The 72,089-nt window shown below is 38.0% G+C and overlaps 3 protein-coding genes and 1 long non-coding RNA gene across 4 annotated transcripts; 2 read left to right on the top strand and 2 right to left on the bottom strand.

The window, feature by feature from the left end:
• Window positions 1–4,070: 4,070 nt before the first annotated feature.
• On the top strand, window positions 4,071–9,323 carry LOC110798264 (putative pectinesterase/pectinesterase inhibitor 28). The gene is made up of 4 exons (XM_022003436.2): window positions 4,071–4,565; window positions 5,224–5,575; window positions 5,700–6,062; window positions 8,302–9,323. Exons 1-4 carry the CDS (start codon window positions 4,218–4,220, stop codon window positions 8,997–8,999), a joined length of 1,761 nt encoding a protein of 586 aa, XP_021859128.1. The 5' UTR covers window positions 4,071–4,217; the 3' UTR covers window positions 9,000–9,323.
• Window positions 9,324–38,766: 29,443 nt separating this feature from the next.
• On the bottom strand, window positions 38,767–61,582 carry LOC130461491 (probable acyl-CoA dehydrogenase IBR3). Its single transcript, XM_056829609.1, has 7 exons — window positions 61,382–61,582; window positions 60,051–60,193; window positions 40,293–40,377; window positions 39,980–40,189; window positions 39,725–39,877; window positions 39,494–39,598; window positions 38,767–39,274 (listed from the first exon to the last, which is right to left on the bottom strand). Exons 1-7 carry the CDS (start codon window positions 61,580–61,582, stop codon window positions 39,083–39,085), a joined length of 1,089 nt encoding a protein of 362 aa, XP_056685587.1. The 3' UTR covers window positions 38,767–39,082.
• LOC130461907 (uncharacterized) lies at window positions 42,351–43,595 on the bottom strand. The gene is made up of 2 exons (XR_008921912.1): window positions 43,467–43,595; window positions 42,351–43,214 (listed from the first exon to the last, which is right to left on the bottom strand). It is a non-coding gene; the product is annotated as an uncharacterized lncRNA (long non-coding RNA).
• Window positions 44,670–48,318, top strand: LOC130461906 (uncharacterized). The gene is made up of 2 exons (XM_056830199.1): window positions 44,670–46,611; window positions 47,150–48,318. The coding sequence occupies exons 1-2, from the start codon at window positions 44,704–44,706 to the stop codon at window positions 47,699–47,701; spliced, it is 2,460 nt and encodes an 819-aa protein (XP_056686177.1). The 5' UTR covers window positions 44,670–44,703; the 3' UTR covers window positions 47,702–48,318.
• Window positions 61,583–72,089: the final 10,507 nt, after the last annotated feature.

The raw sequence follows: 72,089 nt of genomic DNA, 5'->3' as shown, positions 1-72,089 counted from the left end.
GTTGAGTAACGAATATTCTGCCGAAAAACTGCGTACATATAATTAAATAAACGCAATTTGCAATTAATTAACAATTACGAAAATTAATCACCCCTTTTAATTTCTTGCAAATTTGTATAATTTAACCATGTTCATGCAATTAGATTAAAAAAAAAAATAAGAGGCTCGTGATACCACTATTAGGTTATGATACATATGACAAAACATAAATCATGCGGAAAAACCTTAATGCCAGGAAACATATTATTTACACATAATCATTTAGCATAATTTAGGAGCATACACTTTGTAGCGTGCCCTCCCTAGTTGCGCCCGAACCGAACAAGAACAAGCCTTTAGGACTCCAAATGTCGTCCCTCCGTAGATAGTCCACAGTACGTCCGGATCCGCCTCAAGTTAGACCAACTAGAATCGCCCTTAAGGTTACTAGGAAATTCGGTTAAGTGTTTGCAAGTGTTTGGCTTATTTTTCTTTCAAAACTTACCCTTAGAATACTTCAATCCCATGTCCATAAATTATGACCCTAGGCCCTTATTTATAGAGGTGTGGAAAGGGAATTGGAATCCTACTAGGATACGAATTAATTAAACTTAGAATCCTATAAGAACTCTAATTAATTAATTTATCCTTTTAGGAATAGGAATTTAATCATATACCAAATCCTAATAGCTTTAGGAATCATGCATGAACACAAACACACACACGCACGGCAGCCACGAGGGCCGCCCATGCGCGTGCGTGCAGCATCCCACGCCACAAGGCCCACACAGCCGTGGCCTTGGCGCGCCCTGGGCCTGCCTTGCGGTGGGCCTGGGCGCTGCCTTGGCTGGGCGTGTGGCGCGTGTTTGGTTTGCTGGGCGATGGCCCGGCTTCGTGCTGGGCCTTCGTCCTGCAGGCCTCGTCCGATGCTTATTCGTACGATACGCTTCCGATTAAATTCCCGGTTCCGGAATTCATTTCCAATACGAACAATATTTAATATTTCCGATTCCGGAATTAATTTCCGTTTCGAACAAATATTTAATATTTCCGTTTCCGGAATTATTTTCCGATTCCGATAATATTTCCGATTTTGACAATATTTCCGTTTCCGGCAATATTTCCGATTCCGGCAATATTTCCATTTCCGATAATATTTTCCGATACGTACCATGTTTCCGTTTCCGGCAACATCTACGACTTGGATAATATTTATATTTCCGATGTGATCCATATTTCCGTTTCCGGCAATATCATCGCTTCCGGAGTATTCACTTGCTTGTGACGATCTCAGCTCCCACTGAAACCAAGATCCGTCGATTCCGAATATCCATAGATGGAGTATTTAATGCCATTAAATACTTGATCCGTTTACGTACTATTTGTGTGACCCTACGGGTTCAGTCAAGAGTAAGCTGTGGATTAATATCATTAATTCCACTTGAACTGAAGCGGCCTCTAGCTAGGCATTCAGCTCACTTGATCTCACTGAATTATTAACTTGTTAATTAATACTGAACCGCATTTATTAGACTTAATATTATATGCATACTTGGACCAAGGGCATTATTTCCTTCATTTATATTGCTGGAAATTTGAAGAATTGTGTTTTCATAGAGTTTTTAAGGAATTTTAATCATTAATATAATAATTATTATGCTAGAAGATTGAATATCCAAGTTTTGATATTGGGGAAAGTTCTAAATATGTTTAGGATGTATTTAGAGTACTTTATGATTGCTGTGAATTCTATATAGGAGACTTTTGAGATTGTTAAAGTGGCCTATCAATTTGTTGACAAAAGGTACGTACATGCCTATGTGTTTGTGGATGTGGTACTATGATTGAAACCATGTTGAAATTATTTATGAAATTTACATGTTTAATGTCGTTGGATGATCATGTTGAGCATAGATTTTATTATTAGAATCATATCATCTTGGCATGGATGATTGATGCAAGCATGTTAGTTTGGAAACTTTATTTTATTTTATATATTGGTATAGATCACGATTGATCGTTGTTCCCTTTTAGCATTTCACTACTTTGTGAGGGTCGAGGACCTTGTTTAGTAGTTGATACTTTACACCTATATAAAGGTGGTTGACCATTGTTAAAGAAAAGATTGAATTAATTGGAATGAGTTCTTGATTGATAGATTTGTGATCACTTATTTAATTCCAAGATAAAAACATTTGTGAATACTTGTTGATTATATGGTTTATGTGATTGACGAGTCATAACAAAGTATTAATTGGCCGGTAAATCATGTAAAGTGAAACTGAATAGCAATAGCTTTAGACTGTGCACGTCTGAACTGATTGACAATCAGGAGTTGGTGTTCATGGTGGTAGCCCATGGCTTTTTCTGGACCGGATTGATCACCGTGTTTTATTTTATTTAAAAGGTTCCTCGATATCGTAGGTCATTAGGGATACGGAGTCGCGCCCGTACCTCGTCTTCCTTAATGAAGGCTTCTATTTAGACAACTCGGTCCATTGACTATTCCAATTAAAATAATATTAATGTTATAAAAGTCTAGTCCAGTCTAGTCATATGTGGTCTTCAAGTTAATATGTTTTGGTTGTCCTTATGTTTTATTAGTATTATGCTATGAATATTTATTCATTGATTTAGTATGTAGTACTCAGCTTTGCTGATTAGGTGTTTTGTTTGTGTGTGATGATCATGCCTATGCCTTATTGATCTTGTGATGACCCATTTTGGTGAGCAGTCTCTAAGGATAAGTAAGCATTGTCCATCTACAAGATTGAAGACGATGCATCATTGGGTTCGAGATTGGAGAGCTTGTAGTTTAGTTTTGATTTGCTAAAGTAACTTTGGTTTGTTTAATTGGACTTTAAACTTGTTGAATTAGTTACGTTGACTTTATTTTCGTTAGTTGGTTTTGGAATTAATTCCGTAGTTGACTATTTATAAATTTAAAATTATTTTATGTTATCCGCTGCAAAATTATGAATAAGCCGTTACGTTTTCACACGGGCTATAATACTTTGATAATTTTCTATATCTATATTTATATTTATTAAAAAGGTTATTCTAGGAAAGGGATAATTGTTGGGGTGTTACATTGGCGTTGGATTTTCTAGGTGAATTTTTCTCGATTTTGATGTGATCGAATAAATTAGTTCCTTGTTGTTGTGGCATTAGTGTAGTGGTGGTGGTTTTTGTGGCCAACATTAGGGCATGAGTTGCTTCAATAATAGTTTATGGTGAAGAGTGATTTAAATTGTGGAATTCGAGTGGGTCAGTAGGGGGAGGCAGTGGTGGACCATGGATCTTCCATGGCATGAGTTTCATGGAAAAGAAGACGAATATGATTTTGTTTTGTTTGTTGTATTTTGTTGCATTTGAATGTTTTTTTATATTATAATATCAATCCTATAGTTAACAATGGGTTAGATGATAATTAACTCACCAGAATTTGTGTTTGAGTTCCCAAGTGGAGAAAAAAGGTGTAGGTCCTCAAAGATGAAAAATATAAAAGGTAGGACCTCAACCTTTATCTTAACTCGAGAAAATAATATGAGAAAGAAAAGTATTTGCATGATTTTCTTAAAATGAAGGTGCGTAGGGCCTTGGAGATGAGATATGACAGATATACTTGTAACTTGTCATTAAACTCTCACATTTTAATTTTTGTATTACGTAGTACTAAATTAAAATTAATTAAGTTCAGTAAAAATAATAATTTATGTTTAACAAAACCATTTTAAGTAAAGTAAAAAAAATGAGCTAATTTCAATAAAATAAGTTTTAATTAGTAAAATCAATCGTAAGTGTATGAAAAATAAATGTATGTTTAGTGAAATATAAATTAAATTCAAGAAACACGATTGTAGTTCAGGGTAATTAATTTAAGCTCAGCAAAAAATAAGTTTGGTAATATCAAATGAAGAGAACATGGTCTAAGAAAGTATTTTACTTTTTTCTAAAAGAAATTAAAAATAGCAAAAAAAAAATCACATTTCAATTTGACAGAGTTCTTTTTGTAAGAAATTTCAATTTATACTATTTCTAGCCTATATTCCCCTAGAAATTAATAATTGGAAAATTTCATCGCAAACATAGCCCGTGATATTTTCTCCTTTCTCTTCTACCCACCTCACATTGAAGAAACAATCTCTATGCAACAAAAAAATAACAAGTAAATCAAAAGATAGAGAATCGTAGCATTTTCTTATGCATGCATCAAATTCGCCAATAGAAAAAATAAAATGTCAGGCGATCTTGAATTTAATGTAAAAGAAAGGAAAAAGAAGAAGTTAGCACTTTTGGGGGTATCTTCTTTAATGATGGTTGCAATGGTTGTGGCTGTAACGGTTGGAATAAAAGAGACAGGCCATCATATTATGGAGTCTGATAACAATGATGTCGGCTTAGCGACGTCTTCCAAGGCCGTACAATCTGTTTGTCATGTCGTTGAGCATCGTCAAGCTTGCGAGAGAACTCTTGCTCACCTCCACACCACTGATCCAAATAAAATCGTTCTAACTACTTTCAATGCTACTGTGGAAAAACTTGAGGATGCCCTTGCAAAATCTAGTTCTATTAAAGCCGGAAAGGTATTTAATAAAAAGTTAATTAGAATAACTAATATGGTTCAAGATACATCTTAATCTATGAAATATCGCCCACATAAATAAATAATTGTCATGTTGAAGCGTTTTATAAGTTATTAGTCTGGGTTTCCCGTAAAAAATAATTATTAGTCTGATTCTAGCTCACAAAAAAAATCATTTTTATATAACGGAGATACAATTTCTTAAAGCCTTACTTGGCATATTACACACAAAATAACTTAATTATCAAGTAAGCAATTGCAAGTTATTGCATGTGTACATCTTTCCTCTAGCATTTCCCTGATCACGATGAAGCAATAATGAAAATTGAAAATAATGGTGGACCACTTTTCATTCATCCTGGGAAAATGTGAAATTAATAAATATGTATGATATTGTGTAAGGGTGGAAACAAAAAAATTAAAATAAAGTCGAGTAAGGGTGTCCGTCTAATTATGATTGTATTCTATGTAGAACAAGTTAGTCATTCATGGTTTTATTCGTCTAAATATTTACTCTTGGCTTAATAATAAAGAAACCATGCTTTGAACAAATTAATTAAGATTTTTATTTCAATCGTTGTATGTTTATCGTAATTACAAGAATATATTTTTCATGCATCTAGTATAAAATTAATGTGCATATATGTTTTAATTAACAGGATGATAAAAGAACTGAAGGAGCATTGTCAACTTGTAAACAAGTAATGGAGTATGCAATTGGAGACCTTAAAAGGTCAACCGACCAAATGATCCATTTTGATTTACGTAAGAGGGATGAGTATGTCGAAAACATGAGGATTTGGCTTAGTGGAGCCTTGACATTACAGGGTACTTGCATCGATGCCTTTGAAAATACGACAGGAGATGCTGGAGAGAAGATGAAATTGTTGTTAAACATTCCACAGGAACTTACAAGTAACAGCATAGACATTGCAACGGAGCTTTATAACATCCTTAAATCATTGAATAACACAGGTCAAGCTCATAAAAGATCGTTGCTTGAGGACAAAGGTACGTTCAAGTACAATTATTTCAATAGGTTAAGGAATATATTTTTCTAAATCAAATATATAATTAATGTTAAAATGTAGATTAGTCTCAAACTAAAACGTATACTAACATTATTTCTTTGCAGGGATGGTAATTAACGAAGAGGAGCATCCACTTTGGATGGACACGAGGCAAAGAAATCTCATTCATGAAGGAGGAGCTAGCTTGATAGCGGATGTAGTGGTGGCTAAAGACGGGAGTGGGAAGTACAAAACCATAACATCTGCCTTAAAGGAAGCACCGACGACAAATGTGGATAAGGTATCAATGAGTAGTAACAATAAAATGTTTGTGATTTACATCAAGGAAGGAATCTATGAAGAAGAAGTTCGAGTGGAGGCAACAATGACAAATGTTATGTTCATTGGTGATGGACCTACTAAGACCATAATAACTGGGAATAAGAGCTTTGTTGATGGTTTTGTCCTCTATAAAACTGCAACAACTTGTAAGACAACACTCTCTATTCATCAACTTCTACTTTTACTTTATTTTTAAAGAAAAAAAATTACGTTTTCCCACCAGATACCCCTAAGGTTTTGAACAATGGACCAGATCAAACCTAGACAAAACCAGTTAAAAACCTAGATTTTTCTCTTGTTTTTCTTACACAATCACTTTCATCTACCTTAGCTTCGTTGAACCACCACTCTACTTCCATTTATTATGCTCCCCCTTCTAAATACATGTTACAAAATCTCAACTGCATTTGGTAAAGCTTTAAAAACACGAGGATATCTGGTGCATTTTTTTAAAATGTTATGGGTATCTGGTCCAAAAACGTAATATATGTAAAATACCGAAAATTCATGGCAGCATCAAGATGTGAATTTGTAAAACCTCACTCGGTGAATTTTCTAAAACTTCAGGGTATCTGGTGAAAAAATCAAAAAATATAATTAACCTGAACAAATTAAGGATTTTTTGGATAAAACCACCTTTTAAAGTTCAACTTTTTGAAATAACCACCTTATATGTTTTTTTTTTAAAAAAACCACCTTAAACTTCCAAAGTTTAACAAATCACCACCTTCTGTTAACTTTCGTCAAATGTTCCGTCAGTGGGACCCACATCCAACGGCCAAACATTAGAAAGTTAACGGAACATTTGACGGAACATTTGACGGAAGTTAACAGAAGGTGGTGATTTCTTAAACTTGCTAAGGTTAAGGTGGTTTTTTTTTTTTAAAAAAACATATAAGGTGGTTATTTCAAAAAGTTGAACTTTAAAAGGTGGTTTTATCCAAAAAATCCACAAATTAATGATTCTTATAACTTTTTCATATTTACTAATGTTTGATATTAGGGAAAACAAAAATAAATTTGAAAAATATAAGTGTAAGAAAAGTTTATGGACATTAAAGTACATAGTACGTAGTATTTTCTAATTTTACTTACAAAATTTAAGTGAATTTTAGTAGAAAACGGTTTAAGAACTATTAGTATATATACACCCTTCCGTTCCACAAAGTTCTTTCCACTTTCCGTATTTGGATGTTCCATGAATTCTTTACAGCATTCACTTAATTCTACTTTTGTCAAAAAACAAATTAGTCAACCTTGTGGGGGCAAGTTTTCTTATTACACGTATCTCTCTGATCAAAAACTATGAAAAACTTTTGAACGGCTACAACAAAATGGTAGCCAATATAACACACTAAATCTTAGCCTTAATTATTATTGATAAATCCGAACCATTGATACAGTTGACTTTTTTTTAAATGACAAACAAAGCAACGAATTAAACATGCTTCCATCTTCCCACGTTCATTTTTGTATTCAAGACCTGACCTTGTTGCCACAAATAAGATCATCATTCTGCATAACTTCTCATATTTTCAACTGCTCAATCATCGTTGAAATTCAATTGAAAAAACCATCAATAAAAACAATAATACTATTTCCACCCTTCTTCATCAAACACAAAAGCCATTATCTAAGTCATATTATCAGCAGATGATTAAATTATTTGAATACTTCCTCCGTTTCAAAAAAATTGCAACACTTTTAGTTTTGCCAGTATTCATATATTAACTTTGACCGTAAATTTTTACTAATTTACTAAAAGCGAATATGATAAGTAAAATTTGGGCAGATTAAATATCATGGTATATTTTCATAATATTAAATTTTAAGATTCTAAAAATAAGGATAATTAGAGATATTTACGGTCAAAGTTGTGTCTTGGCAAACGTGTTAATCAAAGTGTTTGAATTTTTTTGAAACGGAGGAAGTATTAGATTGATTTCGTTATAAATTACTATTTTCATTGGAAATTTAAAATTTGCAATTCAAGATTGAAATTGGAATAACTTGGAACAAGTCTTCAAATAGGGGTGAGATTTGTGTCTGCACATTGAAAGTTACGAAAAAATCTAAAGAAAAAAGAACGTCGGGGAGGAGTCATTAACATAGTGTTGTAGATATTTTTCCCCTGGACTAGACTACTGATCGGTCATGGGATGAGAGTAGAATATTTTTATTTAATATTTTTTTGATTTTAAAATATATTTCAATTTAAATACAAAATATTACATTATAAAGTAAAAGTTCAGCATAATCATTAAAAGATTATTAAATTTTGCCCAGAGGCTGAGATTTAATAAATTAAAGTGGGTACCATTTTGTTGTAGCTATTGTAAAATCATCCGAAAAAGTTTTGATAAGAATCTTTTCAATGTAATGCAGCAATATTTGGGAGGAATTTCATTGCGAAGGATATAGGATTCGAAAATTTAGCAGGAGTTGAAAAGAACCAAGCTATAGCCCTCTTAGTCCAATCCGACATGACAATATTCTACAATTGTCGTATAAACGGATACCAAGGCACATTGTATGCACATAGCTATCGACAATTTTATAGACATTGCACCATCTTAGGCACCGTCGATTTCATCTTTGGTAACGCTGCTGCCGTTTTCCAAAACTGTAAGCTTGTTATTCGAAAACCTTTGGAAGATCAAGAATGTGTCATTACTGCTCAGGGCCGACAAAATGATAGAGCGCCAACAGGGTTTGTGTTACAAAACTGTACCATTATGGCTGATCCATTGTACTATCCACTACGTAACAACAACAAAGCCTTTCTAGGCCACCCTATGAAGAAGTTTTCTCGAACGATTATCATGCAATCTTTCTTAGCTGACTCAATAGCTACAGAAGGATGGAAGCCATGGATGGGAACATTTGCGCAAGATACTTGTTATTTCGGCGAGTTTGACAACAGAGGCCCCGGTGCGAAAACGACTGGTCGGGTTAAGTGGCACGGGATCAAGAATATTAGTAAACAAGACGTTAATGCTTTTACCCCTGAAAATTTTTACGCAGGTAACCGGTGGATTATTCCAACAGGAGTACCATATGTGCCAGGAATGATGCCTATGTAGACTTAGGTATTAGAAAATAAAGAGGGTAGCAAAAGGGCGGGGGCGGCATTTGAAACCTTATTTTTGCATTTTTAGAAGGGAAAATAAGGCGATAATTTTAAATATATTGTTTGAAAAAAAAATAGTGTCAAGGTCCCCTTTCTTCTTGTGTTCCTCCCGTGTAAAAGGTGATGCACATAGAGTTTTGTAAAATATTATGTGTACTTGGAGTTATGGAACATATGTAAATGGTTCTTTCGGATTAACGTCAATTCTCTTGTCACTAACTAACTGTTTTGGACCTATATGTAGTGCACGGGTTAATTATTTCTAGTTTGAATATCAAGTACTCCCTTTATTTTATTTATTAATGAATCAATCCACTTTCTAAAAAGAGTTGTCTCATTTTCTGTTGTATCCACTTCTACTTTATTCTATTTTTGACAATCAACTTTTTAAAAGGAAAATTTGACATTAATAATCCCACCTTTCACTCATCTTCTGAAAATAATCCCAATTTTGGATTATTTTAGAATAATCCAAACTTTAGGGGTTACCATCTCAAAATAATCCGAAGTCTTTTTTTCTTGTCATTACTAAACCATTTTGGGTCTATTGTACATAGGCAAATGGATAGTTTAGATTATTTTAAGAAGATATATCCGAAAGTTGGGATTATTACAAAATAATCCAAAGTTGGGATTATTTTGAGAAGATGAGTGAAAGATGGGATTATTTATGTCAAGTTTTCCTTTTTAAAATCTTACTCATTTTGATCATAATAATTATACTATTTTTTTTATCACTTATCTCTTACTTTAACCACTATTAACGATTAATTTATTAAACATCTCTTACTTTTTCCACTTTTTTCTTACACCCAATCATAACTCTTCAAAACAAGTCTACAGTAAATGGGAACATATAAAAAACTGGGATAGATTGAAAATTTCAAAATAGTTTTTAGAAATATCAGTTGATTTTATGTTCCGTATAAAACTAGGAGATTTACATTGTCTAACCTTCTAATTTTCTCTGTAGTTCTTTTCTTTTTAGCCCTCACATTTGGATCCGTCATGTCATTGAGTATCCATGCATTTATATGCAGTAATGATGTATGTTCACTACGGAGTAATAAGAATTTATGTGCATTATATTCAAAACTTTTATACATTTGTAAATTTTGTTGTCATTTTTTGGTTGATAATTTGATATGTAATTGACATTGGACGTGGTATACATTTTTAAGGTACTTCTTATGAGAATACATGCTTAATTAAGATGGTCTAAAATTTTCTATTGAAACATACTTTGTACTTTACTTTAGCATAATGTAGAACCAGTATTGATTTTTATTAAATGATTAATTTAATTGGAATTTCAGTACCACATTTTCCCCTTGCATGTGCATATCATGTATGGAGGTCACCAGTACGTAGATACATTATATGCATACACCCAGAGACGTCGAGGAACTTTTTATTGGAACAGAGGATCTTCGTTTTTTCCACCCTATGTTACTTCCATTATCAATATGGTTAGCTTCTTGTTCTTGAGAATGTTGATGTCTAACATGATTGTTGGTGGATGTTATATCATCATCAAAGCGTTAGGTTAGACGGTGGAATAAGAAATCACTTAAGGTTATTGTGGAGACTTGAGACAACTACATAGAAAATAGGATTTCCAACTAAAAAACCTATATAACAAAGAGTTTAAGCAATGAATATTTTCATGAGAAATTATATATGTTCTAATTTTCATTGTAACACTTTATTTAATGATATGTATATAAATATATTAATACAGATACATGCATCGCAGGGGCTTAAACTAGTCACATGTTATGATCAACTTATTTATTTTACATCACATAAGTCAAGCTGAATTTCGGGATGCAAATTAAATAATTTATTTTGATTTACTAAATATTGACGTATTTTCCCCATAATTATTAGGCCATCACTAAGCTCTATCATATTCGATTTATTTTTTCTGATCATACCTTATCTTATATTAACTTATCTTATTTTATATTAATTCGAACTTGTGAAAACTTAAGTTGTTTTATCCGAACTTATTTTTCTAAAAAAAACTTATTTGTGTTTGGAAATGTATTAAAAACATGCTTTTTCTGTACTTATTTTGTCTAAAATAAGTCAAAATAAGGTTATGTTATGTTCGACTTATTTTAACTTATTTCACAAAGAATAAGTTCAAATAAGTTTTTATAAGACAAGTGTAGACACCGAAATTGTGTCTCCCCTAAAGTCCTATGATGGTGTCGCCTATCTAGTTTTAGTTCGACAATTACGAGTTGAAGCGTCAATATTGCTAAGGACTAATTTTGATTCTGAAATCAATTTCGAGTAAAAAAATTCGAATTCCTAACTCCAATTCAAAGCTCAGAAAATCGAAAATCCGAGTCCGATTCCAGATCCTAGACTCCAATTCAATATTACAAAAATCCAAATTTCGAGTCAAATTTCATATCTTGTACACCGGTTTAAGGTTACACAATTTTAAAATCCAAGTCCAATTTCCGAAATCCGAGTCCAAAACTCGAGATATAAATCCAAGAAAAATTAAGTATCTGCTCAATAATCCGAACGTTTACCCATAAAACTGAGCGACAAAGCATCTTTAAAACACCTTTTCTGAAACATATCAATCGTAAACACCTTTTGTAACACGCTAATAATTACTTGCTTTAATTTATAAAAATATTTTACTACTTAAATAAAGGAATTCCTAGAATATTACCATCACCGTGATAACGGCTAGGTCTAGTACTAGAATTACGCAGCGAAAATTAACTAATTTTAAAACATAATAAATATAGTTAATGGCCTTTAGTACAACTTGAACCATAAAGGCTTAAACAAAATCCAACTTCAAATAAAACAATCAATTAACTAAGCTTCGTCTAGAAGTTATTAAACATAGAGTTTAAAACATATGCAAGAATAAAAATCACTCTCAACATCCCCATCCCGAATGTTGACTTCACTTGCAAGTCACCTCTAAAAATATTGCTTAAGAAATATTACTCCCCAACAACAAAAGTGCAATTTATTGAGCTTCATAGGGTCATTATGGCACATGCCATGACAAAAATACGTGAAAGCACGTATTCAGCAAAAGTTGAGTACTGCAAGCTAAAGCAATGCCTAAAACTAACATGCCTCACTTCAAAATAAATAACTTAATCCACATGAAAAACCCACATCCATAAACGTTCAATCATAAATGCAAGAATTGACTCTTGACACGACTCTTGACTTTACAATTAATTAAGATTGGAATAAGCATCGAACGGGTTTTCTTCCTCCTATTTCCAAATGGACTAGTGTTGGGAGCCCTCCAAACACTAAAAAATAGTAACATGTGCCACACATAATGTGATGGAATTCCCTTCCCATAAAATAGTAATACAACGTCTTTGTTTGGAGAGACCATGACTCGGGATAAGGAATATGACTTGAAACCGAATAGAGATTCGGGTAAGGGAACGAGACACTTATTTTGAAAGGTTATCAAGTTTGATTTATTCAAGAAATGGATTGTTTTAGTATAAGAAAATCCTAATCATGACACTATGTTTAGGTGGATTGGGCATGCATTTTAGAACATCAAGTTTTCTAATTTGTACGTGATCACTTTGGTTTAAGTCAAATTAAAGGAACCTAGTCCGGTTGTCCAATAATCATCTTTCTTAAGTGTGATTGGAACTTTGTATATTGTTGATCTAGCATGTTGGGTGATGAAAGTAATAACAAGTAAAGCAAGCATCACAATATAAATAGAGGGTGCAATAAGTAAAGTTATACGCCACCTAGATTGGACTAGGTGTAACCAAATTGAATGAATAGTAAAGGTGAAAAATTGAAATAAGCATTTAAATAAGCATGTTAAGGCATAATTAATTGAATTTGCAATACTAGATATTGAAGGTGCCCGATGTTGGTAATCCAAACGAGAAACACTTGTTCAAGTATAACTTGGTCTCCCATGGATTCAACTTTGAAAGAACCTATCTTTAAAATGAGGTTGCTTATTAAAAAGTATCATTGATTGAATTTGAATATTCAATTTGAACTTAAACTTGAATATAGAACTTGAATATTAAAATTAGGAGTCTAGATTCTTAAAGATTAGAACTTTCATGCTAAAAGATCTCATTTTTAATATGCTCCAAGGCTTGAACTTGTAATAATTTAAAGAGAGTTTGATCTCATTTAAATTTCATTGAACTTTGAATATGGAAATTGTATATATATTGAACATGAAACTTAATGATTCATGGCTTCTAGTTTGAAGAAGGAATTGAACTTCTTCAAACATCATTGAATATTGATACAAGCTTGGGTTTTTGTAAGATTTGTATGATGATTGTTGTAAGGAGCATTTTCAAGAGTGAAAACCTCAACTTACTAATCAGTATTTTTGAAAACAATCATTAAAGATTAGAACTTGAAACTTGAAATGGAGTATGAAAGATCATTTAAGAGGGATTTAAGTATATATATGAAACCCCTTAAATATTACTCCTTTTGTGCAAATCCTAGTTTAAGTGAGTAATAAACTCACTAAAACTCATAGGATTAATTGAATCTAAAAGATTAAAGAATAGAAATATAGAGATTTAGGGCCTCAAAATACCTAGTTTTTCCAGGATGGTGCTTCCAAGATGTTGCCCCAATTTATTTGATGTTTAGAACTTGAAGATTTTAGGAAATTTGTATTTTTAGGAGAGTTGTATATTGAGAGAATTATTTAGCATTACATCGTTATGTTTATGTGTTGATTTTATCCTCCTCAATTGTGTAAAAATGGGGGGTTTTATAGTAAAAGAACTCGGAAACTGCCAACGTGAAATGTGAAGGAAATAATTCCCTTGGTCCAAGCTTGCATTTAAAGCATTTAGGCTAAGTCTAATAAATGTGGTTCAATATTAATTAAACAAGTTAATTATTTAGTGAGATCAAGTGATCTGAATGCCTAGCTAGAGGCCGCTTCAGTTCAAGTGGAATTAATAATATTAATGCCACAACTTACTCTTAGCTGAACCCGTGGGTCACATAAATAGTACGTGAACGGATCAAGTAATTAGGTGAATATAATATTCAGTAAATATCTAATCATGGACATTCGGAAATGATGGATCTTGGTTCCAGTGGGAGCTGAAATCATCAAAAGGCAAAGAAAGAATATTTGCCGGAAATGAAGATATTGCCGGAAACAGAAATATGGTCCATGACGGAAATATAAATATTATCGAAGTCAAAGATATTATCGGAAACGGAAATATGGTTTGTTTCGGAAAATATTAACGGACATAGAAATATTGCCGCGGAAATATTGCCGGAAACGGAAATATTATCGGAATCAGAAATATTGTCGAAATCGGAAAATATTGTCGGAATCGAAAATATTATATGAAACGTAAATATTGTTCGAATCGAAAATAAATTCCGGAATCAGAAAACGAATCGGAAGCACGACGAGCGACAGGCCGACAAGCGAGTAAGCCCATCGCTCGACGAGCAAGCACAAAAGGCTCGACAGGCCAGCGCCATGCACAAGGCCCAGCGCCAACACCAAGCACAAGGCCCAGCGCCAGCGCCAGGCCTAGCGCCCAGCGAGGCCTGCGCGTGTGGGCTTGAGGCAAGCGCCAAGGCAGCAAAGCAAGCCTTGCGCGCCAAGGCTGCTGCCCGCATGGCTCATGGGCTTGAGCGCCAAGTCTACTTGCGCGACAAGTATCTTGGGCCACAAGCTATCCGTTTCCCTTATCCTGCTTGATTTAGAACTTCATGATAATCCTAATACCTATGTATTTGGATGTAAAAGACTAAGCATTTGAGATTGACTTAAATCCTAATTCTAAGGGCTTTAGTAAATCTAATTCTACAAGGATATGACTACTCTATTCCCCTATAAATATGTGATCCATGATCATAAATTTATATCATACATCACAAGTTAAATTCAATATTTTTGTCTGTCACTTATTGTGAGTTCTCGAGTGCATAAAAACCTTAGATTATATCCTAGTTGGTTGAACCTAAGGCGGATCCGAACGTGTTGTGGACTATCTACGGAGGGGCGACATTTGGAGATCTATACTTGTTCTTGTTCGGTTCGGGAGCATCGAGGGAAGGCATGCATCACATAGTATGTATACTAAATTATGCTAATTGATTATGTGGCAATTAATTTGGATTCCGACTTTATGGCTTTTTCGCATGAATTATATTGTTCATAACCTAACAGTGGTATCACGAGCCTCTAATTAATTTCATTATCATTTTTCGTTAACATGGATTAAATTTTATAAATTTGCAAAGAATTAAAGGGGTGAATTAATTTGGTGTGATTAATTGCAAATTCATGCGATTATTTATTTATATGTTCGCAGGATTTTAGGCAGTTTTGTGAATAATGATCAGAATCTTATGTTTTCATAGTGTATATTCGCATGTAAATGGCATTTTAAAATTTTGACAAAATTCATATTTTGCAGCCGTACCCAGAATTCCCAAATTCGAGCCTAACTATGACTTTTTGGAGGTTTTAGTTTTTCGATTGCAAATTTTGTAGTTTTTATGATGTGAAATTAAATATTTGCTAATCTTGTATGTAAATCTTGAATTAATAATTGACCTACTGCATATGTTTAACAATTTGGACTAAATTCGTTAATTATGCAACCCAATTTGTACTTATAATTAATTCTTTGAATTTTCAAATAATTTGGAATTTGATTTGATTTTTTATAATTATTTGATAATTTAATTGGGATCCTATGATTAAAAACCACTATAAAATTTGTTAAAGTTTGGATTTTTAAAAATTTATAACCTAGATTTTAATCCCTGAAGCTAATATAATCGAAAATTGTTTTTCTTAATGAATTTTCATTTATCGCCTAAATATTTAAGAAAGTCATATGATTTATTAATTAGTCATAATATTTTGAAAATAATAAAATTTTGATTTTATAAAATCGACTAACAAAGTTGGACGCATGAAGCAATGGAAAGCCTACTGTTACCCTTAAGGGGTGTTGCAATGGTGCGGGCATGAAACGACGAGCAAAGGAGCTTGTCGCCCATGCGGTGCCATGGCGGTAAGCAAGGCATAGGTGGTGCAAGATCTCGACGTGCGTGCGTCAAATGCGTCGTATTTGTATTTGATTTAAATCAAACTGAAGCGTTAGAAACTGGTCGCGTCCACCTAGCAAACGCTAGATCTGCTTCACGCCTGCTTGCTAGCGCTAGAAATTACTAGCAATGGTAGCTTGGCGTAGCACGTCTCCTGGATTGTTCGGTTTAATTCTGAATTGTATCATTTTCTTACGGTTTACACTCTTCTAAAAGATTGATTAGAGTGTAATTCTATCTTTTAGTCAATATTAAAGTCTATCTTGTTCGGGTTCAATATTTAGTGGCTACTTAGCATAACAGTTACTGTTTTTGGTAATTAATGTAAATAGAAATCTTACATCAAGGGTAATTTTAGTCGGCTTTAGAATGCTCGTTTTCTTAGTCGGGGGAGCGTTGGGCAAGTGGGTTATAGCTTCATCATCGAACTTTCCGCTTCAGGACAAGGGTCAAATGTAGGCGTCTACAGTTAGCCCCCACTTTGATTGAGTCTGGTTAAGACCATGATCAAAGTATTGTGGTCGGAGTGTGTCTAAAGAATCTAGTTTTGAGAAGCTGATTCAGGTGCCAGGGTCTCACGAGCCCCCGAGTGATAAATTTGACTTAAGGGTCATCACTTGGAATGTCAACATTTCTCCTCACGAGTGATTGGAGATTTGTGGATCGAAACTTATTCCTTCTCACAAAGTCATTGAAGGCGTTCAGATGGAGAAGGGAACTTTACAAAAACGCTAATCATTTTTTTTTTGGGCAAGAAAACAAGAAACTCATATCAATTTTTTTTAACAAGAAAACGCACAACTCAATATCCTACATTTTTGTCGAGAAAAAGGAAAACTCTACTTAATATCCTGCTTTTTTGGCGAGAAAGTGGAAAATTCTACTACCTTATTTTTTTTAGAGAAACTGGGAAAAACACAATATCCGGACTTTTGGGCAAGCAAGCGAAAAACTCTACGATAAAACAATCAATTTTTTTGTGAGAAAATGTAAAACTCAACGATAAAAATATTAAATTTTTTGCTGAGAAAATAAAAACACTCAACGATAAAATGCTTCATTTTTTGGTGAGAAAATAGAAAACTCAACGATAAATATGTCCCAATGGCATTTGTACTTTTTTAGGGGGTATTTCAACCCGGCTATGTTTGTATTTGTATTAAGGATATTTTTGGGAAATTTCAACCTGACTTTGGAAATTTGTATTATTTATGGGGGATTTCAACCCGGGTTCGGAGCTTTGTATTATTTCAGGGGGATTTCAACCCGGCTTTGGATATTTTTATTATTTTAGGGGGATTTCAACCCTTTAAAAATTATTTTGGAATTTGTATGAGGAGGTTTGTATTCTTCTAGGGATTTTCAACCCGTTGTAAATATTTTATTCGAACTAGGAATATTTCTGGGGGATTTCAACTCGATTGGATGTTGTGTTTGAGCCATGAATATTTATGGGGATTTCAACCCGACTTTGGAATGTTTGACTTAAACTAGGAGTATTTCTGGGGGATTTCAACCCGACTTGAATTGGAATACTTTAGGGGATTTTCAACTCAATGAAAATATATGATTTGCACTAGGATTATTTTTGGGCGATTTCACCCCGATGGAATTGGAATATTTTATGGGATTTTCAATCCGATGGAAATATTTGATTTGAACTAGGAGTATTTTTGGGTGATTTCAACCTGATTGGATTTTTGAAGTTGTATATGAGGATTATGACTCGATAGAGGTAGGCAAATATTTTGACTCGTAGTTTTGATTTTTATTTGAGTTTGTAGTTTGATTTTGGAATTAGTACGGTGAGGTATTGACTCGGAATTGTATTTGAAGTTTTGAAAATTGAATTGGAGATTTGAGATTGTTTTTGAAAATTGGACTTGAAAGTTTTGACATGGAAATTTGACTCGAAAATTCGGCATTATGACGCCATGGTATGGACTCTTGAATTTGGAAATAACCAAGGGTTTTTTACTCGGAATTTCGGCATTATAACGCCTTCGTTTGACGAGATAAGAGGATAGGCTATTTTGCGTGAGGCGTGTTTAGGGGTTTTTGAATTGAACGGAGTGGTACTCCTAAATGATGACCCTAAATCGGCGATTTATGCATGAGACTCGGCTCCTAGGAGGTTTGAGTTTCCTAGTTGGAGGCTAAAGGTTTTGGCAAAGCTAGAACTCTGGGTTAGCCATTTACGCGTGCAAAGACACCCACATAATATGCACAACAGAGCACGTTGTCACACTAACATGGATATGAATGCGACATGCAAAGTTATCAACCTAAGGTCGGTCTAAGTTTTGGATGATGCAATGGTCGGCTTAGGGTGTCAAAGGGTCCTTGACTAAGAGGGGAGTTCGAAACAAGGCGCCTCCACCCAAGGGACATGTATGTTTGCAAACACCCTCCATGTACAAAAATTTCGGGAGCATAGTTGACAAATTCCAAGGTTTGGTAGACTCGAAAATGGTCAAACACTTTGGCCGGGAGCCATATGGAGAACGACCAAATCATTGTCCCCATAGTTTACCTCGAATGTAAAACACATCTGTATGAGGCGAAGTTAGAAAACTTGATTTTGAATTTTCAAAAAATGCATGCAATGCCTAAACACAATTGAACAAACCAAAGTTTGAAATCAATCATGTCGGTGCTCGTTCTCAAAGTTTAGAAGCTTATCTTTCGAAGGATACTGTTCGAACTAACTCCCAATTCAAGCACTTAAGGCAAAAATTATACTTGTGCCACTGCAGACCACTGCGCCAAATACAGGGATGCGCCAGGGGCACTGGAAGGTGCACCAGAGGGAGCATTGTGTGCCAGGCGCTTGAGCTAGACAGTGGCAGTTTGCACAATTTTGTCTGTGCTCGAATTTTTTGTATATAACTACCCATCGGAGTCGCCAGATTGTAGGGGGCGTTTTTTATCGTATTCTTGTATATTTGTATTTTGAATGTAAGTTTTAGAAGGTTGACAAAATTCGTTTGAAAATTGCCAACAACCAAACTTAGACGGTTTATCAAGAAGTGTGACTACTAGAATAGACTTGATTTTTGACAATCCAACCCCCAAGGGGAGCCAATTTCTAAAGTCATGCTAATGACGTTAACCAGTTTTTAAACATTGAAAATCGAAATTCAAAAACAGAGCGTAAAGGCCCCTACGGATTTGAACATTGAATTTCGACGGAGATGCCACCAAACTATTTAAGGGTCGCTTTGGAAAGACCATCACTCGGATAAGGAAATTTGGACCCGGAAACCTAATAGATATCCGGATACGGGAATGAGACACTTATTTAGAAAGATTTGCAAACTTTGGTAAATTCAAGACAAGTATCGTTTTCGTAAAGAGAAATCCTTATCATGACACTTGTTTAGGTGCGTTTGGCATACATTTTAAACATAGAATTTGCTAATTTGTACGTGATCCCTTCGCTTTAATCAAATTCAAGGAACCTAGGTCGGTTGTCCAAAACTTATCTTGTTATAGGCGCGATTGAACTTTTGTATTTTGTTGATTAGCAAGTGTGGTGATGAAAGCAATAAACAAGTAAAGAAAATCATCACAAGAAATAGTATAGGGTGCATAAAAGTAAAATTATGCAACATCTAGAATGGATTGGGTGTAAAATTGAATGAATTGTAAAGTGCGGAATTGAAATAAGCGATTAAATAAGAAAGTTAGAGCATAAATAATCTAAATTGCAATAAAGGAATTGAAAGGTGCGATCTTGAAAATTCAATCGAGTAAAGCTTTGTTCAAGTATGACATGTTTCCCCTTGAGTCTAAATTTTGTATGAATCTAACTTTAAAACGAGGTTGTTCATTAAAAAGTATCATCGATTTTGAACATGAATATTGAACTTGAACTTGAATATAGAACTAATATTGAAATTAGGAGGCTAAATATTCAAAGATTGGACGTGTCATGCTAGAAAATTCTCATCTTTGATATGCTCCAAGGTTTGAAAGTGTTCAAATTTAAAGAGAGTTTGCTCTCATTTAAACGTCCTTTAACTTTGAATATTGAGATTGCATATTGAACATGAAACTTGAAGTTCATGAGTTCTAGTTTAAAAAAGGAATTTCACTTCTTCAAACATCCTAGTTTATGTGAGTATGAACTCACGCAATCATCCTTGGATTATTTGTGTAGACACCTACTTTTGTCCCCATTCCCGAAAGGGAAGGTTCGATGATGAGAACATAAATCTCCACTTGGCATCGCATCTCCTATAAAATAACGAATCTCGATCACCCTTTTTATTTCACCCGAACCTGCTATTTATAGAAACCTGCTAAAAACAGTAACTGCCGTAACGGGTAGTTGCTAAAAGTGGCAAGCCATAAAAGATAGAAACCTGTCAGAATTAGGTGTTGCACTCCGACATAAATCCTAAAAGAGATAGAATTTGCAAGAGGAATCCTATTCCTAGTATAAATCAAAGATAAGAGTTACGTATTAATTAAAATCCTAACGAGCCTAGAGTTCGTAACGGGCCTAGACGCATTCCGTCATAAAGTTAATACGCACTAAAAGACTCGGATAAGTCTCAAACACTCCGGATTCTAAGAGTCCAAATCTGGCAAAGAACTCGGCCCAAACATCATTTTCAACGCCCAGAGCTGGGCGCCGAAATCTTTAACGCCCAGCGCTGGGCGCTGAAATTACCTGGGTACGTGTTCTCTCCTAATTCTTCTTGGATTAGAGCTCTACAATTTTATCTTTCCACAAACTCTTCCCTATAAAAACAGCCCCTAATTCGACATGAACACAACACACAATTCATATTCTGAGTATTGACTCCAACCCCTAAGCCTAAGCCTCACGCTGCGAAATTGATCCCGCGTTCTGTCGCAATCGATCCAAAAATCGAACATAACGTATCCTGTCCCTTGTAGCTAAAGAATTAAGTCCGGAAACTTGAGATTCGTTAAATAAAAGGAGAAATAGCAAAGCCAAAGTGGTTAGTTTTCTGAGAACCGTGACGCACCTCTCAAGGGTGCGTCGTAATGTGTCCCTTCGCATGATTTAATCGCTTTCCTCGCCCTTCTATAAAACTGTTAAACTATTAAATCTGATTGTTCTATCACGCCTAATGAAGATAATATCTTGGGAAATTGAACTATCATGCTAGGTCCCTTAAATCAATCTAAACAAGATAATCACGGTCGATCTAGTATTATGTGTTGCATATTGTTAAAATCAATTCAGATTAGTTTAATAGTTAACGCATGTCCCTTCAATTATTTATGCTGAGCTAGTAAGGATATCCTGCCTCTAGAGTTATCGAAGAGCGAGTACTCCTCTCGGTAGTTACAGTCCCCCGAACCCTCAATCTCTACCTTGCGGGTGTACGTTGAGAGATCCCCACACCAGGGATCACAAGGGAACCTATGGCCGTCGTGGTCAAACATAATTGCACTCCCTTTATGTTACGATAACCGGGTTTTGTCAGTTTTTCTCATTGTCGTTAAAAACTTAATGGCGACTCCTATATTACTAGTCAATTGGGTGTAAACTCACAGGAAATCTAAATACACTTGATTTGACAAAAAGAAACGTCACGCCCACGAGGGACGAGGTCACGCATTAGCCTCGTGCTTTTTCGAACCCCTCACAGTGGCGACTCCACTGGGGATAGTGAAGGAAATACTCGTGCTCGTAGGTAATCAAAATAGCCGAAGGGTGAAACGATCCTACCCCGCGTTTATTTCCCCATCAAGTTGGGACGACCTGAAAATCAGCATATTAATGTGAACGGGCAGAACCGCATAACGAATCTTGGCTCCCTTGGATGTTTCATCTCGGGAGTTGGGACTAAGGATACCCATCGCCAACCGGGGGGTGCATACGCTTCGAATGTTGTCCACTCGGCACTTTTCGCTAGTAGTACACCCGTCCCAAACCCAATCGCTCGCCCACTAGGTCCCTCTCATTAGTGCATGCCCCCTTGGCTTACATCGTGATTGGCCTCTTGGGCGAAATTCGTCTGTTGAAGGCACTACCTCGACCGGGGCATGTGTTGGATCTGCGATAGAAGCGGTACCAAGCCGGCGCAAATACTACCCATAGAAGCCTATCATAAACTACATGACATATTATTATTTTGCCTCATGATGTAATGTTAGTTATGTGTAGCGAATTATGTGATTGTGTGTGACAAATAATGCTAGAAAACCAACGACCTTAAAAATTGCCCAAACATTCATAAACGAATTGGCCAAAGAGTTATACCAAAATACGTGTTCCGCAAACCCGAACGATCGCCACAAAAATAAGCGACGCTCGGGATGGCCTATAACGGATCCCACAACGCTGCACAACGCGTAAAGGACGTTATTAGGCAAGCACGCAAAATTAAGTCGCATAAACAAAAAAATATACGCGAACAGAATACGAGTACCAGTCAGGGACGCATTTTCAGCGCCCCTGGCTGGGCGCCAATCATTTTCACGCCCCTTGCTGGGCGCTGAAGTTGCTGCCTGGCCTTTTGGTCAGGCACAGCAGCCTCGGTGCCCGCGCATAAAATATACGTAGCAATATGAAAAAAAATTCGTGAAAATTGCTGCGAGGACGTACGGAAAAAGGCACTCGATTCTAAAAACGACTTTTAAAAAATAAATAACTCTTTGTGTCGTTGTTAGGCCTCCTATGACGACAATGTTCGGCACCAAAACCGAGCATGCTAATTAAATGACCTTGAATGTCACATGGGCAAAGTATTCAAAAAATAATGTTCAAATAGAGTCTTCAAGGAAAAATAATGTTAAAATAAAAAAATAAATCCGAGTCTAGACTAGGCTATGCCAAAGTACAATCTAAATCCTAAGTCTTAGTTGTCTTATCCATAGAATCGGTCCTAATGCTTGGTGTCGTTCTGCAAGTTAAAAGGTTAAACCATATTGAGTCTCCCTTCCTAACATTTAAATCAATAAGCACCCATATGTAATTGTCATCCCTTGCTAAGAATCTACGGCCTCAATACTCTCTCTCACCCATAAAAAGAATATATTATAGTATTTGCAAAATGGAAACAGTCACATTCTGAAAATCATTCCCCCATAGTCGCACAACCCCCAAAGTGAACCTAAGGTGTCACTACCATTAGCAAAAATTAATGGCCTCAAGGCTTATGATCACATTGGGTCACGACTATCATAGTCCTCTCGAGCCACTCGCTCCTTGAAATACTCCTAAGTACGGACTAAAAGATTTTCCATGAATGCAACATGACCAACCATGAAAATACCCAAATCAGCATACCATAAGGCTACCATTGGGGTAAAGCAATACACACTAAGAGGGAAGCCGCACTAATGATTCTAGTCTTGCAAAAATAAAAATTCGATCTCCCCAACTAACTACCTTGCCAACATTAAGCAAAATGGCGCATGACAAATGAACACCCAAGGGTTAAAATCTAAAGTGTCAACCAATAAAAGTTATGGTCCAATTAGCCTAAGTCTAAAAGTTGCTTGGTCAAGTATTATAGGCTTACGCCACGTAATTATTTTGAGTCTAGGCCACCTCCTTATATTCCTACACGGGTCATAATCAGAAAAATTAATGAAAGATCGAGTCTAAATCACAACTTCCAATTAAATCCCGAAAACTGGAATCTGAAAAGAAGCAAAAAATTATTTTCGATGTAATTCTTTCGTTAAATTTCAATAAAGTAAAAACAACATTTCGAATCTACGCTACTTGCACATTTTAAGAAACGACTAAATACGCTTGCAAAATAAGACAATTTAAAGGTCCACCCTAGGCCTACTAAAATTAAAGGTCCACCCTAGGCCTACTAAAATTAAAGGTCCACTATAGGCCTACCAAACGAGGCTCACTCAGTCTGCCTCGTGACTCAAAGACCACAACCATCTACCTTTTAGCCCAAATAAAAAAGGGGGAGAAATCCCAAACAAAAAAGAGAAAAAAGAGAAAAAGGAAAGGGAGAGCGAAAAGAGCGAGCCATGGAATACTTATCCCGTACCTCCCAAAGTGCAACATTTACCCAAGTAAACGAAGGAAAAAATTGAGTCAACCAATCCAAATCATGCCACAAAAACTACATAAAATTCTACGATGTCTACCCTTTCCAGTCCTTATGTTCTTAGACGCCTTCGCTCTGGGGCCCCTGTTCAGCTCATTTAACCCATCCATGTTCTCATTGCCATAACCCAAGAAACCACTACCTCGACTCTTGAACTTGTTGTCAACTGCAAACCACGTACGGCCATTGACACGTGCGTCATACCCATTATTACACCACCATTAGTATAATGACCATATAACTTATTTGGATCCATCCTTGAGCCGTCCCCATACTACTCATTGGCCTAGGTTGATGTAAACTCATGACACTAGCACGAAGCTGCAAATTGTGAGTCCTAGCAGATGTAATCCTCATGCTTGACTAATACCTATACAAATTATCCTATCTCATTCGACCCGTCTTTCAAGCCGTCTTGAGTCACGAATAAAAAAAAACAAATGAAGAGTACGTTCTACGCTTAACGTAAAAAATTAAAAAAATTAAATAAATAATAAAAAAAAACTTTGCAAAGCGCACAAAAAAAGAAAAAAGAAAAGAAGCATTTAAAAAAGGAAAAGAAGCATTTAGCGCACAAAAAAGATTCGAAAATATTTGGCACAAAACGAAAAGGAGCAGCGCAAAAAGGCAGCCCAGAACACGCTTTCAACGCCCAGACCTGGGCGCCGAAAATAATAGCGCCCATCCCTGGGCGCCGTTCTTGCTTAACACTTTTCAACTCCCAATTCCTAAAAGTGTTCGTATATTTTCCTATATACATGCGGAAGAATAACGAACACTTGGGGGGGTAGAAAATACGCAAAACACGCGCGCTCCAAAATTTTCGTACACTTATTTCACCCTTTTTCAAACATTACGAGTCCACTCGAACGTACTTGTTTAAAATCGGCATTCTAAGAAACCATTTTCTGGCTAAGAACTACGCAAGACCTGATTCCAAATTAAATCTATTTAAGGCGGATACGTAGGCAATCCATGATTTGGTCCAACCAATTTGCAAAAATGTTAAAGCCTATAGAATAACAAGAATAAAAAATAGAGTCCCTTATTGAAATTTAATTACTTGCAATCCAAGTCGAAAGAAAAATTTAAGTCAAAAGAAGAATCCAAGTCATCAAGATGCCAAAATAAGCACACATCGAAAAATAATAAGGGCACGTACCCTTGCCAGAAGGAGCACTCACACTCCCAGGCACTTAGCCAATACTCAAAAGGTCGCTTTGCCTCAATTGAATGGGGGCTAGCGCGGGCGTCCATGACCTCTAAAGTACTCGACTTGACCCTCCCTAAAGCAAAGTAACTCATTTAAAGACCTTCTTTCACCATTAGACACAGTCATAATCGCCAACAAGTAGTAAAGGCAGTAAGCTTGCAATAAAGAGGATTATTCTACGGCGTCGCCCCATCGTTCCTTCGAACTCAGGGCACCCGTTCATGGTAATTCAAATGCTTGCGAGTCTCCTTTGAAAAAAAAAAATCAGACATTGTCAATAGGACTTGGCACTTAACCAAGGCTCACCCTACTCAGACATATGACACGGGTATCTAAAATCGAAATCAGAAAGCATCATTAATGAGAAGACATAACAGCAACTGGGGGCTAAAAATTGAAATGAAAGAGCTAGGGAAAGAACTAAGTATACCTTGACCTTTTGTGCAGACATACACCAAGTAAATCTAAGTCAATTTGAAAACGGTTTATATTCCCGCAATTCTGGAAAAGATGGCCCTAAAAGCCTAAAGCATATGCCAAACGGGCACAAGTATATCTCGACGCCTGCACCCTGGCTTCCAGCAAATCCTTAGACAGCATTCCAAATATCGTAATAGTATTTTGATTCACTCATGTAATCCTGTACGAACCCTTCTATAAGTCAACCTACTTAGGACACCTACACAGTAGGACTCGGATTTCAAATAATTTTCAAAGACTTCTTCGAACATAATAAAGAGTCGTTAGTTTAATCTAAGTATGCGTTAATCTCGACGTTGCAAGTGAGTCAAAAAGATTTCTAAATATGATTATGGGTAAAGAAAGGCACCTAGCTTTTGGTCAAGGCACACTTCAACATGTGACTACCTTGACCATGGCAATGTCGCACAATACGACATTTACAAGAGAAGTAGCAAATCACTACTCGAACGTACCTCGCACTAAACGAGTCTGGTTCAAACTATTCATGATCCATGTCACCATGAATGCATCAAAACGTATGCCAAGCATTATAGCACCAAGCCAATCCCGTAGCTACAATTGGGGGCTTGAGAAAAACACTCTAAAAATACTCGAAATGACGATTTTATCGCAAATTCTCGACGCTAATGCTATACACACGTCATAGGGGCACAATCCTAAGCTTTAATCGTGTAAAACGAACCTTAGAATGGCTACAACCCCTCCCAAATTCTAAGCACTACTTAGAATATATAAAGTCACCCCACTATCAAGGGTAACTGAAAATCGCGAGTCACCAAAACTCCGATCAAACTACTGCACATAACGCTCGCCCTATAAAGCGCCCGTTACACAGTCTACGTCGTTCCAAAGCAAAAGCGAAAGAAAAATCAAGGATAAAAATTGTAAAATTCTGCCCATAAATCATTTTCAACGCCCAGAGCTGGGCGCCGATATCTTCAACGCCCCAGCCTGGGCGCTGAATTTCTCTGCTTGCCAAATTTTGCCCAGATTAAAAAACAAGAAAGAAACATCTATGAATCCTCGCGTCGAACAAAGTAATAAGCCGTGCACACCCACGCGGAAGGTGCTACACTTGTTCGAGCACCTGAACGAGGCGTGATGAAGTACTCCAATGCAAAAAATAATAATGATATCCCAACACCTGGAGGAATGTTCTAAAAAACGCTGTTAGGCCACACAAGCCTACGTCGCACCATAGTTCAACCATCCCACGGTACAAGTCTAAAAAAAAAAAAAAAGAGTAAGGCATATTGCACTAATGCGGGCACGACCAAGAGTATGAGGAAAAGACTACTTATCGCCCAAATTCAAAATGAAAACCACACGACTTCTACATTAAGGATTGAAAGTAACAAAACATTACCTACCACGGAAGGGATAGCTCGCACCTACACGAGCGGAACCCCAAGGCATCTTTCTCGAAAGAACCTACAAAAATCGTACGCCAAAAGGAAGCATCCCAACATGCATGCTTGGGGGCTCCAAGCTACGAAACGACCGTAGAAAAATAAAAAATCTCAAAGCAAATGTTTGAACGATCAAAAGGGCACGATGCTTCAGGAATGGCCCTGAACCCTATCAAGCTTCTAAGCAAACTATTCAACATCAGTCATTGCTCAAAAAAAAATGATTCAAGCGAACTGATTAATGGAACGCACACAACGGCCATTCTATAAACGCTCGTTCGCACATACATATCATCATTCTAAGTATCGGACATTCACGAACGCGTTCAAAAGAAAAAAAAAATATACAACAACAAGAGCGATCAAAGTCTTACGCCTCAAGGTATGGTCCTCGGGCAATATAGACTCGCCCAACTATTGCAATAATGGTACGCCTTAAGAGCGACAGTTCCTTTGAATAATCGCCCCAAAGCGACAAACACCGTAGTCCACCAATCGGCTACGGCTTCTCGAGAAATCATCACGATCACTCAACTCATTGTGATCTCCGATAAAATTCTACGTTCCAAAAATAAAGAAAAACAAAAGAGAAGAGAATAAGTAGAATTTCCAAGTGAAATAAACGAACGAACAAGAGGCCAACTGTGTCATCAAAGACCAGCCCAAACAACATTTTCAACGCCCCACCTGGGCGTGAATTATTTCTGCCGCCCAGGCCTGGGCGCCGAAAATGAACCCAGGCCCGAAAAAAGCTCTGACTTCTATAGGGCCCTGCCGTATCCATTCGACTCGAAAATTGCCGACTGAAAGTCGCACCTCACGGCTTTGTTAAGAGTAGCACACCACTACAAAGGTCGCTCGCACTTACGAGCACAAGCCCAAACACGATCAAGGACATTACAGAATGCGTATCCCCAAGGAACCTCTTTGACAAGAAATGACTGTCAAGCACGAGTGCTTGGGGGCTCGAAGGAAAATATATATTATGCAAAGTTAAAACAATATTCCCAGACTACGCTGTACGAAGTCCCGTGTTTGGATGTCTCAAAAAAGTAAAACCGGTTTACGACCTCAAGACAAAGGTCGCCGTTGATACTTATACATAGTCCCCTAATCAAGGACCCAGGTAGTGGCAAAATTGAGCCGAAAAGACTAGCTCAAAACCATGATAAAGTGATGACCACGAGACTATGGTCCATCTAAACACATTGTCAACCCACATTCAGGTGGCAACTAAATCCGAGCATCCCTCGGAAGAATTCGCTCCTACAAGAATGAATAAAAAGAAATTCTCAAAGAAATCACGATAGGGACTTGCCCACCTCAATCGGGCAAGATCGCGCCACGAACCTCGCGAGTTCCAAATAAAAAAAAAACGAATTCAGGGACGTCCACCCTCAGCGGACAGGGCTCGCCCACCTTCAGCGGGCGGGGTCTGCGTCACTAGCCGCGCAGGTCCTCGGTTTTCGAAAAATAAAATCTTCAAATTCAAAACAGACTCGTCCACTTCTATCGGACGGGGTGTCCACCCTTAGCGGATCGGCATCTTTAGCCGGCGGGGTCTACGTCACAAACCGCGTAGGTCCTTATTTTCAAAAAAAAACAAACAAACTTCAAAACAGATTCGTCCACTTCTATCGGACGGGGCGTCCACCCTTAGCGGACAGGCTCGCCATCTTTACTCGGCGGGGTCTGCGCCACTAACCGCGTAGGTCCTTAATCGCTGCAGCGATAACTTTTTCTGGTTTTCCCTTTTCCAAAAATTAAAGGATTGGTTTTCCGTTTTTTTCCAAAAAAGAGCGATGTGCTGGATTTTCCTTCGTTTTACGTCCTATAAAAACAAGGGGGTTTTCTCGTTTAGTTAACCCTGAAAATGAGAAACTTTAAAAACGTTTTTACCTCGTGATTGGGCTTGGCCAGGCCCAATTAAACTTTATAGCTTTGATTTCGAAAACATCTGTAGCTACTTCCAATGACAAAGTGAGGGAGTTTCTACGCATCTTTAGATACATCCAATGACAAAGTGAGGGAGTTTCTATACTATCCGTTGACAAATCCCAATGACACGTGAGGGATATGTCGACACTTCAAGTGATGACCCTTAAGTCAAATGTTATCACTCGGGGGCTCGTGAGACCCTCGCAAAACAAGTCACATACACTATGGCTTGTGTGACGCACTCCGTCCAGTACTTTGACCATCGTCTCATCCCGAGACTCAGTCAAAGTGGGGGCTAACTGTAGACACCTACTTTTGTCCCCATTCCCAAAAGGGAAGGTTCGATGATGAGAACATAAATCTCCACTTGGCAACGCATCTCCTATAAAATAACGAATCTCGATCATCCTTTTTATTTCACCCGAACCTGCTATTTATAGAAACCTGCTAAAAACAGTAACTGCCGTAGCGGGTAGTTGCTAAAAGTGGCAAGACATAAAAGATAGAAACTTGTCAGAATTAGGTGTTGCACTCCGACATAAATCCTAAAAGAGATAGAATTTGCAAGAGGAATCCTATTCCTAGTATAAATCAAAGATAAGAGTTACGTATTAATTAAAATCCTAACGAGCCTAGAGTTCGTAACGGGCCCAGACGCATTCCGTCATAAAGTTAATACGCACTAAAAGACTCGGATAAGTCTCAAACACTCCGGATTCTAAGAGTCCAAATCTGGCAAAGAACTCGGCCCAAACATCATTTTCAACGCCCAGCCCTGGGCGCTGAAATTGCCTGGATCCCATTTTCAATGCCCAGAGCTGGGCGCCGAAATCTTTAACGCCCAGCGCTAGGCGCTGAAATTACCTGGGTACGTGTTCTCTCCTAATTCTTCTTGGATTAGAGCTCTACAATTCTATCTTTCCACGAACTCTTCCCTATAAATACAGCCCCAAATTCGACGTGAACACAACACACAATTCATATTCTGAGTATTGACTCCAACCCCTAAGCCTAAGCCTCACGCTGCAAAATTGATCCCGCGTTCTGTCGCAATCGATCCAAAAATCGAACAGAACGTATCCTGTCCCTTGTAGCTAAAGAATTAAGTCCGGAAACTTGAGATTCGTTAAATAAAAGGAGAAATAGCAAAGCCAAAGTGGTTAGTTTTCTGAGAACCGTGACGCACCTCTCAAGGGTGCGTCGTAATGTGTCCCTTCGCATGATTTAATCGCTTTCCTCGCCCTTTTATAAAATTGTGAAACAATTAAATCTGATTGTTCTATCACGCCTAATGAAGATAATATCTTGGGAAATTGAACTATCATGCTAGGTCCCTTAAATCAATCTAAACAAGATAATCACGGTCGATCTAGTATTATGTGTTGCATATGTTAAAATCAATTCAGATTAGTTTAATAGTTAATGCATGTCCCTTCAATTATTTATGCTGAGCTAGTAAGGATATCCTGCCTCTAGAGTTATCGAAGAGCGAGTACTCCTCTCGGTAGTTACAGTCCCCCGAACCCTCAATCTCTACCTTGCGGGTGTACGTTGAGAGATCCCCACACCAGGGATCATAAGGGAACCTATGGCCATCGTGGTCAAACATAATTGCACTCCCTTTATGTCACGATAACCGGGTTTTGTCAGTTTTTCTCATTGTCGTTAAAAACTGAATGGCGACTCCTATATTACTAGTCAATTGGGTGTAAACTCTAAGGAAATCCAAATACACTTGATTTGACAAAAAGAAACGTCACGCCCACGAGGGACGAGGTCACGCATTAGCCTCGTGCTTTTTCGACCCCTTACAATTTGTAAACTTAAAATTAGAAGAATAGAAAAAATAGAAATGAAGAGATTAGGGCCTCGGAATTATCCAGGTTTTCTAGGTTGATGCTTCCAACCTTTAGCCCCAATTCCAAGATTATTGAACTTTGAATTTTGTATGAGATTTTAGCAAAAGATTGTATTTTTGGAGAATTATATGTGTTGGGAGAATTGGTTCAGCATTACGGCACTTTTGCTCTGATTTTCTCCTCCTCCATTTCGTAAAAATGAGGAGTATTTATAGAAAAATTGATAGAATACTGCTGGGAGGTGTTACGCTAGGCGCTAGACCAGTTTGGCGTCATGCGTCAAACCTGCTGACGACGTGACGGTTGTGATTGTCCTCTGGGCGCGTTGGAGGCCCTAAAGGACAACCGTCCTTTTTTGTTTGTATTTTATTGGGGATTAAGGAATCATATTTGATTTTCTTGTACAAAAACGACATTTTTGTGCCGTTATCAGGATTGCGGATTTGTACTGATTTTGCTCGGTTTTGCGGGTCGGCGCCCGAATTTGAATTGCTTAATGGCATTTTGATTGGAAACGTGCCTCGAAGACTGATTGTGGCATCCATTTCGCGAGATTTTGTTTTGATTTTGAAATTGTTTTTGGATTTGAATTTTCTACCAAGTTCGGATACGGGAACGGACTTGGGAATTGGATTTTGGATTTTGAACTTGGAATAAGTTCATTGAACTTTCGCAATTGGGGCTTCCACTCGGAGTTGCACCAACTGAAATCTAGGTTGATTAGGATCGTCATCGGCCATAAGGGAGACACAAATTAGGTGTCTACAGCAGGAAATTTGTAGCGTCGTCCTAGCATGCGCTATATTTTTCTAACGCCTGCAGGTTTGTGGAGCACAAAATTTTCTGGTCGATTTGTTTCGCATTTTTTTAATTGTTGCCATAGTTTTATGTAAGTCTCTACAAGGGTCAGGTTAAGGTGCCAAGGTACCAAATCTATCGTTACTTTCTTTCAGGCCCTGGTCGGAATAGACAAAATCGTTTTCGAATTTGAGCCTACCCAGATATGCATCGAGTGGACAATATACCTGGATTGTACCCTTTACACAAGCGATTTGGTTTGAGATAGGTGGACTACTTCGAAATTGTCGAGTGGACAACCCCAAAGCGTAGAGACCCCCCGCGACGAGGGTATACCTTAGTATGTACTTCTAGGATGGAACATGTCAACGAAGCCAGATTTATACCATCTGTCCCATATTAATTCACTCGGCTGCGAAACTTTCAGAATTTCAAGTCTTACCTGCTTAATCGTGAAATAAAATTTAGCCATGTCCATAAATCCATTATTATTTCATTCGATTACGGGAACTCTGCATGAATAGTATTTCAGATTCCCCCAGTGGAGTCGCCACTATGAGTGAGTCGAAAAGTGATGCAATTTCCAGATAACAACCTTCCTTTTGCAAGAATGGAATGTGTATTGTAGTTGTTTCTCATCTATTGCCTCATGTTGTGGCAATAGATTAAGGAAAAGGGAATCATGGGTGGCCATAGCGTACCTTAACTAGACTGTGGAGCCGAGAGTTAGTTTTTCCTATGTTCTCGGAGAAAACTGACAAAATCCTGTTTTTGTGATACAAGAGTACCGTAGACGATACTACAGATGCTCGGGTATTTGATCACAATAGAAATTGGTTGCATTGTGATCTCCATTGGAGATCACCCCAACATACATCCGCAGAGTATAGCTTGGGTTTGGGGGAAAATGTACTAATACGGGGGAGTTCCCAGTATTAGCTCATTCGTCGGTCCTTACTAGTCTGAAACTTCGTGTCACGAAACAAATAGGGACATGTGTTATAACTACTTTACTAATCAGGATTAATTTTAATGCACAGATAAATTTAGACTAAACAATAGGTCGAAAAATAATTTAGATTGCTTTAAGGTACCTAACAAGATCCAAATTGTCCAGAGAGTATCTTATTAGGCGGTTCTCAGGAACCTACCACTTGTCCTCGCTAGATCTCTTTTTAGGCTTGGAGAGCTCCTTAATGGCTAACTGAATAATCCTGGGTTTGGCCTTGATTCCTCCAGAGTACCCTTAAACTGTTGGCCCAGATTACCTACTAAACCCTAGTTTGGGTTAGAGATTTGACTAATAGGAAGGCTTAGAAAGAGAGAAGAAGTACAACGATTCGAAACTGGGTTCTAACAGAGTCTCTAGAATACAACGAGAGTAAACTTATGACAATACTTAAGCTTAGATTAGGCTGATTGTAAAACCCCGACAATTCTCTATTTTCTAAAATAACCTTTTAATATAAAACGTAGAGAATTATCAAGGCATTATCGCCCGTGTGAAAACGTAACGGCTTATTCAGAATTTTGCAGCGGAAAACATAAAACTAACTTTAGGTTTATAAATAATCGATTACAGGTTTAATCCCAAAAACCAACCAACGAAAATAAGGAAATATAAATAGTATGACAAGTTTAAAGTCTAAATTAACAAACCAAGACACTTAGCAAAACAAAACTAAATACAAGCTCTCTAATCCCGATCCCCATGATGCATCATCTTCAAACCTGTAGATGGGCAATGCTTATTGATCCTTAGACACTGCTCACCAAAAATGGGTCATCACAGGATCAATAAGGCATAGCCATGATCAACACACACAAATAAAGCACGTAATCAGCAAAGCTGAGTACTACATACTAAAACAAAAACAATCCTAACATGATACTAATAAACGAACAACCCTAACATGATTCTAATGAAACATAAGTAAGGGCAAACAACACATATTAATTTGAATACCACACTTGACTAGACTAGGCTAGACTGGACTAGACTTTTATAACAATAACATTATTTTAATTGAAATAGTCAATGGACCGAGTTGCTACTAGAAACTTCTTCTTCTTCACTAAGGAAGACGAGGTACGGGCGCGACTCCGTAAACCCCAATGACCTGCGATATCGAGGGACTTTTGAATAAAATAGAACCGGTGATCAATCCGGCCCCAGAAAAAGCCATAGGCTACCCATGACCCCAACTCCTGATTGTCCGTCACTTTAGACGTGCACAGTCTAAAGCTATTGCTACTCAGTTTCACTTTACATGATTTATAAATTAAACTATGTTGTGACTCAACAATCACATAAGGCATACAAACAACATTTATTCACGACTGTTTTTATCTTGGAATTAAGTAAGTGATCACAGAGATGTCAATCAAGACTTATTCCAATTAATTCAACTTTTCCTTTAATACTGATCAACCCTCTATATGGGTATAAGGTTTCAACTTACTAAACAAGGTCCTCGGCCCTCATAAAGTAGTGAAAAACTAAAAGGGAACAACGATCAATCGATCTGAATCAATGTATATAAAATAAAGTTCCCAACTGACATGCTTGCATCAATAATCCATACTAACATGTTATATTCTCATAATGAAATATATATGCTTAACCTGTCCATCCAACAATATTAAACATGCACTTTCAACATAACCAAGTTCATCAACAATTTCAACATAACCAAGTTCATCAACACTTTCAACATGGTTTCAACAAATCACACACATTCCAAGCACACAGGTATGTACGTACCTTGTGTAAACAAACTGATAGGCCACTTTAGCGAATTCAAAAGTCGCCTACAAAGAATTCTCCGCCTAAAAACAACCAATAAATTCCCCAATCAATATCCAACAGTTTACAGCAATACTATAGTACTCTAAATACACCCTAAACATAATTTGAACCATCCCCAATATCGAAACTTAACTAAATAACCTCCAAGCATAGTAACTATTAAACTAATGATCCTAAATCGTTCTAAACTCCAATAGAACATCCCTTTTAAAATTTCCACCAATATAAAATGATTTCAAACGTCCACCAAAACATAATCAACGTTCTTAAAATCATAAAAATAATAGTTTTAATAATATATAATCGTTCTATTATGATTTAAATCATTAAAAACCTTAAAAATTCACACTTTAATAATTAAAATCATTATTTCATTTCAATTACCTAATCTGAAAATTAATAATTTAATTATGCAAACCTAAAATTCTGAAATCCACAATTAAATCATAAAGCTTATAATTTAAATTCAAGAAACGCAATTTAAATTATTAAAACTTTATTAAATTCATTATTTAAACATAATATGTAAATCTGAAAATTCTAGTTAAATCATAAAAACATATAATTTAAATTCAAGTACGTAATTTAAATTCAAGAGCATAAATTCAAATTAATAAACTTAATTAAAAGATTTAAATAACTTAGGGTTTAAGAAATAACCAAAAGGAGCGGAGAGAGTTGCTGGCGACAAGGGTGCGGCTGGGCGACACGCGGCGGCGCACCGGCGGCAGCAAGGTGGTGGCGGCTGGGCAAACAAGCAGAGGTACAGTATAAGCAACCAAGAAAAGAAACGAAAGAGAAGGAACGAAGGAGATAAGAAAAGGGGACGGACGAAAGAGAAGAACGAGAACAAGAAGACTACCGTGTGGTCGGAGGACAGGCAACGGAAGCTTTCGCGGTGGCTGTGCTGGCGGCGAGGAAGAACTCGCGGTGGTTGTATGGCTGGGAAAACAACAACGATTAAAAGGAAAGAAAAGCAATTGAAACCGCAATGAAGGAGGAGGGCGAAAGAGGAGAGGAGAGTTACCAGACGACGTGAGAGGTTCCGGCGGTGAGGGCAGCGGCTGCGCAAGGAGGAGCAGAGAAAATGCAGTGAGGACTTGTCTGCTACTTTGCTGTACGTGAAACAGAGAGAGAAGGAAAGGGCTTTGGTGTTTTACGTGAAAATAGTTTGGGTGGGTTTTGAGCTTTGGATTTTAAATGTTGGGCTTTCCCAAGTGGGCTAGAATTAGGATTTGGGTTTTACTGTTTGAGTCAAAATCGAATAGGATTGTTTTCCGAATTCAACGAGTTTTCCTAATTCAAATTATTTTCAACATAAAATTCTAAAATTATTTTTGATTGCACAAACCGTTAAAATATTTAGAATATATTTAAATAAAATTACATATACATTAAATATATAAATATAATAAAGTTCAAAATCGTTAAATATTTAGAACGTACTTAAAATAAAATAAATATACGTTAATTATATATATATTACTAAAATTCATAAATTCTATTTAAATATAAATAATATACGTTAAAATATATTAATAAAATTTATAAATTTACGGGGGATTACACTGATTGTGAATGATTGCAAATGATACTTCGTTAAGAATTCGTAGGTTTTTAGGCACGTATGTATAGTGAAAATTAGGATTTAAAAGATAGACGTAAGAAGGGTCGTAGGGTCACTGAAACCCGCTGGCAGACGCTGGAGTCTATCTTAACCAGATTTTATATTTAGTAGCTACATAACATAACAGTTACTATTTTCAGCAATTACTACAAATAGAAATCTTGCTTCAAGGATCATTTCAATCAGATGTAGGATGCTAGTTGTTGCTTAGTTAGAAGAGCGTTGGACAAGTGGGTTATAGTTTCATCATCGAACTTTCCGCTTCGAGGCAAAGGTCAAATTTAGGCGTTTATAGGTTTTGATTCATGTCAAATACATATTTGAGTATTATTTTTTTGCTATGCGATTTACTTGAAAAAATCATCCCCAAAATAATAAATTCAAGTAAATTTACACTTAAAGGAAACAAACAAATTTTAACGGGCCAACTTCATGTTAACCCGTTTATAGTTGAGTTGGGTTGAGAATCCCAATCCGTTTAGATAAACATATCAAATTGGGTTGGAAAAATCTCAATCGTTTATAAATAGGTCGACCTGATTCCCACCCAACCCAACACATGGGCTCTAATAACATCTCTTGAAGCCCAAAATATGGGTCGAACCGTAATCAGAATTTCCAAGTCCCAAACAACTCTTATTCAATGTCGCAAATTTTTGGCTATACCCGGGTACAGCCAAAGCTGGCTGTACCCCCATCCAAAACGATGTCGTTTTGTGTTGTTTAAAATGAACATTAATATACTGGTACAAAAATGAACATTTAATATTTCGAAAATGAACATTTATTTATTTATTTGGAATGAACATTTACTATTTTGGAAATGAACATTTATTTATTTATTTGGAAATAAACTACAAAAATGAACATTTACTATTTCGGAAATGAACATTTATTTATTTATTTGGAATGAACATTTACTATTTTGGAAATGAACATTTATTTATTTATTTATTGGGAAATAAACAATATAGACGCTTGTAAAAACATAAAAGACCAATCAAGTGAACAATTTCATTATGAACATTAACCATATATTTATTATGAACAAACAAATAAACAAGAAAGGACAAATAATTCAACAAAAAAGAACAAACAATATAAAAAAGAACATAAAATTCCAGAAAAAAGAACAGCCAATACTAAAATTATGAACAATTTTATGATGAATTTTAAAGTCAACATGAAAGAACAAACAATACAACAAGAAAGAAAAAATACTGGTACAAAAATGAACATTTACTATTTCGGAAATGAACATTTATTTATTTATTTGGAATGAACATTTACTATTTTGGAAATGAACATTTATTTATTTATTTGGAAATAAACTACAAAAATGAACATTTACTATTTCGGAAATGAACATTTACCATTTCGGAATTGAACATTTATTTATTTATTTGGAATGAACATTTACTATTTCGAAAATGAACATTTATTTATTTATTTGAAAATAAACAATATAGGCGCTTGTAAAAACATAAAAGACCAATGAAGTGAAAAATTTCATTATGAACATTAACCATATATTTATTGTGAACAAACAAATAAACAAGAAAAAACAAATAATTCAACAAAAAAGAACAAACAATATAAAAAAGAACATAAAATTCCAGAAAAAAGAACAAACAATACAACAATTATGAACAATTTTATGATGAATTTTAAAGCCAACATGAAAGAACAAACAATACAACAATAAGTTTGATGAATGAATTTAAAAAACAACAAGAAAGAACAAACAGTACAACAAGAAAGAACAAACAATACAAGAAGAAAGAGTAAAAGATTAATGAAGAGTTTAATTATGAACATTAACGTACCATATGATTATTATAAACAAACAAATAAACAAGAAAGAACAAACAATATAAAAAAGAACATAAAATTCAAAGAACAAACAATACAAAAAGAAAGAATAAAAGATTAATGAAGAGTTTAATTATGAACATTAACCATATGATTATTATAAACAAACAAATAAACAAGAAAGAACAAACAATATAAAAAAGAACATAAATTTCCAGAAGAAAGAACAAAAAATACGACAATTATGAAAATTTGATGATGAATTTAAAAAACAACATGAAAGAACAAACAGTACAACAAGAAAGAACAAACTGTACAATAAGAATGAACAAACAGTACAATAAAAAAGAACAAACAGTCGACAAGAATGAACAAACAATATGAGCGTGTCGTTTTTGGGGGGTACAGCCAGAGCTGGATGTACCCGGGTACAACAGTTAGTGATTGATTCAATGTAACGCAATGATTACACACACATTAACATCGTCGTAGAAATTCGACCAAGGAACTAAATCTCCAAAGTTTCGTCGTCGCCGCCTCAACTCCCACAATGTTGCCAGAGGAATGAAGTTTGAGGAAAGGATGAGAGGAGAGAGAAAGCTATTGGCTACGTCCTGTAAACTATAATTCTAAATCCTTGGTTTCATAGAATTTCTCAACTGTTACAGAATTTTGACCGATTACAAATTTTAAGCCATTCAAACACTAGAATTTTCCCAATTACAGAATTTCAAATGAAATACAGTTTTGTATTTTCTATGAGCATTCTCAATTACCTTAATAAGATACAGGGTGTATAACCAATTACATTGCTGAGCCTACAATGCCCTTTTCTCATGGATGCATTCTACATAACTTCACAACATTTATTTCTTTCTCCAGTAGCAATCTACAACAGTTATTAAGTTTATGTTTCTGCATATTCTAGAATCCTTAAAGCCTGGATCTTCGCAGTTCCAGTTTGGCAATAGTACCCAAATGTACCTCATCTGGACCATCGGCGATTCTCAGGGTCCTTGCCGTAGCCCACAGATGTGACAAGACAGTGTCAGAGGACAAGCCCAGGGCGCCATGCACCTGCATGGCCATGTCCAGCACTTGCAGCGCCATAGTTGGAGTAGCTACCTATAGTGTATATCAAAATATTACAATGTAAAAAGATGAGACAAAACTTGATACATCATATCTAGAGCAAAATATGAAAAGTAGGATTTTAGTATGTATCAAATATGCAAGAAGCATCTTTTGTTCTTATGCTACCCTTTGTTCTCTAAGGCTCAAAGACTGGAAAGATGCGGAGATACAAATTAACATAAAAACATGGGAGTTACAACAGCAAAGTACCTTAGCCATTGCAATGGTCCCACGGGCCTTTTTGTTTCCAAGACGATCAAGTTGGTCAGCAGCTTCCAGAACCAGAAGTCTAGTTTTCTCTAGCTCTACACGACACTGCAAACAGTTCAGTAGATTAGTAAAGATGATTGGACAATTTCCCAAGAGGTCAATTCCATAATACAAAATACGATGCAGCTTCAAGTACTTTTTGAAAAAACAATTTGGAATAGCAGGTGTTACCTTGGCAATATCAGAGAGGAATGAGCCTTGCTCAGCAATCAGTTTACCAAACACTTTACGTTGAAGTGCTCTTTCAGTCATCATTTGCATACCACGCTCCGCTGCACCAACAAGTCTCATGCAATGATGCAGCCTTCCAGGTCCTAACCTACCCTGCAAGGTTATTGAATGTTACAATCTCAAGGAAGAGAATCCTTCCCATAATGGAGTGATTTAGCAAACCAAAAAGAAAAGATCAACACATTCTTAGCAAACCTGAGCAATTTCAAATCCACGACCTTCTCCAAGTAAAATGTTCTTGGTTGGCACACGTACATTTTGAAAGGACACTTCAGCATGGCCATGAGGGGCATCATCAAAGCCAAACACCATCAGGGGTCTCTTAATATGTACCCCAGGAGTTTTAGCATCAACAAGGATCATGGACTGTTGCTTGTGCTTTGGGGCATCAAAATCTGTTTTACCCTGCATCCCATATCATCAGATTAATGGGATGTACACATTTTTTTAACACAACCAAAGGTTATGAAGGTTATCCTTTCACCTACACCTCAGAAAAGAAACTAACCATAACGATGAGAAGTTTGCACCTTGGATCCATAGCCCCACTTGTCCACCACTTGATTCCATTAATTATATAAGAATCTCCATCTCTATGCACAATCCACATTATATTATGAGTAAGATGAGATAAGCAGAAAATTCAGAAAGAACCACCTATCAAATCATTGCAATTAGCTAATATCTGCATTACAAATGACCAAATGTATGTTTCCTTGCCATTAAACAGTCAAGTCCAGAAGAATAAAGAGAAGCTGTTTCTGATCATATAGCTAACTGAAGAGAATCCAAAAAGAAGATTAAATTTTCATCACCACTGTTTACTTTTACATATGGAATAAGTTGCTGGCGCATATGCATTAGACTCAACAACTTCCATGTATAGAAATAAATGATATACATATATTCGAGTTCTTAATTTAGTATATAGTACCAGGCCTTGGTTTTTTTTTGGGGGGGGGGGGGGGGGGGGGGGGGAGTGTGGTGGAAAGTAAAACAAGCAAAAACACTTTTGTACCAATCAAAAGATAGTTGTCATCCAACTTTGGGATGACAACTATACATACATGCGAGTTCTTAAGAATCCTGTGTACTACAAGAAAGCGCCTTAAGTCGTCAGACTATTTTTCACAATCACAGTAGCAGAAGTTAAAGGAAAGAGAAAGAGATTTTGATTGATAATAACGGAATTACAGAAAATAGAGGATAGTTATAAAGCTTTCCATTCGAGTGGCCTGATTCCCTCCCAAGATCTAAACTAAGAAAGACAACTCAATATTCTGGCTGCCCTCTTCTTTCCCTACTGTCTTATCTATAGCATTTCTCGTTCTCTTTTCCTTCATTCTAATCATCTATCTTCCTCTTTAAGCTATCCTTAACAAACTAATTATGGAATACCTACACTGCCCCTTCCTGTTAAGCCAGAGCATGCCAACACTGGAACTGATGGATACACCAATGCTACTGATTTTTCTTTGATGCAGAGTTAACTTATGTACTGAGAAATTCTAGGGTGGGAGCAGAACTAAGCTCCAATTTCTACTGATGATCTTTGCTGAGGCCATTTACAATTTATGGCCGCAAAGACATGAACTTGAGTGTAATCACAAATGCAACCCGAACTTGTTACACAATGAATGGCTGCAAATAAATTCTTTCACGGAGTATAACAAGGCTATGGTGAAAATAATCACACTTCTTATTATGGTTTTAGACAAATTGTTCTTTTCCTAATTTCTTGCTCTAAATTGTCCAATGTGATCAGTGGACCATTCTTGTAATTTTTATGGTGGATACCTTGTCTACTGTTTTCGTCAAGTATTGTGTGCTATTTTCTTTCTTATTAATAATTTCTTCCCCTTACCTAAACAGTACAATAAAGCACGCCTAGCAGCCTAGCAGCTAAAAGAAAATAAGTCAGGAAAGTACCAGACACTACAAATCACAAAGTCACTAAAAAACCACAAGCTCATAGGACCTCTGCCCTAATGGCCTTATTATGCAAGACATGTTCATTAAGCTCCATTCAAGTGACCTCCATGTACACATACCTACCAAAAAACTTTTAGTTTCTTCTCCTTAGATCAACCCTACTCACCTTCATGTGCCTAATCGAAGATAAAGTACTCCATTAAATCTCTCCTTTTAAAACAAAAAGTTTACGTAATAGTATAATACACATCAGTAACTACGAACTACCACCTTACAGAGAAGAAGTCAACTACACTCTACAAATACATAACCCAAAGTTTCCAATATCTATCACTAAAGCACCAACCTTCATTAGGATGTAGGAACCCCGATATAGAGGCACGACAGCCAATCAATATCTAGAGAATGTCTACAATGGAGGTTCCAAGACACGTTTAGCCTTCCCAAATCATGAATGGCAAAGTTGAACTACAGTAGAAGGTCTCTCAAAAGAAGAAAGTCCATGGGAATGGATAGAAAAAGAATCCCCAAAAACACATTAAACCATTACCTACCAATACTTTAAATAGGGGAAGAAACATATAACATACTGTAAACACAAATTTACGAGTCTGCAAAAATAACAGAATCAAAATAATGTGAACAAAATATTTTGTATTGATTTTGTATTTGGGTACAATCTCTAATGTTTATCCACTGATTCGATCTCTACAACAGCAAGAATTTGTGGTTTGAAGGTAGAATGGCGTTTGTGCTTGTTGTTCTTCTTCCACCGAGATTTGATGTCAGACTTGTGTGCTTGGAAGCCGTCTTAGGGTTTTTCTGGAGAGTAGTAGGTTTTTTGTATACTACGTTCCGTCTGTCTGCCAAATGACTTGGAGAGAACTTTTTATATCCTCTTCTTAGGTTTAGGGTTTTCTCTTTTATGGATGAATGGGCCTTTTTACTTACTATCCATTTAAATGACCCACTTCTATTAAATAAACGTCATTTGAATAAAATGGGCCTATTTGATTTACAACCCAATTTAAACAGTTTATCTGTCATTTAAATAATAGAAGTCAACATTTGACTTTTTCGGGACCAAAATGATGACATGGCATTTATCACATTTTTAATGCCTACAAATTGCCCCCTCGAGATCGGTCACGTACACGAATTTTTGAGTGTTTGCTCGTGGTCCGATCTCGAAATCTTGTTGGAATTTATTTTGGTACTCCAAGCTTCTATCTTTTTCCAGAAACAGGAGTAGTGCTAGTCTCTTGGCCCAAAAACCAATTCTGACCCTTTTTGCTTGATGGGTTAACCAAACTCTTTACTTCATTGGATAACCCATTTGTGGCCTTCTGATCAACCAAACTCACGCCACTTTCATTTCTTTTTGGCCCATGAAATTCAAGTGAACTAGTTTGATAATTCATGACTCCTTTTGACAGATGATTGAATATCATGATGTCAATCTTTCGATGGAGGAAGAATTATATTGAACATCAACCACCTGATAAGTAGTAATCATTAACCAATCCAAATAAGATAGAATTAGCCAAAATTTATCTTCACCAATTTGACCCGAAGTAGGACTCAAGCAGTCAAGCTTGACTTAAGTAGTTAATAATCCAGATAGAATTTGTTCAAAATATATCATCCATGTATTTGATTTGTAGTAGGATTATGAACCACCAAGACTATAAATATATCTCTCAATCTGTCAAATCTTAATCACTAACAACAACAACATCCTCTGCCTTACCGGAGATCAAGTCCTGCCTTAGTGTTTGACGTACGACGACCATTGAACTAGTCCGGCGTCCGTTAGTCCGCGTTCACCGTCATCGAATCCGAGAGGAGCTCTGAGTCCGTTTGAACGTCCACGTTCACCGTCACCGAATCCGAGAGGAGCTGTCCGTTTGAACGTCCGCGTTCACCGTCATCGAATCTGAGAGGTTGTTGTTCTTGTTGACCTGCTGTCGTCCATCACCACCGTCACAGCACTACGCCACCGTTATTGAGGCGCGATCCGACTTTCAGACCCGGTATGTATACTCTGCTGTATTTTCTTTCGGCAATTTTGAACTTTAAGCTTTGTTGTTTGCTATTTCCATGGCTGAATATGCGTGTCTGCTCTTTTTTTATTTTTTTGTATCATTGAATTTGTATTGCTGTTGATGATGATAAATATATACGAGATAAAGTATAGATCAAAACTTCTTTCTTGTTTTGTTTTCTTCTATCTTCACGTGACTATGTAGCTTTTTTCTTTTTGATATATAACTGATGAAACAATGATGATGATGGCCCCGAGAATTTTGTCTTTTTCTTTCTTTTCCATCTTATTCATGTGAACATGCTTCCCCACTTTCTTTTTTTTTTATTATTATTTTGATAAGATAAAGATGATGATTGGTGATTGATAATGGATGAGCATCAAAATAATTTGTCATCTTACTTCTTGGTGCCCACGTGACCTTTGCTGCACCCCTTATTATTATTTTATTTTTTTTATATATATTTTTTTTTTTTTACTTTTCTTTTATTATTCTTTTTTGAAAAGGACGAACATGATAATGACATTTGATGATGATGCTGATTGATGTCAAACTTTTTCTTCGTCTTATTTGCTCAGATTCGCACTCGATCACGTGACCATATTGCAGCTCCCTGTTATTATAAAATCTGCATTTTTGTTTACGTGCATACTGCTGCAATTAACCCAAACAGTAAAATCTCTTATCTTCTGTACCTTTATGATCCTGAGTATTAATTAAAAGCTCAATCACAGTAGGAGACTTTCTTTTTTTTTGTTTCTGACATGACTAACATGAAGTACTAAACTGTCCGCATTTAACTAAATAAATTGGCCGTATTGAGCAATTCATTTACTTGGTGCGATTCCTTTCGTTTACATATCGTGCTTGAATTAAGATGCCCCCAATTTTCTATATGCTAGCCTGAAATATTTTATTTGTTTTTGTAGGAACAAAATAACCATGGTTTACTTCAAGTATCACAATACTCCGGGAGAAGAGACATTGTCGCTCATGCAAGACGCTAATTCGGTCGATGGAGCGCACTTTCGTTCATTTCCTCCTGTGATTGGTCCTTTTGCAAACATCAATTCTTCTACGGAGTTCTCGGGCCCAAAAAGCTGGTACAAGGAGAGTCGTGACGTTAATGCATTTGGTGGAAAAACACCTAAACCTGTACTTGTCGCTTCCCATCACCGTCCCTGCGATGAGGCGTGTTCTTTCCAGACATTATCTACGCGTTTGTCCCGCAAGGAGACCAAATGGAGTTCTAGTCCGAAATTTGGAGTCGAGCCAACATACATCCCTCTTTATTGGGAATGGTTAGAAGATGTCCTGCACCATTCCAGACGCACACTTGCTAGCACCCATATTCTTGATGCCGTCTATGCTTCTATGTATATCTACAAGTGTAATTCTCCTGTCATGCAGGCTTTTTGCGAATCCTGGTGTCCTACGACAAATACCTTGCACACTTCAGTCGGAGAAATGTCAATCAGTCTTTGGGACATATACGACCTTGGTGGGCTTCCCGTAACTGGCCTTTTTTATGACGAGGTCGTCCCTTCTGCAGTTGAATTGGAAGGCTCCGACGATGAGCACAGTCTATACCTCCCTTACAGTTGCAAATATTTGTTCATGGCTTTGCATTATCTTTCTGAGAAACACAAGGTGACAACTATAACGTTCGAGACTTGGTGTGATTTTTGGTTTCGCGGTGCATCAAAGTATTTCTTGGCATCTGGCAACAAGAAGTCTGTCCTTCCAACACTTATGAAAGACTTCAGTTCCTTTAATGGTCCTCGATCGTGGAGTCATAAGATGTACGAAGCCTTTCGCATCCTACGGATTCCCGAAGCGCATCATCGACAAACATATTTGGCTGCCTTTCTTTCATGTTGGCTTTGTGCCTTTGTTTTGCCGGTGTCAGATTTGGGTTGCATCCGTCCTGGATCTTTCAAACCTGCGTCATTTCTTGCAAGTGGAAAAGAGACTTCTTTGGCGATCCCTGTTTTGACGAGCATCTACCACGGATTGAGCAAAATTTCGAATTCTCCTACCCCAGGCAAACATCGCGAGTCCTTCCCCGCACAATATGTGTATGTCTGGACCGCTAAGTACTTTCGGAGTCATCACATCGTCACCTACGATTTTGTTGGTGCTCCCCTGGTTGGAATTCAAGGCCTTGACTCTGTCATAAAGTCTCCAGATGCTAAATCGCTAGTTTCTTCGGGTAAGGATTTCAATTGGCTTGCTAACTCAATTTGTGGTAATTCAGATGAGAAGCGTGAAGACGACAACCATCAACCAAAGCAATTCACAAACTTCTTCATTAGCATGCGATCGTGTTTTCTGACCTTGAGGTTCGACAACAACTACGTGGTTGAGCCATACAGTCCTCATCGATTCGGTCGGCAATTCGGATTTCACCAAGATGTGCCAGGCGAATTAGTAGTCCAGACACAAAACATCACCCGAGAGCACATGTACTATCTTTTTCAGTCCAGCATTCGTCTGCATACTAGGGCTACTTTTTTGGTCCCTTGCCGGACTTTTAATGCCCAATCTCGAGTCACTCCAAGCTTTACATCATGGTGGGAATCAGTTATTTCTTTAACTGTGGCTTCTGCTTCAAAAACTCCCAGCCCAACGAACACCAGGTCTAAAAAGAGAAAGGGTGACGGTCTTAATACTCAGTCGAAAGATAAAGCTGCCAAGTCTACAACTGGCTCTCATAGGGTTAAAGTTAGGCTAGCGAGCAAAGTTGTTAATGACGGGCCCTCTTGTGATGAGCACGCAGGAGAGAAGACAGTTTTCGACGATATTTACGACGACGGATCCGAACTTGACTTATCTCCCGAAGAGATGGAGGTCCGTATTTTTTTTTTTTATAACATATGTCCGTTTATTTTTTTATCATGATGATGGATGATAATGATGTATGATAAACTGTGGACCCCACCCTTCTTTTCTTCCCTTCCTTCTTCACGTGAGGGGTTGCCCTTTCTTTTCTTTTTTTTTTTTTTTTTTTTTTAATATTTTTTTTTTTTTTGGCTGGTAGGCGGGCCCCTCTCCCCTTTTTCTTTCTTGTTCTTCCACGTGTATGCTGCACCATTTTTTGTTACTCTTTCCTTCTTTTTTTTTTTTTCTTTTTTTTTTTTTTTCTTTTTTTTTTTGAAAATAAAATGATAATGATTGATAATGAATGATGGCAGCCTCATCATTATGAAAAGAACATTCATTATTTTGTTTCATGCTACCTCACGTGCATCTGTACCCTTTTTTCTTTTTCTTTTTCTTTTTTTTTATTTTTCTTTTTTTTATTTATTCAAGAAAAAGAAAAGGGATATGGTTCTTTTTTTTTTTGGCAGTAGTATACTAACATATATTTCTTTATTGATTTTGTTAGACTCTTCAAAGTGACGCGAACATAGCAGAAGAGCTTAATGCGTGCGGGAATACATTTGCCTCATTTCCCGGACAAGAGTTAATGGATGATGCTATCATTGACCCCAAAACTCCGGCGGCAACCACAAGTGTTCCTATTACATCGAGCGAGTCTTCTTCTTTTAATGCTCAAGACATGATCGCTATGGTAGACCGACAGGCTGCAAGCTTCATGATCAATTCAATAAAAGAAAAGTTGCTGAACTCTCCCTTAGCCACAGTTCACGAACTAACTCAAGAGTTTGAACATATTTTCTCTTACATCAGAGAGAAGAAGATTGACATTTCTACCACCGAAGCTTTTATCAAGGGCTACATTGGATGCGGTTCTCAGCTTCACAACGTACAACTAGGGAAAAGAGGAAATACCGCCCTTAGCGACCTGGAACAACAATCTTCGGAGATGGAGTCGAGCATGAAGGAAGATGCAATTACTGAGCATAAAAAGGAGGAGCAGATGAAATCTCTTCAAAGGGAGATAGATCAACTTCAGCAAGTACGGGCAATAATATAGAAAGAAGCTCGACGAGGTGGCAGAACAAGAGGATAAACTTTTACTCCTTATTACAAACTCAGAAGAGCAGTTCCAAGAGTTCCTTATACAGAAGAATGAGCGAGAAAAATCACTCGCTATCGTTAAGGAAAATATTGTCGTTGCCAGAGAGGTGGAAGCAAGGCTAGCGGAAGCTGAAAAACAATTTGGGGTTGCTCGTGATGCTTTGCAAACTTTCAAGTTTGAGTTGTAGTTCCTTTCCTTTTTGTTGCACTTGTTCTTTTCTTTCTAGAGACCGCTTTTGATGTACTTGATAAAATAAATAAAGACCATCCATTTTCATCAAAGATTTGTTATTGATTCCATGTTTAGTAACATAATTTACTTAACTTATATGAAACCGAAAAAGATTTTATTTATTTATTTAGCCGTTCACAGTTTATACTCTTGCGGGCCAGGAGTATTAGAAAAATGAGAGATTTTTTTTTGGTGCGGCTGGACTCAAAGTTAGTGATTTCTTCAAGCTGCCTACGTACTTATGAAATGAATAAATTCACTCCACAAGATCAAGCCAACGTAGTTCCTTAAAAGCAAAAAAAATTTTGAACCTTTTTTTTTTTTTTTTTTTTTTTTTTTCTGACGTCATTTGCTGACGTCATTTTCGGTTTTTTTTTTTTTTTTTTTTTTTTTTTTTTTTTTTTTTTTTTTTTTTTTTTTTTTTGCAGTTGCAGTTTAGCCTCGTGCTTAGGAGGTTACAATGTTGCACAACTTCAAGGGTAGTAACGCTTCAAAAATTTGCCGTTGATAGGGCCTATGCGCAGTCCTTCTGCATCAACGATCTTGTAAGCTCCATTTGTGTAGACTTCCTGGACAACGTAAGGACCATCCCATTTCGATGCAAATTTATTTCCCGTCTTGCGAGAAACAATGATCGGTCTCTTGATAGCAAGGACTGTGTCTCCAACTTTGAAAGACCGTACTCGCACCTTCTTGTTGAACGCCCTTGTCAAACGAGCATGGTAGCATTCCAACTTTTGTTGCGCCTCAAGCCTCTTTTCGTCAAGTGCTTCCAACTCTGCCAGACGAATCTTAGCATTTTCTTCTTCAGTGAGATTTTCCTGGATTGCCATGCGAAGTGACGGAATTTGAATCTCCAATGGCAATATGGCCTCCACACCATACACAAGTGCATAAGGTGTCGCTTGAGTTGGTGTCCTGTACGTGGTACGATACGCCCACAGAGCTTCGCCCATTCTTTCGTGCCAATCTCGCTGGTGTTTCCCAACAATCTTACTAAGCAACCTGCAAAGTGTTTTGTTGAAAGATTCAGCTAGTCCGTTTGCAGGTGCATTATACATTGAAGACTTGTTTTGCGCAAACTTGAATTTCTCACAAAGGCTCGTCATCAACTTGTTGACAAATGGTGTTCCGTTGTCTGTGATTAAGTAACGTGGCACGCCATATCGATGTATGATGTGATTTCGAATAAAATCGACCACGTTCTCTTTCTTGACTTCACGAAGAGGTATTGCTTCCGCCCATTTTGAGAAGTAATCCGTAGCGGCAAGGATGTATGCATGACCACCTGATGATTTCGGTGTGATTGGACCAACAACATCGAGACCCCATGCTTCAAACGGCCAAGATGTCACTGTCGGATGTAGCGGTTCCGGAGGTTGATGAATAAAGTTCGCATGGAATTGACAAGCTTCACATTTCTTCGCAAGTTCCATGCAATCTTGAACCATGGTTGGCCAGTAGTACCCCATCCTCTTGACACGATCGTGAAGCTTAGGACCAGATTGGTGAGCTCCGCAAACTCCAGAATGAGCTTCTTGCATTGTTTTTGCTGCTTCTTCATCTCCCAAACATCTCAACCAGGTTCCAAGGAACGAACGCCTGTAAAGTGTTTCTTTGTAGTAAATGAAGCGTGGAGCACGTCGTCGAATTTCCATCTTGTGTTTCAAATCGCTTGGCAACTTTTCGTGTACCAAGAAATCAATGAGTGGTCGACGCCAATCTTCTATGTCTATCTCATAGACAGTAACTGCACCTGAGAGTTCTTCAGCTTCAATTTCAGCTTCATCTTGAGGGTTTATCACCCATCGATTACAGACCGGGACCGACATGTTTTCCTCTGCCCCCAGTGCCAATGTGGCTGCGAGATTAGCAAGTGCATCCGCTGTCTTGTTGTCACTCCTTGGAACATGTTGCAACCGGACGCTCTCAAATTCTGCCAGCAATTGTGAAGCATGCTTATAATAAGGAATCAAGTCATCTTTCTTGACATCATAATCATCGAGGAGTTGATGGATCACCAGCTTGGAGTCACCGTATACATCAAGGTCCTGTATTTTCATCTCTTTTGCCATTTGAAGTCCCAGAACGAGATCTTGATATTCAGCAACATTGTTCGAGCATAAGTTGGTGAGCGTAAATGAATACGTGAAGACATGTTTCTCAGGTGATACAAGGATGACCCCTGCTCCCGCACCATCTTGGCGAGCTGCTCCGTCGAAGTACATTTCCCATGGAGGTAAGACATCAATGTAGAATACTTCTTCTCCAGGTAGATCATCAGGAAGCTCCCAATGTGATGGAATCGGATGTGCAGCTAGGAAATCGGCCAAAGCTTGTCCCTTGATCGCCTTTTGAGGTACGTACACAACATCATGTTGACTTATGAGCATAGCCCATTTAGCAAGTCTTCCGGATAGCACTGGTCTTGATAGGATGTACTTTATGGGGTCAGCTTTGGAGATCACCTTCACCGTATGTGCCTGCATGTAATGCTTCAACTTTTGGATTGCAAAGATCAAAGCTAGACACACTTTCTCAATAGGCGAATAATTCAATTCCGCGCCAACCAACGTACGACTGAGGTAGTAAAGAGCGGCTTCCTTTCCGTCATCATTCTCTTGAGCACACAATGCCCCCAACGACCTTTCATGAGCAGAGATGTAGAGGATAAGTGGCTTCCCTTGAACCGGTGCCCCCAAGACAGGTGGAGTTGAGAGGTACTGCTTGATGCTTTCAAAAGCTTTGCGACATGAATCGTCCCATTCAAATGGAGCGCCCTTCTTCATAAGATGGCTGAAAGGATGACATCGTCCTGCAAGATTCGAAATGAAGCGTCGGATATATGCAAGTCTCCCTTGTAATCCGCGCAATTCTTTGAGGTTCTTCGGCTCGGGCATATTTTGGATTGCTGTAATTTTTGACTGGTCAACTTCAATTCCTCTATGTCTCACAACAAATCCTAGGAACTTTCCAGAGGTTACGCCGAATGCACACTTCAAGGGATTCATCTTCAATTGATACCTACGCAACTTCTTGAATACCTCGCGGAGATGAAGCAAATGATCGTTCCTCTTCTTTGATTTGACGACAAGATCATCGACATAACATTCAACGGTCTTATGCATCATGTCCTCGAAGATTTTCTGCATTGCTCTTTGATAAGTTGCGCCTGCATTTTTCAAACCAAACGGCATCACCTTGTAGCAAAAGATACCCTTTGGTGTACGGAACGCCGTTGCTTCTTGATCTTCGGGCGCCATGAGGATCTGATTATATCCCGCCGTACAATCCATGAAGGATAATGCTTCATGTCCGGTCGTTGCATCAATCATTATCTCGGTGACAGGCAAAGGAAAATCATCCTTAGGACACGCTTCATTCAGATTTCTGAAATCTACACAAACACGCAACTGGCCATTTTTCTTCCTCACAGGGACAATGTTTGCAATCCAAGTAGGATACTTTACTTCACGAATGAAGCCAGCGTCGATGAGTTTGTTGACTTCAGCTTCAATTTCTGGAATTAATTCAGGTCGGAAGCGTCTTTGAGGTTGCTTCTTTGCTGAGACTCCTTTCCTTACTGCTAAACGATGGACCGCCACTTTGGGGTCAAGACCCGGCATTTCCCTGTAACTCCAGGCGAAAACATCTTTGTACTCGGTGAGTAGTTCGAAGTATCCCTTCTCTTCTTCCTGAGTGAGCAGAGCACTAACATAGATTGGACGCGGATCGTCTTGGGTGCCGAGATTCAACTCCTTTAGTTCATCAATTGTGGTCTCAACTCCATCATCAAGAGTTTTTGGTGCTTCTGTTGTTTCCATCTCCTCCTCCAAGTCTACATCCTCATAAGCGGTGATATGATAGGAGGTGACCGTCATATCTTCTACGGCATCACGTTTCTGGCTTGTGGGGCTCTTTTGACTGGTAAGAACCATGGTGTGGCCTTTTACACGGAGAGAATCACCTGTCTTCACTTCCAGTACCGCCAAGCGTTTCATTCGAGAAGGTACGTTGCTTCTGACATCGTTTTCCAGCTCGAACTTGTCTTTTGTTTTTGATGCAGTGTTTTTCGGCCTCCACTGCGGCTTGAGCGAAACGTCCTTCTTCCCAAGACGACTGAAGACTTCCTTCTTAGGCTTCTGTGACAGACAATTGGTGGGTTTGCCAGTGACCTTTCCCAATCTTGTGAAGACATCTTTTGCATTCGGGCTCTTATGTGCTTTCCCGGACTGATCTCCCAATCTATCAAAGACTCGACTTGGTGTTAGAGAGTTTACCGGACCGTCGAGCCTATCAAAGACGGAGGACCGTGCTTTAGCTGAAGACGGATGTATCCTATCAAAAACCGATTCTTTCTGGACTGGCTCAAAATTCTCATCCACACTTTCTTCAATTTCCTGAACCCCAATGTACTGTGATGCTTGCATTGACCTCCGTCGTCCTGAGATGATAATTGGCTTAGACTCCTTGAATCCCAAACCAACCTTTTTCACCCAAACACGTTCACCTTGTTGCTGAAGTTTTTGCTGAGTTTTATTGAGGCCGTATGACTTATCTTCAACGAGCTTTCCCATGGGTTCTGGGTTAGAGAAATCATAACCAGAATTTTCCATTAACTTGTATGCAACTGGATCGAAGCCATCTTTCCTTGAGCTAGGTGTTTCTGGCGACTTCGTGGAGTTTGGAGTAGGAGAAGTCAATATCTTCGGGTCACTGATCTTATGGACCGGCAATGTCATGCTTTTATCAAATTCTTGCGGCATGTCCTTGACCTTTTTTGAAGTTGTTTCTGCTCCACAATTCATAAACGGAGACTGACCTTCTTTGCGACGCGACATGGGGATGTAACGTAGCACTGGCACTGCTTCTCTAGGATTTTCTTCAACTCTTTGCGAAAGAATCTCCTTGCTTTTCTTCTCATCAACTGTTTCATGTGACGGCTCCAGAACGTTCCTTGAAGGCTTCTCTTCTGTAACCCTTGATTGCAACTTCTTCGGCATGACTTTTCCAGTCGATGCAATTTCCGTGGGCATTACTTCAACAGGCTCTCCTTGGCTGGCATAGAATTTCGCATCGGCAAAATGAGACTCTGCTTCAGAGAATGGCTTCACGTCCGCATTCACCTTTCTTTCACCGTTTCTGTAATATTTGAAGCATTGATGCAAGGTTGAGGCTACTACTCCATTTTCGTGCATCCAAGGTCGGCCTAGCAATAGGCGATATGAAGTATTCGAATCAATGACATGAAAAATTGTTGTTGCAGTCATTTCTCCGATAGTCAGATCAACTCTTATCATACCGATGGCTCGTTGCCCGCCTAGATTGAATCCTTGGATCATCAATCGACTTTCGGTCAACTCACTTTCGGTGATTCCCAACTTCGTCATGGTGGACTTCGGCATTATGTTCACTGCGGAACCTCCGTCTACCAAGATGCGGTTGATCTTTTTCTTGCGGATGTATCCACATACAAAGAGAGGTCTGTTGTGAGGCTTTGAACCCAACATAAGGTCTCGTCTGTGAATGCCAAGGCCGCACTGCATGCAGCACAACGCTCAGGGTGATTTTCGTAGATCCCTTGCTCAATATTTTCCTTCGATGTATATTGCGTCGGATTTTCTATGGCACGTGCAAGGGCGAACCTCATTTCTTCGGGTAGGGATAAAGCTTGGCGCCAACCCATTCGAGAAGGGACTGTACCTAACAACGCCAGGATCTTTGCATCTCTTTCAGGGTCTCTTTCATGGTTTAGCCCTTCAGAGACTTGACTTTTCTCTTCTTTCTCTTCTTCTTCCGCCACGCTACAGGTCACTGTGTTGACAGAAACTTCGCCGAGGTATTCCTGCGAAAAGAAATCATTTAATGTGACATGCTTTCGTACCTCCTTTGTGGGAAAACTGTCGCGCGGGGTGCTCTTCTTCTTCACGAGACCTTTGTTTCTCGTAACATGCGAACTTTTGGATTTGTTTCTTTTCTGGTGTTGCTTTTGACGAAGAGGAGGTTGCTCTTCTAGCTTCGTTTGCTTTCTCTTCTTCCTTCTCGTCACTAATGTCCATCCTTCCTCATCTTCCTTGCGAGGTAGAGGGGTGGACGCAGAATTCTTGACGGGATCTATTATCAAAATGGGATCCAAACTTCCAAACTGGATGACTGAATCATGATGGGACTCCGCCGCTTCATCCAGATCTAGCACAATCCTCCCTTCTATTGCAAGTTGCATGATTCTCTCCTTGAGAGTGATGCACTTTTCGATAGGATGGCTCACTATTCGATGGTAAGGGCAAAAGTTTGGGTCAGATGTCCTTCCCATTTGATCAGGGCGCTTGGACTCAGGCAAGCTTATGACCTTCTTCTCCAACAAATCGTCCAACATGCCGGCCAAGTCTGAATCCGGAAATGGATACTTCTTTGCTTGGAGTTCTTTAAGCGTTGGCTTATCTCTCCGAGCATCTTTTGTAAATGGCCCTTTCTTCTGTTCAGTTTTAGGCTTCGCCGAAATTTTTACAGGGGCAGAGCTAGTGGCAACGGCAAATGACTCCTTGGTTGAATCTTTCACGTATTTCTCAGGCTTCTTGAAGTCCTTCTTTTCCTTCTTGAAACTTGAAGAACTTCCTCCACGATTATTGGTGATACTGATCTCCATGTCATGAGCACGGGTAGCCAAATCTTGAAAGGATCTTGGTTTTATGCCCTGCAAAATGTACAGCAAATCCCAGTTCATACCTTGGATGCACATTGCAATAGCAGAGGTCTCCGTCAGACGGTCCTTGCATTCCAGGCTTAGAGTGCGCCACCGGTTGATGTAATCTACAACAGGCTCATTCTCCCACTGTGTCGTCTTTGTCAATTCAATCATGCTGACGACACGTCGTGTACTGTAGAACCTGGCCTTGAATTCTTCCTCCATTTCTGCCCAACTGTCGATGGCTTCTGCAGGAAGGTCCGTGTACCAGTCGAATGCCGTGTCCTTTAGAGAACGGACGAACTGTTTGACGAGTAAATCCCCCGATGTGCCAGCGTTGTTGCACGTTTCGATGAAGTGGGCTACATGCTGCTTGGGGTTCCCCTTTCCGTCAAACTGCTGGAACTTCGGAGGTTGATAACCGACGGGCATCCTTAAGTGATCGATTCTCTTCGTGTACGGCTTCTCATATAGATGACTAGGGCCGGAGCTTCCGACGATATGATTCTTCACCGCATTTGTTATCATGTCCTGGATCTTTTTCATGGTGAATATGTCGTCGGGTTTTTCACCCTTTGTGGTAGATTTTGAAGTCGTACTCCCTTCAGATTCGTCGTTCTCTTCGTCCGCGCTCTCTTCCTGTTTCTTGAGCTTTTTGGTTAAGGAGGAAATCCTCTCATTCTGCTTCTTGATTTCCTCGTCTTTCTCCTCGCCATCCTTCATGAGCTTCACGATCATGCCCTTCATTTCGGCAAGCTGCTCCTCAACGGTCTTTGATTCGATCTCCATCACCTCCGCAATGTCGGTTTGTAGGGACTGGACCGATTCTTCACAATCTGATACTTTGAGGGGTGACGTTGGAGAAGACCCGGTACTACTCTTTGCATCGCTTTCTACATAGAAAGGATCGAACAAAGGACTAGTGTGGATGACCAGCCTGTCAGGCTTTTGGTGAGGACGCATATCTTCTTCACCGGGCATAAGGAATCGTGCACCTTCAGCAGGAAAGGACCCGAAAACAGGGATGTTGCGGGACTTGCGGTAATACGGATTCGGGGACACGTCGGAGGAAGCACGGACATGGCTCTTTCTCCTTATTTTGGTGGTGATAGGAGCCGAACGCAGACTCGAAGCAGCCTCATTCAGATCAGCGTTCTTCATTCCTCTGGTGCGTATACCCTCGTCACGCCCTTTCATCATCTCAGCCAATTCTGCCGCCCTTTGTTTCACCATAGCGGCCTTCTCAGCATCGGACATGGAAACGGTTTGTTGAGCAGCCATCTTCGTTGGTAAATTGATTTTTTTTTTTTTTTTTTTGTAGAGAAGGAGATGAGTGGTAGAGTCGTCCCACCGAGCATGCCAATTTGTAAACACAAATTTACGAGTCTGCAAAAATAACAGAATCAAAATAATGTGAACAAAATATTTTGTATTGATTTTGTATTTGGGTACAATCTCTAATGTTTATCCACTGATTCGATCTCTACAACAGCAAGAATTTGTGGTTTGAAGGTAGAACGGCGTTTGTGCTTGTTGTTCTTCTTCCACCGAGATTTGATGTCAGACTTGTGTGCTTGGAAGCCGTCTTAGGGTTTTTCTGGAGAGTAGTAGGTTTTTTGTATACTACGTTCCGTCTGTCTGCCAAATGACTTGGAGAGAACTTTTTATATCCTCTTCTTAGGTTTAGGGTTTTCTCTTTTATGGATGAATGGGCCTTTTTACTTACTATCCATTTAAATGACCCACTTCTATTAAATAAACGTCATTTGAATAAAATGGGCCTATTTGATTTACAACCCAATTTAAACAGTTTATCTGTCATTTAAATAATAGAAGTCAACATTTGACTTTTTCGGGACCAAAATGATGACATGGCATTTATCACATTTTTAATGCCTACAGATACATCTGATATGAACTTTATAGGCTTAAATAAGAAACACATTGTCCACCAAAAAAAAGGGAAAATGGACACCACAATCCCCAAACCAATCCCCCTCTGCCATATGCTGGCATACCAAATTCAACCAGCAAGGTAACTCCTATAAAGCTTTCAGAGAATCACTCATAAGCTTGTTCTAGTAACTTAAGACCCACCCCCCTATTCTTGTTCTTTGAAATATCGACCAACAGGGTTGTCTTTCTTAAGACACCGTGTGACCCCAAACCAACTCCTATTTTAATCTACAAATGAAAAGGAAGCACTACCACCGTCCCCTCTACCTCTAAACCCTCATTTTTTACCAAACACAATGCCCCTCCAGAACATCCTACTAAGCATAACACCTCTTGAAAACTTATTTTAATCTACTGCAAGACAAAAAGGAGCTGAGGGTTGTCTTGCTTAAGACCCCAAACAGGGGGAAAACAACAGAATAGAACCCAAACATCGAATGTGTCTGTCAACTCCCAAATCCCTTAATTCAAAATTCTTGCTACAACCAACTATTTTATCCTTTTATGGTGATGTTATTCCAACTAAATAGTTCATACTAAGAGTATGGATTTCATGGAGCCAAGAAATACTTCAGGTATTATCTTATCCGCTACCAACCATGTGTCCACACTCACAGTAAGGTTCTTCATCCATTCATCTCTTAGAATATTAGCTGCAATTTCATACCATTGCAGAAAGCTATGGGTTTTAATCATAAAATAATATTGAAGCTGTGGTTGTGATTTCATAAGCAGTAGCAATGTCGTAGAACTGAAATCTCATAGGCATTATGAAGTACTGTGGAGCATTTCAATGTGGGAAAAAAAATTATATTTAATCACTCAGTTGATGTGATTCAACAGGTTTGGAATATATGTTTTAGATGTATCCACGTGCCCAAAGGTTCTAATAACGAAGTAAATAACAATTTACAGTAGAGGTCATGAATTCATGATGGAAATTGTAGACAGACTTATGGAGCACCATTTCGTAAACCGCAAGTTCAAAATCCCTATAGAAGGCCATTATGTAATATAAATGCCTTATTTTATTTCCATGGCTTTCAAAGGTGAATAGGAATCCATGCACACGCAAGGGTGTCACCTTTTAAGGCTGGATAGTGTTGGGGACTCTCATCTCTTCCCAACGAAAGGGCTAGGTAAACAGAATGTCTGACTTTGATGGTAGACACAACCGCACAAGTGAAAATACAAAGTTGAGGATAGACTTTCACAAGATAAACAAACAAACATAATACATCTTATCCATGAAAGTGACCAGTATGTAAGATTAAGGCAAATTAATTGACAAGCCTTTATCTTGAGTGTTGGTGAATTAAAATGAATTTCAAGGTTATTGATGTCAATACCCCCACAAGTTATTTGATTTTATAGATATTTAAGGGGAAAAAAAGCTATAAGCTCATAACAATCTTACTTCTAACTTTGAAATACCACTAGACCCTCTCTTACAAGAACATACGTCATGGCCAATTATCTAATGATCATGATTTTATCACCGACTAATCTATGGTGAGATAAAAGTAAAAGTGATTAAACTTCCAAATGGCATTGTTGTTTGATGATGAACTATTGGAAAGACCGAATATCGTCCGCTTCGAAGGTGAACCTTATAACTTTCCCTATTGACCATAAGAACTGGGCCTTCTCCCTTTTGGATGAGTCTCTAGTTTCTCTCTAAATGAGGTAGCTCTTCAAGCAAGATATTCACCATCCTAGACCCATTGTAATGCTCACGTAATCAAGAAGGAATGACGTGGGTTGTCGTATTTTCTTTACAAGGACGTACAACTTTAAGGATATAATTAGACATGGCAGAGTTAGATATTGTATTGGAAGGAAGAGTGGAAGTGGTATTTTTAAAGTAAGTTAGTTAGAGGCTTAGAGCCCCTTGGTTTACTTGACCTTTTGTCTTCTGGTCAAAGAAAAGTGGGACTTATTTGTCCGTCTCCCTGCCCAACAGACACCACTACCGGAAGTATAAGCTTTGGGTTTCATCAGCATTCAAAGTGGGTCCAATCACCTAAGCACCAGACTGAGAGGAAACAGTAAAAAGACCTGAGTCATCGGACTAAGGGGCCTTTGAAGAATATAATAGGGGTAGAAGACCCTTTATTTTATTAAAAAAATAGTGGGCTGCGCTTATTTAATGACCCTCTGTTTCTTAAAATAATTTACAAAGCAGAACCTAAAACTAAAAGGTTTACCATTTTAAAAGACCTAAAAATCTTATATTTTGGGGATATTTAAAAAATTTGAAGTATGTATTTTTCCACACTTCCTATTTTCTTCAAGATTATGAATTTCCCATTTCAGCCCATTTTCATTTTTGCTTCAATTTGCATGCTACATAAATTGCAGTAGCAAGCAACTAAAAAATGAGCAGCAACGCCAACTCATGGTCGTGACTCGTGAGTGATGAGACTTGTCTTGTGCTTATTTGAGCTTTTTTCATGCACAGGCAACTGACGGCCATGAGTGGTTTCTTGCACCTCAAAACACCCTTTCAGTGAGTGATCTTTTGCACCTCAAAACGACCTTTAAGTGAGTGGTCTCTTGCACCTCAAAACCCCCTTTAAGTGCTTCCATAAAACTGCCATATTCCTCCAATGGCCACTGGAAGTCTGGAAAATCAAAGCCTCCAGATGCACTACATGGCCTTATTTTTGCCTCAAAAAAAGGCTACTCAATGACAAGTGACTACAGCTTAACAACAAGGCATGATTTTCAAACAACCAAAATTACCATCAAACCATTCCAAGCCACAAAAGCAACATCAACAATCTATTTAGATTCACATCATTCACCACAAATATGCACCTCCGTCACCGAGTATTACGAATACATATGAATGGGCGTGACGGCCACATATTGTCAATACCTCAGCGAGGATCATTTGATTTTATAAAAAAATTAATGTAACAACTGCAAATCGTCATACTCATAATCATAAAAATATAACCATAATCACAAATTGCCTGAGTGTTTTAGGATATCTCTCCGCATTCTAGAGATATTAACTGTATACAGCATTACAGCCATAGTGGCCAACAGCCTTTCCTTTATTTAAGCAATTTAAGGCTAGTAGAAACTAGAAAGGCTACTCCAAAAGACCCACAAGAAATCTAATTAGGACATCGACATCCAAGAAAGGGACCTTTGACAAACCTAAAGGGATGAGCACTTGCTTTTTTTTACTTTACCAGCCACCACCTTACAAGTTTTTTCATGTCAGATATAAATCAAGTCATTGGCTAAAGACCGAGATCAATGTGTGCATATTACAACTGGATATGACATACAACATCTACTTTATATCAACAGAGTAAACCTAAACTATATCAAGTGAGACTTAATGAATCAAGAACTATACTTACACAGATAAACTTAACCAAGCTGGAACTTGTAAAGCTTACGAGGTTATTAACCTACCTTTTAATGGAGCACTCTATATTTGTAGCATCGGAGGATGCTACTTGTGGTTCGGTCATTGCAAAACCAGAACGTATTTGGCCATCAAGCAAGGGGATAAGCCATTGTTCTAGTTGATCTTTAGTCCCATAGCGTAGCAAAACCTGAACATCGAGTGTGTTATACCAAAATCAGCCTACTAGTTGTCAAAACCATTTCAGACCACCTTCTCACTTATTAAGGAAGCCTTGAAAGTGAAACAACAAATGATTTTTAATACTCGCAACGTTTGTTTCTTTCACGCATGTCAATGCACAAGTTTGGTCATTTATATCTTCAATTCTATTTATGCAAAAATTATAAAAATTTGATATTTTGAAAATACACATTGAGACGAATCTAACAAGATCTCACATGACTATGTTTTATCTTATATAAAAAATACCAAAAATAGTCCAAGTAAATTATATGAATAGTGTAAAAAGTCTAAACGTTGCGAGTATTAAAAAACGGAGGAAGTATAAGACAAAGGATAGTTTATTCTTGTAACCTCCTATCACCCTGAATGCCAATCAAGTTAAAGTAAGATTAAGCAATAAGCATTTATATCTAGAACAATTTTAGTCAAATTTCAAACCTGAAGAATTAAGTAACTGCAAACAACATTACAGAATTACAAAATAAAATATAAAAATTCAAACCCCTAGTACCAAAACATCCTCAAATTGAACATGGCCAACGTCGAAGACTCCTTATATACACTGCAACAGAAGATAAATTTTATTGTCCTCCCTGTCTATTTGGCTGGCTTAAATGACCAGATGAACCATTTAAACCATTTGTTACCAGGTTTGACAGGATACATGAAACAGTAAGTTCCACTTACTTGCCTAATACAGTTATTGGTATCTGAACTTCGAAAAATCAACCATATTTGGACTGCTTCGTTTTGGCTAATTTACAAAAATTCCGGTCAACTTTCACTTTTACGTATTTCTAAACCCCTAAATGCAACATACTTTGACTATTTACTTCTTGAACTAGTTTTCGCAATTTGGGGTTCAGAATATACGAAAAACTTAATATGGATTACAGAGGTTTTCATGAAATTCTATAAACATTAACCTTTTCATAAATTTATACCATTCATAAATCTTGCGTCATGCAATTAAAAAAATGGCTTATTCATCATCCACTAGAGCATTGTCACTTTTCTAATGATTTTGAAAACACTTAAATTCTGACAGCTTTGAAGATAACATTCATACATGCATATACGCTAGCAATCATGTGTGTTTTTAATGGTTTAATGGGTTCACAATGAAGCTAAAGACATTTGATATTAACATTACCTCCATATTTCCGGTATCGGGAGCCCCACAATTGAAAATCTGAGGAGCCCAAACAGAACGGCCCATAATCTCACCCAGATGTCCATATTCAAGATTTGACAGTCCTGGTCCAAGTAGTTGACCACCTCCCTCCCCTAAAGAATTCTGGATTTTTCCATTGGAGAATAATTTTCTAGCACGTATAGCACTATCTAACTGCATGAAAGCAAGATAAGTGTCAGAAAAAGGTATTCTTAGGCCCTTCAAAGTTCAAAAAGATGAAAGAACTTTTAACTACATGTTTATCCCATGCATTTAGGAAGATAACTGCTGACATATAAGTCAACACATGAATTAGGTCAATCTAGACAAATGACAAGTTAGAGGGAGCCATCCCATAAAAAAATCTGAGAGCTTCAATATCATCCAGGAAATTACATGTATCTCAATGTAAGAAGTTGGGGACAAAGACCACCTCAAAAATCAAATTCTGGATGACCAAAGTTTTACCATATGCAAGACAGTGTCATCTTATTAAATCGATTAATTAGGTATTCAAGCTTTTCTGAGGCCAACTTTTTTGTTCTTTGCAAGGCAGTCACAGCTTGGTCGAAGCTGCTTGTAGAGCTTTCTTGTTGAGTGGCAAGGAACAACTTAAAAGAAAGTCTTCGTAGAATAAAATAATGTTTTAGCAGAAACAGCAAGTAGCCTTTGCATGAACTAGTCAGCATAGAATCAAGCTACCATTCTGAAGCGTTTGTGGTCACTAGTGAAACAGAACATGTTGTGGGTCTACACTTAAAAGTAAAAATTATGAATTCTGGCACATTAATGTTCCTGCAGGTATATTTTAGATGATTAGAAAGATTTTGAATCATAGGTAACACATGGTTTCTCTTAAATGGCATCAAGTAACCAAGGCCGGTAAAATATGCCTTGGAAAATGTGGGCAGATAAAGAGGTAATTTATGCCTTGGAAAAATGTGGAAGAAAAAGTACGAGTAGTAATTTGTGCTAACAGAGCTCCACGTAACACGAGCTTATTCCTCAATTAGGCTTCTGGGCAGATTATGCACTAAAGAGAGGTTGAGGAATGTGGTTTTCACCGCGATCTTTATCGCGTTTTTCATGGCAACACGGGCAGGTAAATGAATAAGTTGAGCGTCTATGTCATAAGTCCAGTTTTAACAGACTTGTCAGGCAGAGACTCCAGAACTGGAAAGGTCTGTTGAAATGATTTTGGTACTCCTGAATGATGACCCTAAATCGGCGATTTATGCATGAGACTCGGCTCCTAGGAGGTTTGAGTTTCCTAGTTGGAGGCTAAAGGTTTTGGCAAAGCTAGAACTATGGGTTAGCCATTCACGCGTGCAAAGACACCCGCATAATATGCACAACAGAGCACGTTGTCACACTAACATGGATATGAATGCGACATGCAAAGTTATCAACCTAAGGTCGGTCTAAGTTTTGGATGATGCAATGGTCGGCTTAGGGTGTCAAAGGGTCCTTGACTAAGAGGGGAGTTCGAAACAAGGCGCCTCCACCCAAGGGACATGTATGTTTGCAAACACCCTCCATGTACAAAAATTTTGGGAGCATAGTTGACAAATTCCAAGGTTTGGTAGACTCGAAAATGGTCAAACACTTTGGCCAGGAGCCATATGGAGAACGACCAAATCATTGTCCCCATAGTTTACCTCGAATGTAAAACACATCTGTATGAGGCGAAGTTAGAAAACTTAATTTTGAATTTTCAAAAAATGCATGCAATGCCTAAACACAATTGAACAAACCAAAGTTTGAAATCAATCATGTCGGTGCTCGTTCTCGAAGTTTAGAAGCTTATCTTTCGAAGGATAGTGTTCGAACTAACTCCCAATTCAAGCACTTAAGGCAAAAATTATACTTGTGCCGCTGCAGACCACTGCGCCAAATACAGGGATGCGCCAGGGGCACTGGAAGGTGCACCAGGGGGAGCATTATGTGCCAGGCGCTTGAGCTAGACAGTGGCAGTTTGCACAATTTTGTCCGTGCTCGAATTTTTTGTATATAACTACCCATCGGAGTCGCCAGATTGTAGGGGGCGTTTTTTATCGTATTCTTGTATATTTGTATTTTGAATGTAAGTTTTAGAAGGTTGACAAAATTCGTTTGAAAATTGCCAACAACCAAACTTAGACGGTTTATCAAGAAGTGTGACTACTAGAATAGACTTGATTTTTGACAATCCAACCCCCAAGGGGAGCCAATTTCTAAAGTCATGCTAATGACGTTAACCAGTTTTTAAACATTGAAAATCGAAATTCAAAAACAGAGCGTAAAGGCCCCTACGGATTTGAACATTGAATTTCGACGGAGATGCCACCAAACTATTTAAGGGTCGGTTTGGAAAGACCATCACTCGGATAAGGAAATTTGGACCCGGAAACCTAATAGATATCCGGATACGGGAATGAGACACTTATTTAGAAAGATTTGCAAACTTTGGTAAATTCAAGACAAGTATCGTTTTCGTAAAGAGAAATCCTTATCATGACACTTGTTTAGGTGGGTTTGGCATACATTTTAAACATAGAATTTGCTAATTTGTACGTGATCGCTTCGCTTTAATCAAATTCAAGGAACCTAGGTCGGTTGTCCAAAACTTATCTTGTTATAGGCGCGATTGAACTTTTGTATTTTGTTGATTAGCAAGTGTGGTGATGAAAGCAATAAACAAGTAAAGAAAATCATCACAAGAAATAGTATAGGGTGCATAAAAGTAAAATTATGCAACATCTAGAATGGATTGGGTGTAAAATTGAATGAATTGTAAAGTGCGGAATTGAAATAAGCGATTAAATAAGAAAGTTAGAGCATAAATAATCTAAATTGCAATAAAGGAATTGAAAGGTGCGATCTTGAAAATTCAATCGAGTAAAGCTTTGTTCAAGTATGACATGTTTCCCCTTGAGTCTAAATTTTGTATGAATCTAACTTTAAAATGAGGTTGTTCATTAAAAAGTATCATCGATTTTGAACATGAATATTGAACTTGAACTTGAATATAGAACTAATATTGAAATTAGGAGGCTAAATATTCAAAGATTGGACGTGTCATGCTAGAAAATTCTCATCTTTGATATGCTCCAAGGTTTGAAAGTGTTCAAATTTAAAGAGAGTTTGCTCTCATTTAAACGTCCTTTAACTTTGAATATTGAGATTGCATATTGAACATGAAACTTGAAGTTCATGAGTTCTAGTTTAAAAAAGGAATTTCACTTCTTCAAACATCCTAGTTTATGTGAGTATGAACTCACGCAATCATCCTTGGATTATTTGTGTAGACACCTACTTTTGTCCCCATTCCCGAAAGGGAAGGTTCGATGATGAGAACATAAATCTCCACTTGGCATCGCATCTCCTATAAAATAACGAATCTCGATCACCCTTTTTATTTCACCCGAACCTGCTATTTATAGAAACCTGCTAAAAATAGTAACTGCCGTAAAGGGTAGCTTCTAAAAGTGGCAAGCCATAAAAGATAGAAACCTGTCAGAATTAGGTGTTGCACTCCGACATAAATCCTAAAAGAGATAGAATTTGCAAGAGGAATCCTATTCCTAGTATAAATCAAAGATAAGAGTTACGTATTAATTAAAATCCTAACGAGCCTAGAGTTCGTAACGGGCCCAGACGCATTCCGTCATAAAGTTAATACGCACTAAAAGACTCGGATAAGTCTCAAACACTCCGGATTCTAAGAGTCCAAATCTGGCAAAGAACTCGGCCCAAACATCATTTTCAACGCCCAGCCCTGGGCGCTGAAATTGCCTGGATCCCATTTTCAACGCCCAGAGCTGGGCGCCGAAATCTTTAACGCCCAGCGCTGGGCGCTGAAATTACCTGGGTACGTGTTCTCTCCTAATTCTTCTTGGATTAGAGCTCTACAATTTTATCTTTCCACAAACTCTTGTTAGGTTATGATACATATGACATTACATAGATCATGCGGAAACAACCATTAACCCAGGACAACATATTATTTACACATAATCATATAGCATAATTTAGATGCATACTCTTTGTTGCGTGCCCTCCCTAGCTGCGCCCGAACCGAACAAGAACAAGTCTTTAGGACTCCAAGTGTCGTCCCTCCGTAGATAGTCCACAGCACGTCCGGATCCGCCTTAAGATTGACCAACTAGAATCGCCCTTAAGGTACTAGAAAATTTTGGCACTTTTATGAGCAAGATGTGTGTTTTAATTTTCTCTCAAAAACTCACTTTTTGAATACTTGAAACTTGTTATAAATTGTGAGCCCTAGCCTCATATTTATATGGGTATGGAAAGGGAATCGAAATCCTATTCAGATACAAATTAATTAAACCTAGAATCCTACAAGAACTCTAATTTAATTAATTTATCAAATAGAATTAGGAATTTAATCATTAACCGAACTCTGCATGTTTTAGGAAACGTGCACGAACACAAACACTTGCACACACACGCACGGCAGCCACGATGGGCCCCCATGCGTGCGCGCGAGCAGCAGCCCACGCAGCGCCCGCGCGCGCTGCGCGCTGCGCGTGCTGTGCGCGCTGTGCGCGCTGCGCAGCCTGCTGGGCCTGGCCTTGCGCTGGGCCTGGCGTGGCTGTTTGTGCGGCGCGCTTGGCTTGCTGGGCGATGGCCTGGCTTCGTGCTGGGCCTCGTCCGGCAGGCCTCGTCCGATGCTTATTCGTACGATGCGCTTCCGATTAAATTTTCCGATTCCGGAATTCATTTCCGATACGAACAATATTTAATATTTCCGATTCCGGAATTAATTTCCGTTTCGAACAAATATTTAATATTTCCGTTTCCGGAATTATTTTCCGATTCCGGTAATATTTCCGATTCTGACAATATTTCCGTTTCCGGCAATATTTCCGATTCTGGCAATATTTCCATTTCCGATAATATTTTCCGATACGTACCATGTTTCCGTTTCCGGCAACATCTACGACTTGGATAATATTTATATTTCCGATACGATCCATATTTCCGTTTCCGGCAATATCATCGTTTCCGGAGTATTCATTTCTTGCCTGTGACGATCTTAGCTCCCACTGAAACCAAGATCCGTCGGTTCCGAATATTCATAGATGGAGTATTTAATGCCATTAAATACTTGATCCGTTTACGTACTATTTGTGTGACCCTACGGGTTCAGTCAAGAGTAAGCTGTGGATTAATATCATTAATTCCACTTGAACTGAAGCGGCCTCTAGCTAGGCATTCAGCTCACTTGATCTCACTGAATTATTAACTTGTTAATTAATACTGAACCGCATTTATTAGACTTAACATAGAATGCATACTTAGACCAAGGGCATTATTTCCTTCAGTCTCCCACTTGTCCTTAGGGACAAGTGTGCATTTCCTAATTCCTTTGTCGCTCGATGCTTGCTCTTGAACATAAGGTAAGAGTTGTCATCCTTATTACGTCCAGAGGTGTTCCTCGGTTTCAGAGTTCAACTGATCAAATAAACAGATAATCATAGCCTATGATTCATCCGAGCACGGCCATGCATTTCACAGTTTCTAGCTCTCCGAGTGGCCTTGTACAACTTTTAAGCATCTCATCCCGATTTATGGGAGGACAATCCCAATCTTGCGATCTTGAGATTAGACTTCGTTTGATAGGTGACTACCTGAGCGTTGCCTTTATAGCCTCCTTTTACGGTGCGACGGTTGGTCAACGTCAAAGCAACCAGTTCTCAAACAAGTAATCTCAAATCACTCAGGTATTGAGGATTTAGTGTCTAATAATTTAATGAAATTTACTCATGACAGATTTTCATCTCTTACAGTAAAGTTTCATAGGTCTTGTCCGATACTAGTCTTCCCAAAGTAAGTATCTATGCAAATGATTATGACATTGCCATGTCCACATAGTTCAAGAAACAGAACTACTAGTCATCTTGCATTCTAATCGTCTAACGTTTTCTATGCGTCCAATTTTATAGAAAACTCCGATTAGGGACCATTTTCAACCTTTGACATTCAAGTTCACTTGATAGACATTTCTTAGTCACAGGACTGGTCCTGACAGTCTATCTTGAATATATCGTCAAATTGAAGGGACTCATCATTTAATAAACCATAAATTAAATGGAAAAATGAATTCATTTCATTTATTGTGAATGATTAACCAATAATGTTTTACAAAGATTTAAACTCTAAAACTTTAAAACATTAAACAGAGACATCAAAGCCATTCTCCAATATGCTTGATTCCCATAACTGCAGTGTGCGAGTTGTGCTTCGCCTGCGGCAGAGGTTTAGTTAATGGATCTGATATGTTGTCATCAGTTCCAATTTTGCTTATCTCGACTTCTTTTCTTTCAACGAACTCTCGTAGAAGGTGAAATCTACGAAGTACATGCTTGACTCTCTGGTGGTGTCTAGGCTCTTTTGCCTGTGCAATAGCTCCGTTATTATCACAATACAGGGCTATTGGTCCTTTAATGGAGGGGACTACACCAAGTTCTCCTATGAACTTCCTTAGCCATATAGCTTCCTTTGCTGCTTCATGTGCAGCAATGTACTCCGCTTCAGTTGTAGAATCCGCAATGGTGCTTTGCTTAGCACTTTTCCAGCTTACTGCTCCTCCGTTGAGGCAGAAGACAAACCCAGACTGTGATCTAAAATCATCTTTGTCGGTTTGGAAACTTGCGTCCGTATAGCCTTTAACAATTAATTCATCATCTCCACCATAGACCAGGAAGTCATCTTTGTGCCTTTTCAGGTACTTCAGAATGTTCTTGGCAGCAGTCAAATGCGCCTCTCCTGGGTCTGACTGGTATCTGCTCGTAGCACTGAGTGCGTACGCAACATCCGGGCGTGTACATATCATAGCATACATTATTGAACCAATCAATGATGCATATGGAATCCCATTCATTCGTCTACGCTCATCAAGTGTTTTTGGGCACTGAGTCTTGCTTAGAGTCATTCCATGAGACATGGGTAGGTAGCCTCGCTTGGAGTCCGCCATCTTGAACCTATCAAGCACCTTATTGATATAAGTGCTTTGACTAAGTCCAATCATCTTTTTAGATCTATCTCTGTAAATCTTGATGCCCAATATGTACTGTGCTTCTCCTAGATCCTTCATCGAAAAACATTTCCCAAGCCAAATCTTGACAGAGTTCAACATAGGAATGTCATTTCCGATAAGCAATATGTCGTCGACATATAATACTAGGAAAGCAATTTTGCTCCCACTGACCTTCTTGTATACACAAGATTCGTCTGCGTTCTTGATGAAACCAAAGTCACTGACTGCTTCATCAAAACGTATATTCCAGCTCCTGGATGCCTGCTTCAATCCGTAGATTGACTTCTTTAGCTTGCATACCTTTTTAGCATTCTTTGGATCCTCAAAACCTTCAGGCTGTGTCATAAACACAGTTTCTGTTAAAACGCCGTTTAAGAAAGCAGTTTTGACATCCATCTGCCATATTTCGTAATCGTAATATGCAGCGATTGCTAACATTATCCGAATAGACTTTAGCATTGCAACTGGTGAAAAGGTTTCATCGTAATCCACACCGTGGACTTGCCTGTAACCTTTTGCAACCAATCTAGCTTTGAAAACTTCAAGTTTCCCATCCTTGTCCTTTTTCAGTTTGAAAACCCATTTGCTTCCAATGGCTTGGTAGCCATCTGGCAAATCGACCAAATCCCATACTTGGTTTTCAGACATGGAGTCTAATTCGGATTGCATGGCTTCTTGCCATTGCTTGGAGCTAGGGCTCGTCATAGCTTATTTGTAAGTCTCAGGTTCATCACTTTCAAGTAATAGAACGTCATAGCTCTCGTTCGTCAAAATACCTAAGTACCTTTCCGGTTGAGATCTATATCTTTGCGATCTACGCGGGGTAACATTACTAGATTGACCATGATTCTCACCAGATTCTTCTAAAGATCTCTGAGTTTCATCCTGAATGTCATCTTGAGCATTCTCTAGAGTTTGTTGTTCGACTCGAATTTCTTCGAGGTCTACTTTTCTCCCACTTGTCATTTTGGAAATGTGATCCTTCTCCAAAAAGACACCATCTCGAGCAACAAACACTTTGTTCTCAGATGTATTGTAGAAGTAATACCCCTTTGTTTCCTTTGGATAGCCCACAAGGATACATTTGTCAGATTTTGGATGAAGTTTGTCTGAAATTAATCGTTTGACGTATACTTCACATCCCCAAATCTTAAGAAAAGACACATTTGGAGGCTTTCCAAACCATAATTCGTATGGAGTCTTTTCGACAGCTTTAGACGGAGCTCTATTTATAGTGAGTGCAGCTGTATTTAGTGCATGTCCCCAAAATTCTAATGGAAGTTCGGCCTGACCCATCATTGACCTGACCATGTCTAGCAAGGTTCTGTTCCTCCGTTCTGACACACCGTTCCATTGTGGTGTTCCAGGAGGAGTCAATTCTGATAGAATTCCACATTCTTTCAGATGGTCATCAAATTCATAGCTCAGATATTCACCGCCTCTATCAGACCGCAGTGCCTTAATCTTCTTGCCTAATTGATTCTCTACTTCACTCTGAAATTCCTTGAATTTGTCAAAGGGTTCAGACTTATGCTTCATTAGGTAGACATAACCATACCTACTGAAGTCATCAGTGAAAGTGATAAAGTAGCTGAAACCACCTCTAGCATTTGTACTCATTGGTCCACATACATCTGTATGGATTAAACCCAATAGTTCATTTGCTCTTTCTCCAACTTTAGAGAAAGGTTGCTTTGTCATTTTGCCAAGCAAACATGATTCGCATTTACCATAATTCTCTAAGTCAAATGGTTCTAGAATTCCTTCCCTTTGAAGTCTTTCTAAGCGTTTCAAGTTTATATGGCCTAATCGACAATGCCACAGATAGGTGAGATCTGAATCATCCTTTTTGGCCTTTTTGGTATTTATGTTATATACTTGTTTGTCGTGATCTAATAAATAAAGTCCATTGACTAATCTAGCAGATCCATAAAACATCTCTTTAAAATAAAACGAACAACTATTGTCTTTTATTATAAAGGAAAATCCCTTAGCATCTAAGCAAGAAACTGAAATGATGTTTTTAGTAAGACTTGGAACATGGAAACATTCTTCCAGTTCCAAAACTAGCCCGGAGGGCAACGACAAATAGTAAGTTCCTACGGCTAATGCAGCAATCCGTGCTCCATTTCCCACTCGTAGGTCGACTTCACCCTTGCTTAACTTTCTACTTCTTCTTAGTCCCTGTGGATTGGAACATAAGTGTGAGCCACAACCTGTATCTAATACCCAAGAAGTTGAATTAGCAAGTATACAGTCTATAACGAAAATACCTGAAGATGGAACGACTGTTCCGTTCTTCTGATCTTCCTTTAGCTTCAAGCAATCTCTCTTCCAATGCCCCTTCTTCTTGCAGTAGAAGCATTCGGATTCAGAAGTGGGTTGACTGACCTTCCTCTTTGCAGATTTGGCGCCAGTTTGCTTAGTTGGGCTGGCCTTGTTGCCACCTTTCTTAGCATTCCTCTTCTTTCCAGATTTCTTGAACTTGCCCCCACGCACCATAAGCACATCCTGCTTATCACTTTTGAGCGTCTTTTCAGCGGTCTTCAGCATACCGTGAAGCTCAGTGAGCGTTTTGTCCAGACTATTCATACTGTAGTTCAGTTTGAACTGATCATACCCGCTATGAAGAGAATGGAGGATGGTGTCTATAGCCATTTCCTGTGAAAATTGCTGATCCAGCCGACTCATATTCTCAATGAGTCCAATCATTTTGAGAACATGTGGACTTACGGGCTCGCCTTTCTTAAGCTTGGTCTCAAGAATTTGCCTATGAGTCTCGAATCTTTCGACTCGAGCCAGATCTTGGAACATGTTCTTCAACTCACTGATGATTGTGAAAGCATCTGAGTTGATGAACGTTTTCTGCAGATCCGCACTCATGGTGGCGAGCATTAGACATTTCACATCCTTGTTGGCATCAATCCAACGATTGAGGGCTGCCTGAGTGACCCCGTCGCCTGCAGCTTCGGGCATCGCCTCATCTAGGACATACTCCTTTTCTTCCTGCATAAGAACTATTTGCAAGTTCCTTTGCCAGTCAAGGAAGTTTTTCCCGTTCAACTTCTCCTTTTCGAGAATTGATCGAATGTTGAATGAATTTTTGTTTTCCATATTAAAAACTACAATTGAAAAGAATAAACAAATAAATAACCATTCACAGTTTCTCTTAATAAACTTAAATTCTAGCATACATGCATAATTCAATGTTTATTAAGCATTTTATTCAAATTATGTGTTCCGGCAGGTGTGAATAAAATGATTCCAATATCCTAAAATCATTGAAGAACTAAGCACAGTTTGTCGACTTAATCCTAGAACATCTTAGGTAAGCAAAAGCCTTTTGCTAATAGTCTAGAAACTATTCTTGGTTGATAGGTACGTCTAAGAACTTATTAGGTAAACCTATCGAATTTGCCACGACATAAAAGGACTCCTTACTTATATCGTTGAGTTTCACCAAAACTAACATGTAATCACAATTATTTGTGTACCTTGCCCCTTTAGGACCAATAAGTAACACCTCGCTGAGCGAAAACTATTACTAGATTGATGTAAAGGATATCCAAGCAAGTGTATATTTTGGCATGGCACCTTTTAACTCAATTTTTAAGTTTGGAACTTAAGGCTCTTACTATGTTGGTT

This window comes from Spinacia oleracea, chromosome 5 (genome assembly GCF_020520425.1).
Source record: "Spinacia oleracea cultivar Varoflay chromosome 5, BTI_SOV_V1, whole genome shotgun sequence".
Classification (NCBI taxonomy): domain Eukaryota; kingdom Viridiplantae; phylum Streptophyta; class Magnoliopsida; order Caryophyllales; family Amaranthaceae; genus Spinacia; species Spinacia oleracea.
Note: the sequence above shows the minus strand (reverse complement) of the source record. Positions and strands in the feature narration are given on the sequence as shown.

Coding starts and splice junctions, on each gene's coding strand:
- LOC110798264 (XM_022003436.2), top strand. CDS start 4,218: ATGTCAGGCGATCTTGAATTTAATGTAAAAGAAAGGAAAAAGAAGAAG. Junction 4,566..5,223: donor GTTCTATTAAAGCCGGAAAG/GTATTTAATAAA, acceptor TTTAATTAACAG/GATGATAAAAGAACTGAAGG. Junction 5,576..5,699: donor ATCGTTGCTTGAGGACAAAG/GTACGTTCAAGT, acceptor ATTTCTTTGCAG/GGATGGTAATTAACGAAGAG.
- LOC130461906 (XM_056830199.1), top strand. CDS start 44,704: ATGGTTTACTTCAAGTATCACAATACTCCGGGAGAAGAGACATTGTCG. Junction 46,612..47,149: donor TATCTCCCGAAGAGATGGAG/GTCCGTATTTTT, acceptor TGATTTTGTTAG/ACTCTTCAAAGTGACGCGAA.
- LOC130461491 (XM_056829609.1), bottom strand. CDS start 61,582: ATGCAGTTAGATAGTGCTATACGTGCTAGAAAATTATTCTCCAATGGA. Junction 60,194..61,381: donor CCGATACCGGAAATATGGAG/GTAATGTTAATA, acceptor CTCGATGTTCAG/GTTTTGCTACGCTATGGGAC. Junction 40,190..40,292: donor GCAAACTTCTCATCGTTATG/GTTAGTTTCTTT, acceptor TATGGGATGCAG/GGTAAAACAGATTTTGATGC.